Source organism: Urocampus carinirostris, chromosome 15, assembly GCF_059441175.1.
Source record: "Urocampus carinirostris isolate Australia breed hairy pipefish chromosome 15, RoL_Ucar_1.0, whole genome shotgun sequence".
Lineage (NCBI taxonomy): Eukaryota > Metazoa > Chordata > Actinopteri > Syngnathiformes > Syngnathidae > Urocampus > Urocampus carinirostris.
The window spans coordinates 15,628,152-15,700,240 of record NC_142363.1 but is presented as its reverse complement, the minus strand read 5'-3'; the positions used below and the strand labels follow the sequence as shown (position 1 = coordinate 15,700,240).

At 39.0% G+C, this 72,089-nt stretch overlaps 1 protein-coding gene across 1 annotated transcript; it reads right to left on the bottom strand.

Annotated features, from left to right (window-relative positions):
- Positions 1 to 55,226: 55,226 nt before the first annotated feature.
- On the bottom strand, positions 55,227 to 71,789 carry ppm1aa (protein phosphatase, Mg2+/Mn2+ dependent, 1Aa). The gene is made up of 6 exons (XM_088353827.1): positions 71,331 to 71,789; positions 65,854 to 66,707; positions 65,647 to 65,764; positions 64,499 to 64,610; positions 64,349 to 64,406; positions 55,227 to 58,055 (listed from the first exon to the last, which is right to left on the bottom strand). The coding sequence occupies exons 2-6, from the start codon at positions 66,688 to 66,690 to the stop codon at positions 58,026 to 58,028; spliced, it is 1,155 nt and encodes a 384-aa protein (XP_088209953.1). The 5' UTR covers positions 66,691 to 66,707; positions 71,331 to 71,789; the 3' UTR covers positions 55,227 to 58,025.
- Positions 71,790 to 72,089: the final 300 nt, after the last annotated feature.

Sequence of the window (72,089 nt, the reverse complement as noted above, 5' to 3'; positions counted from 1 at the left end):
TCACCCGTCAAACATAACAAGCCCCTGAGAAAGATCAGTTATTACATTATATAACATTGAAACGGGTCACTGGAGACCCTACACAATATAAGGGTTAAATGTAAAAGCACACATCTGGAAGCAGCGCAACCAGACGAAAAGCAATGGAAGGCAGCTGACAGACAATTTGGATGTTTTCAATAAATATTCATTGACAAACTATAACTGACACCACATGATTCAGATATTTGTAAGGCCAGAAGAGAAGGCCTCGCAGGCCCTGATGACCCACCGCCACTCAGAAGATGGTGACGTTAGCTCCCACCACAGAGAAATCCTCCACTTCATGAAACGTGCATCTTAGGATGTGGAGTTGTTAGCACTGCAGGGGGCAGAGGCCAGCCAGACTCTGACTGTGTCAGTTGTGCTTTATTGATGGCTTATGTCAAATGTCACTCTGACAGAGCTCATTAAGATGAAGAGATGCGTCTAGGTACGAGGGCGGGAGAAGGCCGAGCTGGTGAGCTGCCTGATAGCTGAGCGCACGTATAGCTCACGCCCGACCTGGAGGCTGACGCCTATGACAGGTTATAGCTGACGGGGCTAACTGCCAGTGTGCAAAGGGAGGTCGCCGGGGCGTATACGTGCGCCCGTGTCATTGCCGGAGCTACGCCATGTTAGCGAGCAGGTCTCGGTTTGATGGCGCGACTCCAAAACGTAACTGACAGGCTGAGAGTCGCTACTCACACGTCGTCAAATATTCATCTCGGCGGTGGCATCAGCAAGGACGGGGCTCCGGATGAGACCTTGGGAAAATGAGTCAAACGATGTCCTCTCTTTGTCCCCGTGCGCTGTCTTTTGATAGCTTCGAATATCGAGTTTAATCTCAGTTTGACCCGCTACATTTCACATTGTTCTCAACTTAATAAACAGGAACTGTCATGTTTTGTGTTTTGTACTCAAGGTGGTATGTCGCAAAGATTTCAAATTATAAAAGGGAACTTGCATATTTTACTGCTTTGTCAGATATGTGACCTTGCTTGCTTACCACAATTGCACCAAGGGTATGTTAACTTCAATATTTTATTACCTCGTCGCCATGGCCACCTGAGAGTCATCAATACGGCCCAAAAAACTATGAGCTGCATTCGGTCCTGTCTAGGGGACATTGCCTCTTGTCGACACTACAGGTCCCCTGAAACAAGGGATAACCGGCTCAGAGACAGTTTCTTCCCCAAGGCCATCACCACCCTTGACAAGTGCGGAACACCGTAAAAAAATACCTTGCAGTTGTATCGAAAAACGGATTTGCTGCTAAATATGATTGCACTATCCTTATGAAAGAAATTGCACTTATAACTAGTTTTCAAGCACTTCCTTGTAAATGTTTTAATAATTTTGCCTATTTATCCAATCCATCTTTCATCTATTTTTTTTTCTTATTGGTCTGCATTTATCCTGGAGTGTCATGTCCATTCTCGTTGCAAACAATACTCGTTACTTTTTATCAAGAACAATAAAGAACATTCCATTCTATTCTATTCTATTCTATTTCTATTCTATAGTGGTGCCTCTACTTCTGAATATGATTGGTTCTGGGAGTACCTTTGTAACCTGAAACAATTTTAAGTAGAGCTGACCTTTGAATGTAAATGCGCTAATCCATTCCAAGCCCCACAAAAGTATGAGTTTTTTTGTTTGAATAGATCCTAAAAGAGCATCAGAACATGAAACAAAAACATATTCAAAGCACAATAAACATTAGACGAGAGGGACATACTGTAAAAAATCAAAATTTAATGGAAATAATGAAAATAATAATTTACATTTCAACCAGCCTCTTTGGTCATGGGTCCTCAGCGTGTTTTTTGTCTGGTATTTCTTGAAATACTGATAACAACGTCTGCTTTTTCTGGATTTTGACAAGCAGTCAGAAATGTGCAAAGCAGACGTCATCATGATGAGCGATAGCCCAACCTGTCTACACATTTTCTGGGTGATTCCTTTCCACAAATTCTAAAACTTCATGGAATTATGCCAAAATGTCTTTAATTTGGGCTGATAAATTGATGGCTGCATCCTCTTTCTTGTTGTCTCTGAACTCCTCCTGCACAGCGGTGTGTGTTTTATTACCTTTCCATTTTCTCTTTCTTTCTCAGGCTTTGTTTCAATGGCTAGAAGCAGTCTCGTCATCTTCTTTTCTCCTTGTCCACTTTTCTGCATGTATTTCGTGGGGTCCATTGTGAATGATTGCTCTTTATAGCGGTACCATACAATAGACTGTTTACAGAGCAGGTACGGGACATGAAGAGAATGCCGGGAGTCACGCATACACACCAGATTTCCAGGTAGAAGTTTGAGAAAGGCAATATTTTCCCGTTCATGTGTTTTGTAACCTGAAACCTTTGTATGTAAAGGCATTTGTAAGTAGAGGTACCAGTGTATTGTATTGTATTGTATTGTATTGTATTGTATTGTGTTGTGTTGTATTGTATTGTATTGCATTGTATCGTGTTCACTTATATTATATTATATTATATTATATTATATTATATTATATTATATTATATTATATTATATTATATTATATTATATTATATTATATTATATTATATTATCTCATCTCATCTCATCTCATCTCATCTCATCTCATCTCATCTCATCTCATTAGCTGCACCGCTTATCCTCAGTAGGGTCGCGGGGGTGCTGGAGCCCATCTCAGCAATCATCGGGCAGTGGGCAGGGGACACCCTGAACTGGTTCCCAGCCAATCGCAGGGCACACAGACAACTCGCTCGCTCATTCACACCTAGGGACAATTTGGACCGGCCAATCCACCTGAAATGCATGTCTTTGGAAAGTGGGAGGAAACCGGAGTGCCCAGAGGAAACCCACGCAAGCACGGGGAGAACATACAAACTCCGCACAGGAAACCCGATAGCTGGATTTGAACCCATTTATATTATATTATATTATATTATATTATATTATATTATATTGTATTGTATTGTATTGTATTTTATTATATTGTATTATATTATATTACAGTGGGACGACCTCGGTTATCGCGGTTAATGGGGACAAAAACCACCTGCGAAAAGGGAAAATCCGCAAAGTAGCGACGCCCCTTCAAAAATGCTAAAAAAAAATAATAATCCTTTGCAGTACACCCCCCTGTATACAGTACAATACAGTACACCATATGGAATACGGTTAGAGAGAGAGATTCTTGATAAACAATCAAACAATCAAACAATAAAAGAAAATTTAACTTACCTCTTACAATAAATTCTTTTAACCTCGGATTAGGTTTGCATCCAGGCTGATTTTCTTCGCCCTACAATCGTGGATCCAAATAACCAGTGCATTTTCCATTCGCACCATCGTCTTATTCTGGGTGTTTACAACCCTTTTGGCATCTTTCGTGAAAGATATTGCTGCAGTTTTGCGGATGTTCTTCTCTTCCTTCTTTATGTATCTAACAGTGGATTCGTTAAGGCCATATTGTCGGGCTACGCTAGCGTAGCTATTTCCTGCTTTCAATTTGTCCAATAAACTCACTTTTTCGGTAATTGTTAGCATCTTTCGCTTTTTCTTCGGTTCACAAGCTGCACCAAGGGATGAAGAGCGTTTAGTAGCCATCACGAGGACTTCACAAAACTTTAAAAATCACCGCGAGACAAAGGCTAACAACAGTAATGGCGAGAAGCGTACTGTATTGTGCTGTACAGTATACATACGAGATAAGCGTGGTCTACTGTAGTGAATGGGCCAATGGGGAGTCGAGTACTAAGCGAGTGCCGGCCAATGAGCTTTTTTTTTTTTTTTTTTAAACTATTATTATTTTTTAGGCCCGCGAAGCTCTGAACCCGCGAACGTTGAACCGCAAAGTAGCGAGGTCCCACTGTATATCATATCATATCATATCATATCATATCATATTATATCATATCATATCATATTATATTATATTACATTATATTATATGAATTATATCATATTATACTGTATGACCTCAAAGCTTTGCTTTCTTGTGTTGTTCAGTTTAAGTTAGCTATTGTTCTCCCACCTTGTATCAGGAATGGGTAGACAAGCCTGCTCTTGACTCCAGAGTTACTTTCATGAGTGAAGTCTCTAAGAAAAATTGTCGCTATTTTTCTCTAATGTACCCTGTACCATATCATATTGTAAAATCATAATTTGTGTTTACGTTTGTTGGATCCTTTTGTATGGTCACACCAGAACCTGACAGGAACCAGGTCTAATCATGCTCGAAATAGCCAAGTCGTATGTGCCATGACCAACGGCATAGATGATGAGCTCAGACTGTTATGTGACATCTTAATATACTGATTAAAAATGTATGTTCAGAGGGTAAGCAGAGGGGTGCTCTGGGTGCTCCTGCCAGGGAAGATTAAATCAATGGATGTACTGAGGATTGGGGTCAGGGTAAATGAGCAAGCTGTACGACACCCAAGTGCAGGATAACTCCAGGCAATGTATCAAAAAACGTCTTGGTTAAGACGAAGGTGTTATCAATGAACAATTTATCCTGACCTTCTAAGCAGGCATTGCGAAAACGAGCTAAAAACAGTCCGAATTCACTCCAATTAACATTAAATAAGGCGGGCAAGAAAAGACAAATTTGATGCTATACAGTTACAAAGGGTCAAGAAAATAAGATAAACGCTTGTCAACATCCCATCTTGTGGATTCCAGGAGTTATTTAAATCCTGCCAAAGACTTTGCAGCACTTAAGGCAGAGGATGAGGCGGCGTTAATACCGTCTTATCTCGGCAGTGGAAGCCAGCCAATGCAACGTGGCAGCAAATGCAATCAGATCATGCGCAGAGCAATGTTACGCCAATATGAGCAGTCCGTTGACAAGCTTTGATTCTTGTATACACAATCAAATACCAAGTGTTAATTTCAAACTCTGTCGATACGCACCATGTGTTCTCTCAGATAGTGATAAAAGCTTACTCTTAAGCAGGAGTGGGCAATTGTTTTAAGTCACGGGCCGCATTCTATTAAAATAGGATGTAAACAGTGAGATTGAGAATCACTTGTGGAGTAAATTTGTAGAATTTTTAATGTATTTGTCACAAACCACAAACGGACACAGGACCCAATAGCGCTTGTTTTCTCAGTTTTTATTAACAAAAAGGGAGAGCAGGGCTTGCTTCCACGCTCCGATGGTTGACGGACAAGAGGAGCAGGAGATGCGGAAGTGGCACTTCCGTGTCTAGCGAGGAGGGTCGAAGACGGGCGGGTATTACAAGTCGCTAGCCGGGACTGGAGAGCAAGGGCGATGTCAAGTTCGGAAACGAGGTCGCCAACAGGAGGCAGGCAGGGAACGGGGCAAAACAGATCGGATAGCAGGCAGGCAGAACGGGGCAGAGTCAGGTCCGGAAACCGGCAATGAGGATCAGGCAGAGAAAAGGAGGGCAGGAACAGAGTCTGACATAAGAGCTTACTGAGCTGGAGGCAACAGTTCGCATAACAATCTGACAGTTTCCTCTAGGAAGCCGGGGGTTTAAAAAGAGTACATCAGCCAATATAATTAAGCAGTCGCAGGTGCTCTGAATCGGCAATCGTGACAGTATTTCTGTAAAAGTATTTTTAACACACAATGGGACAATGTGGACAAAGTTGTCACCCAAAAAAAAAAAGCATCTGTATGAGTAATATTTTATTTACTATAATATATATTGTCACTATCTTCTGACCTTTTTCATTGGGCGGGCCGGATGAGATAGCCTGATGAGTCGCAAGTGGCCCACAGGTCGTAGATTGCCAAACCCCTCCTCTTAAGTGTTAAATGAATGCTATTAACGAGTACCTTAAAACAAACAGTGTTACTTGAACACTCAAGGAGTAAATTTTCAACGCTACCCCAGTAAAAATAAGGTTATTAAGTAGAGCACCTTTATCAAACTCATGGCCCGCGAGCTAAATGTGGATCACCACATCATTTTAGGTGGCCCACCAGGGCTTAAAATGTCCGATCCTCTTAAAATGAAAAGGTAAAAGAGTGCTTTGACCCAAAACAACATTTCCCACAGTGCCTGTCGACTACGATATCCGCGAATTGACGGCTCAGTGCCATTATATGCCAGTATTTCCATATCGATTCTGATGAATGGAATTGAAAAATAAATGATTCTAAAAATGTCTAAGACTATGTAGTTATTTGGTTATACAGTGATACCTCTACTTATGAGTTTAATTCAATCCCAAATCGTGCTTGTCTCTTGAATTACTCGTATAATAAGCAAATTCTAATGGTAGAAAATAACTGAAAACCAAATGATTCATTCCCAGACTCCCAAAAGCATTCAAGTTAACCCTAAATAGGTAGAAAACACATCTTCCTGATTTCTTAAAACACATAAAAATACTAGTTGAATATAAAAACACAGTAATAACATAAATAAGATGATAATAAAATTTCTCTAAAGCCGGAGTTTCTAGTGGTAACATTTTGAAATGTTCATTTTTTTTCATAAATGTTCAAATAAATTTAAATTTCTTGACCTTGAAGTATTTTATAGCATATATGTTTATAGCATAGCTCATTATTTGTTGCTTATTATTCAAATCAACGCTGACAGGAGCTATATAATACACAATGTCACTATATGGGCATTCACAATAAATATATCAGGCTTTATGTATATTTTAAATTTCTCATGTCATTTTTATCGAACTTTAGGCCAGTCGCCAAGTAGTACCTTGTAAATATGTTTGGCTTATTTATTCTGACATCCGTTCATTTTTTTTCGGTCTTTTTATGTGTTTATCCTGTTTATCCAGGAGTGCCATGTATAATCTTATTGCAAACAATGTTCGTTGTCATTAATAACCACGAAAACAATTCTATTCTATTCTATTCTATTCTATTCTATATATGACCCGTTCATGTGCCAACACTGTGAACCGAAGAAATAGTTTGGTTAAAAAATTAGCAACACAATTATAAGATCATTGTCAAATTAGAATTGTAATTGCCTATATTGCCCTTCGTAACAATGTAGTGCAGATTGTTTATGACGAGATTAGATGTGGTACTCCAAGACATGTACGTCTTAAAAAAGAAAAAAATTATGTTAGGAAAAATAAAATATTTACAAGGTACTGCTTGGAAGATGTATGGGCAGTCTTGTGTACTTATTTAGGGTGGTGATAGACCTGGGGCATACTCAAATACATAAAACTTGTCCTCGTACCATTTGTGCAATTCAAAGGTTTTTTTTCTCCAAATAGGGTCAACTAGATCGAGACATAAAGAGGTACGAGGGTAGACAGGAAGGTCTAAACTGTGCAGAAGAGCAAAATTGAATCCTGGTGAATTACCGTTTGCAAGGCCACTATGTTTATATGAAATATAGTATTGCAAATGTGCTCAGCGTCTCAGGGTTGCACAACATACACCCCTCCATTCAATATGGAAACCACGGCATATCACAGGCTATTTTATCAAACGTGAGGAACAAACCGTGTTTGCAACCATTTGTAGGTTTCACGCGTGAATAGAGCATATTGTAAACAGTATCTTTATTCTTTTTGTGCCCGACTGAAGGACCATTTGCAATCTTCCAAATGCTTTTAGAAACACTGACGAGCATGGCCTTGCATCGAATAATACCGCTTTACCGAGGGCAGGAGAATTTTTTCTCAGGGCACACCTGTGCCCTGATATTCTCATAAGCCAGGAACGGCACAAAGAAGTAAAGATGCTTCCTTGGTGAAAAGGATTCAAATCAACAATGGATTTTTCATGGGTTTGGATGCGGTTTTGACCTTCAAGCGTGGCTTCAAATGGGAGCCACACCAAGCCTGAATCGCGGGCTGCCGAGCTCGGGATTAAAGGCGGGCCGAGACCACGGGCAAATAAACGTCTCATTGTAAAACTCCAGAGACGTGGGTGAGTAATACCACTCGCGCTGATGTCTCAGCTGCAATATTATAGTCTCTTTTCACAGAGAAAAGCGATACCTGAGAGATCTCTATAAATGACAGCTGGGACAATACATAACTGGTTGCACAAGACTCGCTAACAATGAACTGACGATTGTACTATTGCAAATTCGAATGGAAAAAAATACACACTGAATGTAGTGAAAACATCATATGTATACAGTATATACAATATTCCTAGGCTGTTTTCCCTATAAGAGAGTGAGGGTTTGCAGAAATCCTTGCTGACCTTGTGTGTGTGTCACTTAAAAGCCTGAGGAAAATATATCTTTTTTTTGCTGATAGCGCAGGGTGTCTGTATGACACTAATGTTTTTTGTCAGATGTGACATTAACCAGTATATCAGGCACAGGAGAGGTGAGGCACTTTAATTTTGGCTTTAGTAGCATTTTTTTTTCCTCGCTTTCACTTCGCAACACGATTTCTCGAGTTAGTAGTTGGGCCGGGCGATAAATGGTATTCATTTTTGAAATCTTGAAATTGAGGGTAGAAATTGAAGGGTTTAGTTGGATTACTCATAACTGGTCGTGATAATGAAACAACATTTACTAACTAGTTACAGTAACGTGAGGTGAGGATTGTTCCTGGTGAGGTACAATCATATTTACAAATCAATGAACACACAACATTATCTCATTTTCAGAACAAGAAAGCAATATATAGAATGTCAAGTCAAGTCATGTTTATTTGTACAGCCCTTAATCACAAGGAGTCTCAAAGGGCTGCACATACCACAAATTATTGCAAACCACAGACTAAATACTACACCATCCCCTCATCTAAAACCTACATGAGGGCAAGGGAAAACTCAAAAACCTCAACATGAGGAAAAAGAAACCTTGAGAAGGGACCGTACATGAGGTAATCCCCTTTAAGGATGACCAGGCTGCAATGCATGTAGCATTTTTTGTGACTCGGGTCAGGCTGAGTTTTTTAGGGCACGATCTTACCTCTACACTGGATCTATAAATCGATGAAACTTTCTGGGGTTTCTGTAAAAATTGGTTAAAACCGTTGTCGAGATCACATTTAAAATTAGCAACAGAAAATATCGGGGGTTTTTTGTTACTGTTTTTTGTTTGTTTTATGTTTATTTATCTTAAATATTGATTCAGGTTCAAAGCAGCTCTTATGTGAAGGCCTTCAATTTTTGTTTTCAACATTTTTGTTCACTTTTTGCAGAAAATATCTGCTGCAACTGTCTGTCTTTCTTGACATTTCAGTTTGTAAGTTTTCTTAAACTTTTATAAGAATGCCATTTGTAAGTATATTTGCTTTCTTCTAGTGATCGGCCAAGTGACTGTAACATTCATCCAAATCAGTAGGTGGCAGCACTTTTTTTTTCATTTTATAAACTGATGATCTGCTCATGAGGTAGAACAGTATATTTAATAACTTTAAGGATGTTTACAATTGCACTGGGAAAAAATCAATTAAGTAAAAACATTTTATTTTCTCTTATTACTTTCTTAATTCACTAAAAAATCAACAGAAACTGTTATATTGGAGCAGAAAATCATTTTTCAACATTTTTGTTATATACTTGTTTTTATTCTGCTTTCAATTAATAATGCGCAAAATGCAAGGGTTGGTTTATTTTGACTATTGTACACTTGCAGAGAAGAATGCTTATATTGTCAAGATTATTTGATTAGACCAGGGTTTTTCAATCAGTGTGCTGTGACACAACGTCTAGGTTTTCCAGAGGGAATTGGCCAATCTTATCGTTGCAAGAAAGCAAACCATTGGTCAGTATATTTGCTTTCTTCCAGTGATCAGCAAAGTAACCAATATTCATCCACATGAATAGATAGCAGATAATTTGTATTTTTAAAGAAATGCACTAAATATCTGCTCATGAGATGGTACAGGCAAATATACTCAATAACTTATTTAGTTTGATGAAGCTGTTTAAGTTCGAACGGCTAAGACAATTAAAAAAAATTAAATTACGTAAAAATCTTGCAAATAACTTTGCCAATTTTAATGATGTAAAAAAGAAGATTTGGGGGTGGGCGCCTTGGCAGATAATTGTTAATAAATAAAGTGTGTGTTGATTATTCTTAGAATTACAATATAAAATAAAGTAAAACTTGCAAAACAGGTTAAAAAGATAGTTAAATCGAAATTCCCTGGCAAATATTCCCAGTGGAGTATATTAATTTTTAAAGAATTTCAATGGATGGTGTGCCTTGAGATTTTTTATATGAAAAAAGTGTGCTGTGGCCCAAACAAGGTTGAAAAACACTGCTTTAGAGGCCTACATGTTTTTTCCACTGTACATAGAATAGTCTTCTGATTTTCTGTGGTGGGATTTCCTGTTGAATTTTTGTGACAATAAATTCATTAAAACAAATCATTATTGTCCAGATTGATTTCTAAAACTGAGATTTTATTTCTGAGCTGTATGGCCCAGCCCTAGTTGTAAATACGAAGTTTTTTTAACATCAGAATCTCAACAAGTCCACCAAATTACAGAATAGGCGTGGGCGACGCTGGAAATGTTGGTATCGATTCCATCCAATTAAATACAGTGTAATATTGAATCAATACTGTTCAGATACTGATACCTTTTGCTTGGAATTATCATGATCATTGAATATTTGAACGCCTAACCTTTTGAGTTAGCCTATAATTACTAGATAGAGATAGATAGATAGATAGATAGATAGATAGATAGATAGATAGATAGATACTTTATTCATCCCCTAAGGGAAATTCACATTTCCAGCAGCATCCCTGAGCTGAGAACAGTACAATAATAAAGCCAAAAGAATGCAATATACAAATACCCAGTGTGACGTGCAAATGCCCACTGTAGCGTGTTATATAGAGTAACTAAATAGTGCTACACAGAATACATATTGCAGTAAGATTCGATAATATCCAATGTAGGTGGTGTGGTTTAATGTGGGCCTTTGCTCTGCCGGGTGGAGTTAAAGAGCCTCATGGCATGAGGAAGAAAAGATCTCTTCAGTCTGTCCGTAGTACAAGACAGTGACAGCAGTCTGTCACTGAAACTGCTCTTCTGTCTGGAGATAATGCTGTGTAGTGGATGCGATGGATTGTCCATGATTGACCTCAACACAGCACCGAGACTTTAGCCACTAAAATTATGTATTTTATCAAAAAACTACAATCCAAACTCCAACGGTGTAAAAAATAAATATCAATATCTTAATCTATAACATTTGTTTCAGTACAAGGATCAAGAGAGTCAAACAAAAGAGCAGCAATGTAACCAAAATACAAATAGCGTATACCAATGTCAATGAGCCAACTAAAACACCTTCCGTTACACAATGTATCACCTGCGACCAAAGCAAGGTTGCTCATAATGTTTTAGTTTGGGATCTAAGTAACTATATCTGTTTGTTACTGTGTCCGTCCACCCAAGAAAGGGGAGAAGGAGTTTAGATATGCTCACCATCTTTCAGAGGGAGTCAGGTAGGTTATCTTGGATGTGAAAAAGACCCCAAAAACTGACTTAAAACTTTTAGTTTTGTTTACTCAACAATTTTTTTCCAGAAAGACATGCCACATTCCCAGGAAGAACGACATTGAATAGCAAGACCATCTTTTACAGGCAGTCTGGTAGGTGACCCTATATGAGTAAACTACCCCTTAAAATCGGACTATGTGTTTTTGGTTTTCCTAACTCAGTAGCTTTCCCAGAAAGACATTCTAGATAGATAGATAGATAGATAGATAGATACTTTATTCATCCCCGTAGGGAAATTCACACTTCCAGCAGTCTACCCCGTTGTTTATTAACAGATTAACATGATGCCCGAGGGTGCTTGTAGCGGAGTGGATGACGTCACGCCAGTCCAAAAGTTCGACATTCCTGCGGCAGATGGAAATCTTTTCTTTGTGAAAATCCAGGGATACACCACCTCGTGCAAGTCCGCCTCCTCTCCGATTCCCCCCGGCTTTCATGTCTCTTTCTAGCGACGTTGAAGCCGGATTTCTCCAGGTGGCTCCGGGTGGCTACACGTTAGCGTCCGGAATGCTAAACGTGAGCCACGTTTCCGCAAAACACAGCAACTGCGCTCCCTGTGCGCTTCGATGTTTTCAAAAAGCACTCGATGATCTTATTTGGTCGTGAATTCGCATTTACCATGATTACGGATGGTACCGAAGACTTATAACGCCGCTAGCCGCTTCGCTAGCTTCGGCTTTTCTTCCACCATGGGCCCCTTCATCACGCCGGCACGAGAATTCCTCAGGGCAAGGAGTTGAAATACACGCATTTCTTGTGCGTTAAAACCCATGTCCATAGGATAGAAGTAATCCATAGTGTAGTTGTCAAAACGGGAAGAAAAAACACCGAAGATAGGAGCAGACAATAAAACAATTGGGCAGCTGCTGGAAAAGGCAGCCGCTCGTGGCAGCGCCGCTTTGAGGGTGGAACAAGTTTGGCCAGCATCAGAATCTTTCTCTAGTAATCTGGTAGGTCATTCCAGAGGTAAAAATGCCCCCCAAAAAACCAGACCTACCACTTTTGTCTTTGCTGACTCTGCAGTTTTTCTAGAAAGATATTCTCCTCTTCCATGCCTGAAAAACATTCCGTTCCAAAACAGTGTTTTGCAGATAGGGTTGACCTACAGTATGTGTGGAGAAAATGACAAAACAAAATTCAACACAGCACTTTCGCTTTTACTGATTCAGTATGTTATTTGTCTCCATCTAGACTTGTTCTTTGGTTTTCCATAGTCCCTTGCCAATGGCTAAAATAGTTTCGCGTCTCAACGCGGGTGATGCTCTAATGACGCACAGCCATTCTAGTTTGAAAATAGGCACAATCGAATCGAAATTTGAATATTAAAACGTATATATAATGTTCCGACCCATTTCCAACATGATTATAGAGACAGTTAAAATGGGAAGACTATATTAATCCCGAGATAATAGTCTGATCCGATCCAAGTACTCACTCAGTATCGATAATATCGTTATTTGGATTTACCCGGCCACCCTTATCACAGACGTGTAGTGTTTGTGTGAACAGGGTGTCAAAAAAAAAATTAAAAAAATAACTAAAACGGACGAGGAGTGCCAAGCTCTGAAAAGTGGCATCGTGCGGTTGTGTTTCTGTCACCTAGCAACAAGTAGTCCCCATCCCTTACCCTCAGCTTTCCCGTCTCCAGCCGCGCTAGCTAATTCAACAAATCTGCTCCCAATGTATAGCAGCTCTCGGAACAAAACGCATTCTGTGGCGGGGGCCGAGGATGCGGGCCCCCGCTGAACACGCCACTCAGCTGCCCATTGACCAGCGGGCCCTTTCTCCTCGCGCACTAAGGAGCCTGGGACAAAGAGCCTGAAAGCAGGGGCAGCTCCACAGAGAAAACATTTGCTTGTAATTGTGTTTGACTGCATAATGAAAATGATGTTCTTTTTTAATTTGGGCTTGTTAAAGGCCACACTATTCCCCCACCCCCGGTCACCTGACCATTGTAAAGAAGCGACCCCTCGCTTGGCCCGCGGGGGGAAATATTGAAAACGGCCCAAAAGACCGACGCTCTCTTTACTTAAACCGCCTCTTGTGTTTCAAGTGTTCCCTGGCAAAAACATAAATATGTCGTTCCCCTTTATCACAGGACGGGCGAGTGCGCTAGACGGACTTTTCCTTTTCTTTCCCCTGCAGAAAGTATAATGACAGCCGGGAAAACACATCCAGAAAATGGGAGCGCTGCCATGCGTGGCCCGAGTTGGGGACGCATTGAGAGGGCCGGCATTCCTGCTGCTACTTCAGCGAGACGGACCATTAGTGGGAACGTGCCACAATGAACAACCGTTTGGCCCATTTACTTTGCTGATTGCTTTCAATTTTTTAAACTTTTAGGTCCTGTTTTATAACAGTGTGCGTAAAGGACCACACTAGTCCTTGTTTATGTTTCTCAATTTTGGTCTCAGTAAAATCTGTGTTTTACATTCAATTTTATTAACACATACACAAAAAATCGTAAAAGTCATCAAGAAAAACTTGAGTTTAGAGTACATGTGAAGTTGTGAGTGCTTTTTGTATGTTTGGGAATCTTGTATGGACGTTGGGGGTTTACTTTTGTCAATGGCGGGGCGTGCATTTCACACCTAGACATTCAGTAGCACTACGCCTGAATCAATCCAACCCTCGATAACTAGTTTATGTCCATACAAAAACTTTATTGCAGCTACAGCTGTGACACATTTAAAAATAGCATCAATAAAAACCTAATAAAATTGCACTATTATTAAGGGATATGGCAACATTTTACTCACCAAAAATCCTTTATATGCATGCCAAAAAAATCAATCCTCTTTCTTTCCTCAAGAACATTTCAAAATTCTCTGACATACAGATCCTCTGTGCATTTCATTTTTCTATCTTCATAAAAGCTAATACTGAAAGTTGAGTCTCTCCTGTCGCAGACATTACTTTTTATATGATTTGGGTCTGAAAAAGACAGTTCGACAGACACATAGTGGACACAGATTTTTTTCTTCACATTTTGTTGTGATACTCCCATGAACACACTCTAGCCAATCATAGTTTGTAAAACTACTGACATTTCGTTACGCCTTCTAGAAGGCCATGGTGTCGCCAACTCGAAATCTGGCAAACCAACAGCGTGATGGAAAATGAAATGAAATGATCTGCATTTATGTAGCGCTTTTCAAGTCAACGACTTCCCTAAGCGCTTTACAATGTGCTCCACATTTCCCAATAGCGGCCTTGTATTGCAGCCACGTAAGACGCTAACCTGCTTATTGGGGGTATTAGGGGTTCAGTGTCTTACCCAAGGACACTTCGACACGTAACACGGACAAGCCGGGATTCGAACTGGGATCCCTTGATCCCAAGACGAGCGCTCTACCTCCTGAACTATTGCCGCCCCACACTTATTCTATCCCTCAGGGCTTGTAGAATTGATTGTAAAGGCCCCTGGGTAGATTTCTGAGCCTGGTAACAAGTAATGGCTGAAATGTTATCGGTTAAATGCTTAAATATAAGAGCACACATCTAGAAGTAACAATACCAGGGTAAAAGCAATGAAACGAAGCTGACAATTTGTATTCATAGACAAAATGAACATAAAATGAATCCAATATTTTTAGGCCAGCAGAAAAGGCCTCTTAATTCTATCCTTTGAGTGCCACCGAAGCTCCACAAGAGAGAGACCTGTAAAGGTAACCAAAGAGATGCCACAAAAAATTGATCCCTAGGCTTGAGAGGTGACAAAGGGCTACTAATCATTTAAACATCTTTGATAAGTGCTGTGATGTTTGTTTTTTTGTTTCCTTTGTTTTGCAGAAATAATGGATCCTTTCAACATTGTGACTTTGGAGCAGTGTGCATGGAACACTTTGAGTCAATGAAAGTTTTTTGGATGTTTTAGTGTTGATGCACAAACGTGAAGATTGTACTGTGAAGACTGCAATTTGTAAACCCTGACACGGAGTTTTCACAGTGCTATGGTGAAATCGGTGATTCTGCTGCAACTAAAATTAAAAGGCATGTTATGCATCAGTCAGGACAGTCTATTTGGGAGTCCAAAGGTTGCTAGTGTGAGCATTCGTTGAAGCCCCAGTTTGTGTTATATAGTGATCACTATAGATGTGAACATAGTTCATTATTCTAAACCTATATTGACTCTCATAAACATGATTTTTTTAAATACTCAAATTATATTATTGTATCTTCCACACAAAAAGGATTATAAGGCACACCCTCAAATAATAGTCTTTTGTAATATTATTTTCATATATAAAGGCACATGGAATTAGAACTGAAATAGGAGCAAGGGTAACATAAAAATGAATAAATACATTTTAATTATGAGAATTAACTTCATACAATATAAACTAAGTTTGTGACATCTGGTTTCACTACTAAAACTTACAATTAATTTGTAAAGATCTTAAATTGTCTTTATAGTCATTAATAGCAACCTTGTAAAACATTGTATGCAATGAGATGAGACATAGCACTCCATGGTGAAACATGTAATAAAGACTTTGAACAGAAAAAAAAGATAAAAGGCTATAAATATAAATATGCCCCTGAAAAATACAACATAGTGCTTAAAAATCGTGCCTAAGTTATAAAACTAATGCAACAAAAAGTCCTGGGTGGCAGTAGCCCAGGAGGTAGAGTGCTCGCCTTGGGATAAAGGGATCCCATTTCGAATCCCGGCTCGTCCGTGTTACATGTCAAAGTGTCCTTGGGTAAGACACTGAACCCCTAATACCCCCAATAAGCAGGTTAGCGCCTTACATGGGTGCAAGGCTGCTATTGGGAAATGTGGAGCACATTGTAAAGCGCTTTGGAAAGTCATTGACTTGAAAAGCGCTATATAAAATGCAAATGATCATTTCATTTCATTTCAACCGTGCATCTTAACATTAGTGCAATGAAAAGAAGTGCAATTGCATTTAGCAGCATTAATTAAAAAAAAACAATATAATTCATACAGTATATACTTTCACAAATTCGTGCAATAGTATATATTTTCACAGTTTTATTCACAAACGATGAAAAAAATAAAATGAAAAAAAATTAAGTCCGAGCTATGTTTTCACAGGTTTGTGCGTTCGTTTAGGGTGGTGATGGCCCTGAGGAAGAATCTGTCTTTGAGCCTGTTTGTCCTAGTATTGAGGGACCTGCAGTACAACAGTTCAAAGCTGTGGTGGCCGGGGTGGGAATGATCTTTTATAATGTTCCCTAGACTGGGTAGAGAGCAGGCGTGATCTTTTGGGCTGTGTTGAGTACTCTGTAAGTTATTCCTGTCCGCTACAGTGCTCCCAGCATACTACACGTTGATGCCGTAGGCCAGATTGCTTTCCACTGTGGCCTTGTAGAAGGACAACAGGTTCTAGGTTGCTCCTCCTGAGAACAGCCTGGAAGTGGAGTCGCTGCTGGGACTTCCCCACCACAGCCCTGGTGTTGGCAGACCAGGAGAGGTCGTCAGAGATGTGCACGGCCAGAGGTTTGAAGGAGTGGACTCTCTGCACACATTCGCCATTGATGATGAAAGAGGCTGGGTTTGTGTGTGCCCTCATGAAGTCAATTGTGACTTCCTTGGATTTTTGGGTGTTGAGTAATAGCTCATTTTTCAAATGTCATGTCGTCAACGTCTCCACCTCCTTCCTGTATGCTCTCTCATCCCCATCCGAGATGAGTCCCACGAAGGTGGTGTCGTCAGCGAACTTCGTTAATTCGTGAAGTGGGTTGGTGAACAGTCCGAGGTATACAGGGTAATTGTCTCGAGCCTGCAGAGTTCTTCTTGGTTCTTAGAGTCACAAGTTGATCAGCATTTCAGCAGGGGGAAATTAAATCAGTGCAATAAGTGGAGGCTAGTCGAAGCAAACCTTTGTAAGTTAGTAACTTACAATACATAATATGAGCCTCAACTAAATTGAGCAACCATAATTGTCTGCTATCTTGCTGCTATGGCAGGGGTCAGCAACCTTTTTGGTGTGGAGTGCCAAATTTGAAAAGTGTAAATCAGTGTGCCTCACCAAGATTAATGACTCGCACAACATTTATTTAATATCCAACAGAGCTGTAATTTTAGACCAGTCCAAATATACAACATGGATATACATTTTAATCGTATAACTGACCAATTTAAGAACAAGATGTTTTTGCCAAAGGAGCCGTCATGATACGTTAATTTATCGCACGCGTGTGTTTCGTTGGCTGGGTTAAAACACGGATCTCTCCTCTGCGAGGCGCCGCGCAAACACACACTCACACACAAATCAGAGGGGGGGCGCTAACGTAAAGCCTCTAAATAAAACGGCGCGCAACCGAAAATGTCTATATTTCAGGTTTAAAAAAATCTAATCATTTTTATTTTGCCGTGCGCTCGCGTGCCACTGGTTAACCCCTTGGGTGCCACTGTTGGCACGCGTGTCATAGGTTGGCAACCCCTGTGCTATGGGTACCCCAAAACCTCAAAAAAGCTTGGCAAAAAATGAGGAGTAAAACGGTGCGTTTGGGTCACTTTGATTCTCTGTAGTTTGTATTTTTTCTTGTACATTTAGAACTAATTTATGGTTGCACTACACAATACAGTGACCTCTAGTGGTCAATTAAAACACACTTTCCCTTTAACCTTTGTCTTTTTTTTCCTCTCCTCCTAGTAAAAGGTGAAGAAAAGTGAATTTTAACTACCTCATCAGCTTGGAAGCGACGCCTGACCCCACCGACGCGTTTAACATCCGCTTAAAAGCGTCCGTCTGTTCCTTTCCTCAACTTTGGCTAATCTCCCCGCGTGGTCTCTTTTGAATGGGCCCAAGGTTTTTCTTGTCACGCTCCCTATGGATCGCTATTCACACTCTTAATTGCTTGAAGTTAGCTTTCGCCGTCCTCGTCGGGAAAACGGCGGACAAAGCATCCGTTACCCGAGAAGGTCGAAGGTGAGAGTACGGAGGTCGGCATCGATATTCCGGCGCTTTTCACGGGTCGGGGACCCCCGTTAAGCCGACTTGCGTACCCCTGACGCTTTTCATCTTTTACAAAATATGCCTGTATTTAAAACCGAACATTGTATAGATCAGCTCTTCCTAACCCCTATTTAGCTAAGGCGTATACTTTACTTTTGCATAGGAAAAAATGGACGCAAAGGTTAATTACCATATAGTGGAAAAAAATGTATTTATCCTGCTAGTCATACTTTCGAAGTCAGGGGTCTCCAACCGCTTTCAAGCTGAGCTACTTCTTGTTATAAATCAGCACAAAGGGGAGAGTTTGATATTTTTTCCAAAAATAAAAACTTACATTATAAGTAAGTTTTTACTATGTCTTTACCCGGTCAATTATTGGAGGTAGAGTTAAAAAAAAAACTTTTACTTTCAGAACAGGTCCAGGGGCATCTCAGTTTTCCTTAGGGGTCACCCTTGTGCCCACCAGCACCACGTTGGAGACCCCTGTTCTAAATTATATAAAACAAAAATACGAAAAATTACCAGTTGCTCTAAGATGCAATTTTTTAAAAATCTGTCCTTATTCATATTTACTGATATTCTTTGGACATATTGAATTAATTAATGTTTTATATTCAGACATGTATAAAAAAAGAGAAATACATTAGAAAATGAAATCATCACCAATTACATGTTCAAAATAAAAAAAAAAAAAAGGCTTTTCACTTCCTCATGTATGTCGTCTAGTCCAGTGTTTCTTAAAAAAGGCAGTTTTTCACATTAGAAAATTTGGAGGCTGACCAGGCATCAAACATTTTTAATAATACATTTTGGCACTAGTGTCATGTTTTCTTTTCCACGCTTAAATTATCAGGTTGCCTAAATTAATTGTATAAAGTTTTTCTTATCATTTTTGGTCACTGTGCCTGTGGAGCTAATACAGGTTATTCATCTTAATTCATAATTCTACCATATTTTCACCATATATCTATCTCTACACCGTAATCCTTTGCTGTATCGCGGTTTACTTATCATTTTTTCATTCTTTTTCATGGTGCATTATATTCTGCATTCTGATTGGCTACACAGAGGACAATGTTTTATATAGCGAATAAAGTTGGACCTCTCCACCCGCTAAACTTGTTCTGGAGCCACATGTGGCTCTTTGCCGCTCTCTAATGACTCCCCTGGGGCTTTTTCAAATATTTTTGGTTATGGAAAAATATATGGTTGATGTAAGACGGAACCAGAAGGTAAACGCAGTTTTCCAGCGGATTGTGTCCTTAATCCAAACAGTAATGAAATGACAAGAATGTTTTTTAAATAATAATTTTACAATGTAGAAAAAAAACGTTTATAAAGTACAGTACTTTTATGTGTTGGACACATAATTGTGGGAGTAAATTGTGTTTGTTCTTAATGCATAAGAAAATAAATCAAGGTTTCTACTTTATGGTCTTTAGAATGCAGCACCAGCGAAAAACGAGCGATTTCTGTATTTTATTCTAGAAAAATAACTTAATATAATCATGATTACTTTAATAAAATAAGTCATGTTAAAATTCAAAATTTGCAAAATTATGTGCAAGATTTTTTGTCAGGCTATAGACCACCATTCCCCCCAAAAAGCACACTAAACTGGGGGAGTGGCTGGATCGCGCCCACCTGCAGCCAAATCTGTCTTTAAGTCTACAATTCTTTACTATTCCAGCTCTGCATATTGGTTAGTTGGTCATTTTTACTTTTATATATATATATATATATATATATATATATATATATATATATATATATATATATATATATATATATATATATATATATATCTCATCTCATCTCATCAGCCGTACCGCCTATCCTCATTAGGGTCGCGAGGGTGCTGGAGCCCATCCCAGCCATCTCCAGGCAGTGGGCAGGGGACACCCTGAACTGGTTGCCAGCCAATCGCAGGGCACACAGGGACAGACAACTCATTCGCTCATTCACACCTAGGGACAATTTGGACCAGCCAATTCACCTGAAATGTATGTTTTTGGAACCACTATCCAACATTACCCATGTTTTAAATAGCTTTTTACTGTAATTTAATAATTGGTTCGGTATTAGGTATGCATATGTTCGCACAATAAGACAGGCTCAAAGACAGTTTCTTCCCCAGGGCCATCACCACCCAAAACAAGCGCACTCCACTGAAAAATGTATATCTTGCCTATGTATAGTATTCATATCTTATTTATTGCAAATGTTACTGCACTATTTTCCCTGATCTACAGTTTTCTTGCACTTACAATTAAAGCCCGTCTTCAAACACTTCCTTGTAAAATATTTCTGCCTAATTATTCTGACATTCTTTTAATCTTATTTTTCTCCTTTAAGTCTTTATTACATGTTTATCCTGGACTACTACATCTAATTTTGTTCAAACAATGTACACTATGTTGTCATCAATGACAATAAAGACAATATAATTCTTATTCGAATACAAGCGATGATTTTTGAGTGATAATATTTAAAGGGCTTCTTGATTTACGTACTTTTCAATTTCATAAATAACAGCCACCAATTTAGCTCATTTACGCCCAGCACATTCAACTTGTGGCTTTATCCGTGATTTAAGGTCAATGATTAAACCCCAAAACGTAATTTATGTGACTCATTCCTTTTCAATATTGTTTAATTTCTTTTTATATCTCACATGGGTTGCACTACTAATTAATTAATAGATGTACTGGAAATCCTTTAGAAATGAAACAGCATACACTTGCAAGTTTCATTATTAGGACTTCCTCGATCTAATCAGATCAAATAAAAGAGCTAAATAAAAAAAGATCTTCCTTCACAAAATTATAACAGTGTGTAGCGATCAGATTTTGATTCCGGATTTATGGACTTAGTGCAAGACAGCTCCTCCAAAAATGCAAAAACTGTAACCTTATTTATCTGTGATATGTAGATAATTAGAATAGAATAGAATAGAATAGAATATGTCTTTATTGTCATTGTTACAACATGGGATATGTGGTTTACAATAATGTCATCCAAAAATCTAAAGCTGGGAAATGAATTAGAAAACGTGCTCGATGGTGAAATAGAAAGTGTGCACTTAGGAGTTTAACGTACCGGTGGTAGAATTAGAACAGGGTCTAGTTTTTAATCAGTAAATGTTTATTAGAATAAAGGTTTTTCTAGTGGGCTTTATTGTTTTAATTGATAAAACAGAGCATTTATTTTTGGGCCATACTAGCCTTGCTCATACAAATCATAACCGATTAAGGTACTCGTATAAATCATTTTTTACGCATATTTATCAATATTGCTAGTTTCTTTTATTGTTTGTAAATGTTTGATAATATCAAGTTTTTATATTATTGTCAATGCAAGAATAGTATATATATTTTAAAAGTGGCCATCAATGAGGTTTAAGGTTCTATTCAGGGGACATCTTTAATCTTGGCATCATGTTTCCATCCATCCATCCATTATCTGCACAGCTTATCCTCAGTAGGGTAGCGGGGCTGCTGGAGCCGATCTCAGCTGTCCTTGGGAAGTGGGCAAGGGACACCCTGAACTGGTTGCCAGTGAATCGCAGGGCACACAGGGACTGAACACCATTCACTCACTCATTCACAATTTGGACCAGACAATTAACCTGACAAGCATGTTTTTGGGATGTGGGAAGAAACCAGAGTGCCTGGAGGAAACCCACGCAAGCATGGGGAGAACATGCAAACTCCACACAAGAAGGTTTGATTCCATGACCTCAGAGCTGTGCCGCACACACGCTAACCACTGCGCAGCTGTGCTGCGGCATCATGTGTCATTAAATGCGAATTTAACCATATTGAACATAATATCGGGATGCAATATCAAATAAAAACAGCACGGCTAAATGCAACACTAGAGTGTGTTTCATTCATTTCAATTTAGCGGGCATTTATAGGTAAAAATCAACACATGAGAATATTTATGCAGCAGGTTTGCTTAATTAAATGCCTAACGTAAAAAAAAGTGTTGATGCTATAGATGAAAACCCTGAATGGGAAAAAAAACACTCCAAAGAAAGCAGATACTCAATGACTTGACAAAACGATACCATAAATTAGACTGCAAATGGCACCTGATTTAAAGCCGCATGCTTAAATTCAAAAATGAGACTCAAATTTATCTTTGTAGAAGCTGTAAGGGATTTTAGGCTGCAGCACTGAACTATTTTACATGTATTTCTTATGTTTTAAGCCCAGTTCAGTTAACGTGACCATTCAAGATGGTGATTACAAAGTCGAGCACCTATTTACTCCTGCGCCGAAAGAAAGCGTGAATGAGGGCTGAGTTGTGTAAAATGTCCGCCTTATATTTCTAGATATCAATGCAGGGCAACCATACTGTGGAGGTTTGTGTTAGATTTCAACACAGTCGTCTTCTTTTGTTATTGACATTTGTTGTTGCTGCCGTAATGTACCAAATTGCATTTGCTTATCGTTCCTCGACCTGACATTTATAGAATGATACAGAAAAAGAAGTTAAGACATTTTGATTGAGAACTTCCACTAATTTTCAAGTTGGATGTATAATTTATAGACTTGATTTCTAGGTGAAAAAGGTTAAATATATTGAGTAAATATTTAATAGTCTCGTACTGTCAAACCTCCTGTTTTGCTACTGTTATGTATTATTTGAATAATGTTGGCAAAAAATGGACCAATTTCTCTGGAAGGGCATCATAAATGTTTCCAGAGGTCACCACAGTGTTTTGTATTTAAAGCACATACGTTGCAAAAAAGAGCAGCTCGCCACGAAAAAAAAAATAGCAGCTTGTAATCTATCATAATTATCTTTTTTTTAAAATAGGGAAACATGGCGGCAAAAATGAGATTCTTTTTTGTGATAGGTGTAAAAGAGCAGTTTTAATCATTTGGCTAAAATACAGTTGACTTGAATCCAAGAATGCTGTCAGGCTGAATGCGGGAGAAACAAACCAACCCCTCCCGTCCCCCACCCTGCCTGCAACACACCAGTGTCAGTGGAGGCAGGCGAGGCTGTGCCTCACCCTTCATAATGAAAATACAAGATTACAAATATATTGAATGGTTCAGTGTTAAAGTTCTTTCTCATTTTACTTCACAATTTCTGGATCTTCTTTTTCAAAATCGAAGAATTTTTACACTATCTTTTGAATATTATTAATAATGCTGAGCAATTTCAAAGTGACGCACGCAATTCTTTTGCCTCATGGCAGAAAGCAATAGTAACAGCGAGGATACAGATTTGGCCCACACTTCAGTCAACAAAAATAGAATTAGTGATAGTATTAGCAAGCTAACATTAAGTCAAGCTTTCCTGTATTTTTTCCTGTTGCATACTCTTTTTCATCATGGAGGATTACCTATCCATTGATGTTTTTATTCAAAAGGAGTAGTGCAGACTTGATGCATAAGTTAATGTTGATTTGTTGGTTGGTTGGTTGGTTGGTTGGTTGGTTGGTTGGTTGGTGGATTGGTTGGTTTGTGGGTTGATTGGTTGGTTTGTTGGTTGATTGGTTGGTTGGTTGGATCCCTTAACCACTAGGGTCGTAGCGGCACCATTTCCTGTGGTGTGTCTTGGGCAACTACGCCCATCCCTCTCCAGGCCAACATAAGTTAATGTAAGACATTTTTTAAAGTTTATGCTATGATTTCATACATGCCTACTTTTTGACATTAAAATGCAGCAGATTTAATCGCACTTTCTATTTTTTAGGTTTGTTTATAACGGAACATGGCAAACTTTTACCAAAACGGAAATAATGCGATTGTAGGAGTGGTTTATTCACAAAGGTTTAGAGACCACAGACTAAAATACTAATCTCGATCGAGTCAAGATTTTTTTTGTTGTTGATTAGATTTGAAAAGGGGGTACATTTAAAAAGATAACAACTAGTAGGTGTGTTAAGGGGAGAAAAGCGGTAGTCTTACTATGTAAAGCGGTAGTGTTGGTCAGTATGCAGTATATATATTGCTTTCTTGTTTTGCCAATCAAATGATGTATTTGTATTTTGGTATTTTTCACGTTTAGGTTGATTTATTTGAAAAATTGACGGTGCCTCACCAGACATAAACCTCACTGCGATTCACTGCGACACACTAAAGTGATAATTCTGCAGTCTCTCACTCCATTTATTTGTTTTCCCTGCGTCAATACGAGTGCAGCGTGTCGTCTTGCAGCGATCCTCTGAACTTTCACCATAAGGAGTCCAACTCTGACACCAATTAGAGAGATTATGTCTGAACACGAAAAGGAGAAAACTATGGCGGTGTGTTATCGCCGTGATCGCTTTTGACAAGGTCAGGGAGAAACGTGCAAAAGAGCGCGACCTCGACGGGCAGCTGCTGATCCCACTTGCATGAAACGCGAGCAAGACAATCGCTTAACGGGCGTGAAGAAAAAACTCAATGCCACTTAAACCACACCATCAACTTCATACTCGTGGGCTATGTTTGAAATTTGCTCTCTTGACACTGCAAAGTCACTTTGCATCGGATTGGCTCGCAAGTGGAGGTTACCTTCTATGGAGGATCGATCCAACTATATTTAGAAATACATGTAAAAAATGAGTAAGTACCTAGAAATATATGCCATATAAATAAATGAACACGTCAATAAATCGTGTAATAAATCTGTATGACAGAAATAAAAATGTTTTCTTTACGCATTTTGTCTTTTATTTTTTCATCGTTCTATTTTTTAATCAGAAATTGTATTCAAATGATGGCTGCCTGCAAGCTGGGGGAAGAACGGCATTGCCGTTAATCGGTGAACTTGTCAATCAACCGATAGGTGAAAAGCTTCACCACTTCGACCCACCCCTTCATTTGAATAATATTTTGTTCCGAGAAAATTCATAACAAAATAAATACCCAAGTAAATAACAAAATACACAACAAAATACACGACAAATTACACAACAATTTAAATGACCAAATACATACAGAAATAAATGAATGACAAAATTGAAACAAAATACATTTAATACACTTTCCCTTTTACACACACTAACTAACCGATAACAGTTTCAAGGCGCCTACCTGCTTATTGGGGACATTACGGATTCAGAGTCTTGCAGACACTTCAACATATAACACAAAAGAGCTGGGAATCGAACCTGCATCCTCTGGATCCCAAAACGACCACTTTAACTCCTGAGCTACTGCGGCCTCAATAGGCATTTTCTTGTTCCTTAACCAGTTTGGACTGGTATAGTATATGAGGTGAAAAAATTACACAGAAAAGCTCCACAAAGCTTACACAATTTATGTGCATGGCTGCATGGCCGCTATTGGTATGTGAGTGTGTGTGAATAGGTAAGTGTGAAGCACGTTGTAAAGCGCTTTCTGGAGGTCTTCATTGACTTGAAAAGCGCTATATAAATGCAGACCATTTACCATGTGAAGCATAAATAGAGAGAACTGTTTTTTGTTGCCGTTGACTTTGATCACTGACATGAAGGCGCTATCTTGTTGCTTGCACATACCTTGTGCTTATTTCAAATGTTAATATTTACGAGGAATTTTTATCTGCCAAATGGCTTTTAAAACTGACATAAATTCCACTGTTCTGTCTCAACAATCCGCGCACAGCTTGGCTACGTCCCACTTCTTTACAAGCACAGAAAAAGGCTCAAGTCCAGAAAATATGGTATTTTATGCTGCATGACCAAATGACCTTGAATGGGCTCGGTCCTACCTGTTTCCGGTCTGCGCCTCCTCTTCACGGGCTTCCACTTCTCCCGGCCGGAGACGGTCCTCCTCCTTCTTCTCCTCCTTTTTCTTTTCACGTTAATTGGCCGCAGTTGAACCATGAGCCGTAAATCAACAAGCGCGGAGTGTATTAGAAAAGAACGGGACCACCCAGAAAAGTAGCACTTTGGGCCTCCAACAATTGGGAGGATCTTCAAGTGTTCTGTGAATGGACATTAACAAGAGCAGCCCCGGCACAGTCGGAGTTTGCAAGCAAATCGAGTTTTCAAACCACCACAATAAACAGAATGGGGTTCTTTTTTTTCCAGGAAAGTTTCCCTTAGGAAAGGGGTGGGAAAAATATGGCCTGTGGGCTACATACGTCCCGTCGAGCTTTAATCATGCCCACTGAAGGAAGAGTTTATTGGGGTTTTTTTTCTTATTTTTAGAGACCCTTACCTCAAATAACTTCTTCAATCAATCATATCAACAAATGATCACATCTTCCATCATTAAAACAATCATTTGTTGATTTATTTAAAATTGATCACATTGTTAGAATCTCAATGTATACAGGGTTTCACAATTCCTGACAATTATTTATTTCCCCATCCTTTTCTTCTTTACTCCCTTAAGAGCGCAAAGGTGAAAAGATTCCAGAGCCATTGCGAGAAGTGTCCTTTCTTGTTAGAAGAAGAAAATAAAAGTACTGTATTTTCCAGACTAAAGGGTGCACCTAAAAATTCAAAATTGGCAAAAAACTTGAAAGCATGCCTTTGAATCCAATACATCTTGTATACAGGAAAATGCGGGGGATAAAATTGGAAATTGCATCGTTACAATGCTACTGCACTGAGTAACTGTTCTGCCTTTGAGAAACATATAGAGTGGGATTGAGTGCCCTCTTGTGGTCAACATGATAAATGGTTCTTGCTAAAAGGAAAGAAAAGCACAGAGCTTCAACAGCTCAAAGGGACATTGTGTATTATTTGACCACTAGATGTCATTTTATTGTGTAGTGCGATCAAAAACTAGTGCTGTAAAGCACGAGGAGGAATATAAACTACAGAGACTTAAAGTGACCAAACTGCACTAATATTCTTTTCATTTTTTTGGCCAGCTTTTCACAAGTTTTTCTTTTTGATGGTATCCATAGTAGCAAGATGGAGGACAATATGTCAGCTCCCTCTAGGTGAGCCTCATGTTATGTAAAATAAATGCACATTTCTGGACCTATACTGTCATGATTACCTAAGTGGAGCCACCTGGGGTAATCATCTGGCGCGCTGGAATGCGCTTCCTGATTGGTTTATGTTCCCTTTTTAAGCATGCTACGCCGAGACCTCTTCGTCTGAGGATTACTTCTGTACCCCGTATGACTCTCCCGATTACATGTGCCTTCTTGTTTACCTGATTCTGCCTGCCTCCGATCCGACCTGCTTCCGTCCCACGCTACGATCTTCTCTTCAGTCCCGGTAAACTCGACTTGCTTCTGTCCCACGCTACGATCTTTTCTCCAGTCCTGGTAAACTCGACCTGCCTCCGTCCCAGGCTACGATTGGCTACGTCTTCCGAAGTGGTCTTCTCGGCGTTGCTGCTGCTGACGTTCGACGGTCATCGCGTCTCCCGCTAACCCTTACGCTTCCCCAAATAAAAGACTTGTAACGAACGCTCTGGGGTCTCCTGCTCTGTTCTGGTCCGCCCTGACATATACGTATTTATTAAAAACAGATTTATATGATAGTTCATGTTTATTTTAAATGTATAAAGTTTGTTTTTTACCACTAGGTGGCACTAAATAATACACCATGTCCCTTTAAAAAGGACATATTATATTACTTTTCTTGTACTTTTGAGTGTTTGTGAGTGTGATAAAATAGTCCATTAATAAACGAAAATAAAATTGTAAATAACATGTACATGGCGGCACTGCGGCTGGGTGGTTAGGACACAGCCCCACGGTTCGGAGGTTCAGGGTTCAAGTCCAGCAACAGCAGCCTCCCTTTGTAGAGTTTGCATGTTCTCCCCGTGCCTGCATGGGTTTCCTTAGGGCACTTGGGTTTTCTCCCACATTCCCAAAAACATGCATGTCAGGTAAATTGGCCGGTAGAACTTGTCCTAGGTGTGAATGACCGAGTAAGTTGTCTGTCTGAGTGTGCCCTGCGACTGGCTGGCAACCAGTTCAGGGTGTTCCCTGCTCACTACCGAAGATGGCTGGGATGGGCTCCAGAACCCCCTGTGACCTCACTGAGGATAAGCGGTGCAGATAATGGATGGATGGATAACATGTATGCATATTTATTCAAAAATACATATTAGAAAAATAGGATATCTTGCATTGCCAAGGTATCGGATTCAGACTCTGTATCGGCAAATACAAAAGAATAAAGAATGAAAAAAATCCTTCATTTTTTAACTCAACTCTGCTGACTATTTTATGCATTGGAAAATTAATTATGACCGCCAACTATTATGTTAAGCAGTTAAAATAAGTTCCCCAAGCGCATTTTTGACATTGTTTTTGTGAAGGTTTTCCAAAGAAACGCAGACATACATATCCCGGCTTTTTACATTGGTGACATTTCGGCACTGGAAATAAATACATAAAAAGGAATTCCTGTGTGAATCGTTAAAAAACGGATAGCAATGTGGGACTGTAGTATATAATGAAACCTCACAAAGAGGGCCAATGGCTACGAAAAATACCAAGGTTAATCTTGATTAAATACCTTTCATGCCACAAAAAGCATATTTAACATAAAACATCATTCAAAGGGGGCTAGATGTTAAAAATTTAATATATAAAATATTGCTGATGGCAAGGCCAAGTATCCCAACTCTTAAATGAAAAGTATCAAAGAGATTAAAGGGGAAAGAAACATTATAAATCAATGTAGCACTTAAATGGTTTGGTCTGCCTTCCCATTACTCGTGCTCAATTTATTTCACACTTAAGAAGACCGACTTTCATCCTTGCTGAATATACATTTTTTAAGATCTTTCTCCATGATTGCCAGATAAAGTAGTGGAGGGAATTCCAGGTTTTCATAGAGAACCGGCTCTTTTGGCTAGGCTCGCTAAAAAGAGCTCCCAAACAGCTCGTCAGACTGTTTTTGTTCATCCATATATTGTGTTATCAATTACTATGTACCTTTATGCACAAAGCTACTTAAAAATGAGGGGAAAAGAAAAAAAAATGGGGAAAACAGAAACAAAAGAAGAAAACATTAAAAAGGAAAAGAGAAAAACATAGAAAGACAAAAAGATCAAAAAATAAAAAGCTAAGTACAAAGAAAAAAAGAGGGAAATGAAAAGAAAAGGACAAGGGAGAAAAAAGAAAGAAAAAAAAAACAGCGGGGAAAAAACAAGAAAACCGACACTTGACTGGTGCCAACACTTGATTTATACCAGGGGTCGGGAGCCTATGGCTATTTTCATGAATACATTTGGCTTAGAGAAAAAATGTGACTATACCAAATGTCTCTGAGGCATTTCAAAGTCAGGTGATGCAATCCTGATTTTAGTACATGCAAAGCAGCAGCAGTACTAAGTAGACGCATGGTTCAGTCCAGTATACATCGTGCACTTTCCACTTCAGTTTACAGTCTGAGTGTCACACCAACTTTCACCGTTTTGGCAGTAGGTCGCTAAGAAATCCTTTAAATGGAAACTTAAATTATGTACGTTCACTGCTGAGAAGGTGTATAATTTACTGTATCATGAAAACCCACAGAATTAACTGTAAATACTTGAAAAACACCAGCAAACCACTTAAGAGCAATTTAAATAGGTGAGCGGTAGGGGTGGGCGGATCTCTGCACACAGCGCAAGGTGCTCCTTCGTTCTCTCGCTCAGTGCAGTCTGCGTTGAAGGTAAATGCGACGATATCCTTCTCGTTTCTAGTATTTTATGACATTTCTACAAAAGAACTTTGCTTGCACCTTGTATTGAAACCATTATTTAGGACAAAATTGAGCTTCAACAATCTTAAGTAACGAGGGAAGGAGACCGATTTTAAGTGGAATATTATTGTTAGGGGACATAGGCTCTAGCATTATTATTATTTTTGATCAAAACATCAAATGAAGCACAGTGGAAAAAACTAATAAAGAATTAGCTTTTGTCTGCAGAGCAGGTTGGGCGGTTTTATTGAATTTTGTTTTAAAATATATTGTGTGGATTTCTCCATTTCTTTTCAAATATTTTTGCTTTTATGGCTCTTTGGGTCAAAACGTTTCCCAACACCTGTTGTATACCATCGGTCAAAGTTGTGTTTGCAATAATTTCAGTGTTGCTAGTTTTACTTAATTATAAAGAAAAAAAACTTGCTGTCATATCAGCTTACGGTTGGACATCTCGACAGGGTAGGGTTTTTCGGCGGAACGCTAGCTCGCGAAAGACACATCACAAGTAAAAAGACGGGCGTTAATGAAGTCTTGGAGATGCTTCTGCAGCTGTTGGACGACTTTCCTTGTCCTCTTGTCCCGAGTGAGGAAGTCCTTCCTCGGCCTTTTCTGTTTGCCCACACTTGTCCCCGTCTCATCTACATCCTTTTGCTGAGGGACAACATATTTCCTCCCCACCTGTTGATGAATTGTCGCTGTGTGCACAGTGCACGTCTTCATGCAAAAGACTAGTTTCCTCACAGTGGTGAATGGACGCCACACACACTCAAACACTCACACAACAAGGGGGTGGAGAGGCTAGTGGGCAAATGATAGTAATTTTGGCATTGCAAACAGAAAATCAATGCCAGCTTGGGAAAGGAAGTCATAGATGGCTTAATGACTGCTGCTTCTAGTGGAAAAAAGGCCCTCTTGTTTGCTTGCGGTTGATTCCTGAATGCTGATGAATTCCTTGCTCGCTGAAGTGTCAATCAGGGAGGGTATTACTATTTTATCCATCGCAATTATGGGCCATCAGGGCCCGGGTGGCCTCTTCTGCTGGCCTTGAAAATATCGGAATCATGAGATGTTAAATATATTTGTCCATGAATACTTGTTAAATTTCAGATTTTTGTCAGCTTAATTTCATTGCTTTTCCCATGGTTGCACTGAGTCCTGATGTGTGCTTTCATAGGTAACCTTCATTCCGGGGGTGAGGAACCGATGCCTCGAAAGCCATATATGGCTCTTTTCATGAGTACCTATGGCTCAGATAAAAAAGATCTTGAGCATTTACTTGATTAATTGTCACATATGAGGCGGATTGACCCACGTGCAAAGCCGAGACAGTTGTTTAACCTCCACAGGGTTCAGTCCAGTATATATACAGTAGTACACAATTTTAACTACTGTCTACAGTCAAGTTGTCACACCAACAGACCCCGTTTTGGCTGTAAATCGCTAAATAATCCTGTAAATGGAAGCTCATGGAACAATCTATGTTCATTGTTGAGAACCTTTATGATCAAAAGCCACACAACAAACTTAAAATACCCAAACACTCTCGAAATGCACCTGGAACAATTTGATTGGGTGATTGGAAGAAATGTGTGGAGCTATACACAGGACGAGCACACTTTCTCTTACTCGCCCAGCGGCGTCGTCTGCACCGAAGGTAAGTACATCGGTATCCTCGTTTGCAGTATTTTGTGACATTTTTAACAGAAGAATGTGCTTAAGAATTAGCTTTTGTCTGTAGAGAGGGTTTGGCGGTTTTGTTGAATTTTGGCTTAAAATATATGGTAGAAAACCGAGAATATAGTGTTCAAAAAGGATTGGCATTCTAAAAAGAGAGATTGAGGGTGAAATTTTATTTGTAAAGCAACAAATATGTCAGAGGAGCACAAAAATTTAAGTGACACTGTGTATTATGTGACCGCAAAACGTCACTGTATTGCACATGTGTCAAACTCATGGCCAGAGAGCCAAAAGCAGCCCGTCATGAGCTTAAAATACGGCTATTATTAGTCAAGAGTTCTTTAACTAAAAACTACAATGCCCTTTGACTACAAAGTGGTGCGTCTGCGTCAATAAATGGCACCATTTCCACTTAAATGCCAATAAGTGCAATTGAGGAATAAATGATCCCAAAAAATTTAAAATATTTTGTTATTTTGCTATACAGTGTTTAGTTTAGAATACATTATATAAGTATAGTGACAATTTTTTCATTGCAAATGTTAAATGAGTTTTTTTCAAACACTAGGACGCCCTAAATAATACACACTGCCCCTTTAAACTGATCATAGACAGCTAAAACAAAACGTTGGCCAAGTTGCCTTTTTGTATTAATTGACTTAATTCTCCAAATTGTATAAATTATATTGACAGATCAATCGATCTGGATGTATGGATGGATGGACAGACGGACGGACAGATGGATGGACAGATGGTGAGGTTAGTCAGGCGGATGATATTCTTATCTCTTCTAAGTATTATTATATCAGGAAAAATAAATACAGACGCTGCCCTACTTACGAACGATCATTCGTAAGTAGAATTTGATCGTGAGTTGCTTCAGTGCAATATTGTGTATGTTTCAGGTTTGCATAATTAAAGTTTATAAGTAACCTGTATTGTTTTGTACTAAAAAATAATTGTTTCATAAAATAATACGCTCTGTAAAGATAGAGTCATTCTTCAACAGTTAGGTGACTTCCTCCTCCGTGGTAAAAAGTGGCCGAAAAAAAAAGCGATCCAACCATTTTCACATTTATCGTTTTTGTTTAAGGCTTGTATAAGTAACCTGTATTGTTTTGTACTAAAAAATAAACATTTCATAGAATAATATCCTCTATAAAGTTGAGTTTAACTTACTTTTGGAAGATGCGCTTCAAGAGGTCCTCCTCCGAAAAGCGTTCCGACCAATTTTTCAACCGCATCAAGCTTTTTTATTCCATTTTCCTTTCAAACGAAACGGCTAGTTACACTTTACACCAACCATATTGAATGGATGCATGTGATATTAAACAATAAAAATGTCAAAGTTCTTAGCGCGCTGGAGATACAGTGTAGTATGTTTGCACACAAATAAGGGAGAGGAAGCGGATTTGTTCTTCGGGGTGGATGCTGGGTGACCTCTCACAGCGCCACCACACGCTGGTATTGGCAGAAAGAAGCACTACAGTAATGTCCTGTACTCAGAAAAAGGTACACAATAAAAAATATAACTTACACCAATGTCCAGATATTTTTCGACATAAGGAAAAAAAAATGTGTATCTAAATTTTTTTGTAAGTCGAATGGTCCTAAGTAGGGGAGCGTCTGTATAGAAGAAAAAAGGAAATAAATATTACTTTTAAGGGAAAAAAAACTTGTGCAGAATCAACTTTCCTCCCAATTTCCTACTGACAGTTTTTTTCTTATTCAAAGGATTATATTTCTTTATTATGCAAAAAAAAGAAAGCAAAAATGAGCACGATATAATTTTCATAGGAAAAATAAAGGAACAGAAAAAAACTGAATACATATAACCATATGTTTTGATTTTATATTTCCATGAGATTTCCTGAATGCACCTCACTGCTCAGTTTTACTTATATTTGACAGCCTGATGAATCGCCTCCTGGATATAAATCGCATCTTCATTAGTTTCCTGAGTTGCATTATTTAAAAACTTCTTTTACGATATTCAAAGTTTTTATAAATCCCTCTTTTGAGAATTTTTGCAGTAGGCTAAAGTAAATTTACTGTTTTTTTTAAAAAACTCTCAAAATCCCTTCCATTCCCATTTCTTTATTTTCTTGTCAATTTCCATTATTATTATTTTTTTACAACTTACAAAAAGCACAAAAAGACCCAATGGGCGAGTCGTAGAGATAACCAAAATGACTTAATTTCCTTCCTCCAATAGCTATGATGCACTACCAAAACCACTGCTTTTAGACATCCAGTTTTCTTTTCTCTAAATCATGACACAAATTTGAAAAGGAAAAACATTCTGCTCAAATGTTTTTCGACAAAAATCCTGATGAGGGTACTGACAAGTTATTTCTGATTTTAATATTGGACCCCTGCAAAGGAGAATAGGAAGCCAGTTCGTTATTTTGACTATTATACCTCACTGTTGTTAGTTGTTTTGACTATTATGCACTGCGTACATCATTGTCACCATCAGCCAATGATGTTGCTGTTCTTTGATTTTTCACAGCATTTAGAGCAGATCTTCTTTTGTTACCTAGGACAGTGTTTCTAAACTGGTGGGTCAGGACCCAAAAGAGGGTGGAGCACCCGCTTTCAATGGGTGGTGGGCTTTTACCATGGCGAAACAGTGTTAAGAAGAAGAAAAAACAGAGGGTCAATTACACAGTCGATGGTCGACCTGTTCATCCTGTTCAATGAGCGCCATGTGTTTGTGAAGGACTACATCTCATTTTATTGTAAATTTCTCTGTTTGTTTTCCTTTTTCAGCCTATAATACTGGTTTCCAAGAAGGTTTGTAATAAATGGAAGGAAAGGTGAAAAACAGTGACAATAATGATCAAAGCAAAGATTAAAATGATTGCGAAATCGAAAATGTTTTACAATGCTTGAAGAAAAGTAGAAGTAAGATAAAAAAGTAAATGGTCTAAAAGTGTTAGCTTTTTTTGTTACTTGTTTATTATCCACAGAATCACAGTAACATATTTACTGCACTATAAGGTGAACCTAAAAGCCACAATTTTTTCAAAGCTGACTATGCCCCTTATTATACGTTGCGCCTTATGTATGTATCAATATTCAGTCACAACCGGTCTTGCAACTACGGTAAGCAGCCACCGACTCAATTTTCTCTCATAGAAGTATAGATGTGATTTCAAGGTTCTCTTAGTATTATACAAAATCATACATGGACTTGCTCCCTCTTATCTTATCTGATTTCCCCCTATGTCCCGGTCCGAACCCTACGATCTGAGAGTGCCGGTCTTCTGGTGATCCCAAGAGCAAAGAAGTGTTCTGCTGGTTCGAGAGCGTTCTCCATCCGGGCACCGGTGCTGTGGAATGCTCTTCCCCCTGAGATCCGATCTGCAACCTCAGTGGAAATGTTTAAATCTAAGCTTAAAACTCACTTCTACTTCATAGCATATGAATAACCTACTCTTCTCGTCGGCTGAAAAATAGTCTGTGTAATATAGTGTAATAATCTGTGAAGCCCTTTCAGACTCTTCGTGATTTAGGGCTATACAAATAAAAATGACTTGACTTGACTTAATACAACTTAAACCATTCCTTCTTTGTATTTGTTGTGAATGTAATCGAACGGTAATGCACACCGTATATAAATCACTTTTGAGCAGGTAACATGTTTATTTTGCCTTTTTCTATTCAAATTGCTCGTATTGAACTGTTATGCACTCTACCATAAAGCTTATTTCAGCATAATAAGCTTAACGATAGAGCATAACAGTTCTCAAAAGTGATTTGTATACGGTGTGCATTACCGTTTGATTACATTCACAACAAATACAAAGACGGAATGGTTTAAGTTGTATTACATTCCCAACAAATGCAAGACAAAGTGGTTTTGGTTATATGTTCGCCATTACATTCCCGAAAAGTGATAAAAAAGTGAGACAAAACAAGGTAAATGTGGTTATAGAAGCTAGGGGATGCAAATCTCTGCAGGGATGCATTTCTCGGAATAACTTCCAGGCGCCCGGCGTCTCCCGCTCAGGCCGCGAGGGCCTTAGCCTCGGCGAGCGGACTCGCCGGGTAGGTCGGGCGCTCGGCGCTGAGGCTGTGCAGCACGGCGTTGCAGTGGTTAGTGCGTGTGCGGCACAGTTCTGAGGTCGTGGGAACCTCCTGCGTGGGTTCAAATTTTGTTTTTATTTTTTTTTTGAAGGGGCGTCGCTCCCTGGCAGATTTTCAATTTTTGCAGGTAGTTTTGGTCCCCATTAACCAGGTCTAAAAAAATAATAATTTAAAAAAACAAAACAATTTTTTTTTTTTTTTTTTTTTTTTTTTTTTTTTTTTTTTTTTTAAGGTGCGCCTCTACTACGCGGATTTTCACATATCGCGGGCAGTTTTGGACCCAATTAACCGCGATAACCGAGGTCCCACTGTACCGGCGTTTTTATTTCCTAACCAATGTGTCAATCATCATTTGAATCTGTCACAATTGGAGGTAAATAAGGCAGTGCCTTATTAGCATTTAAAGACTTGTATTGGCTAAAGTGGGGTTAAACAAAGTCTGAATTAGGCCAAAAAAAGATGTGAATCACTAGTTAGGTTGGTCTACGGTCTAGCGCAAATAATATTATGGGGCTAAACAGACAGCTAGCAACAAGCAACGTCCATCAATGCAGAGATGCTTTTCGGCGGCTTTTTTTGGCATTATCGCATGTTTTGGAGTACATAGATATTTTACTGATTGGATTCACTAGACTCACGGATGTAAGGAGACCATGGTTGCGTATTATCATCGAATGTGATGGTTGCAATACTGCTTTGGTGAGTTAACCCGGCTTTATAGTTTTCAGGTATATTGTTTCAGACTGATTGTGTTGTTTCTATGAGTAGTACATTTTAAAATGGTTATCACATCTTGAATCCTAAGAGTTTAAGCTTTCTAGTGATATGTGGCATGACATATTTCAGTGACTCGTGACATCGTGTGGACACCATGTGTGTGCGTGTCTGAGACACGTATTTGCTTGTCAACAGTCCGCTGGTCCACTGTCGTGCCATCGGAACCTTAAGGGTTTTGACTGACCCATCTGACTGTTTGCTTGACGTTCCTACTGTAGCGCCTTATAGTCCAGTATGCCTTATGTATGGAAGAAATATGACAAAACACTATTTTTGGGGGGGTGAGCCTTATAATCTAGTGCGCCTTATAGTGCAGAAAATTTGGTAATTATTTTTGTTTAGGTACACGATTTGTTTGATATTTTGGGTACGAACTTCTTTTAGTATTTTAAAGCAATTTTAGGGGTCAGCTGTATGCAAGCATGTATGGTACTATGAGTTGTTTTGGTTTTGCCGTTCATTTTGTTTTAAAAAAAAAGGATTAAGATAATTCATCGCTGCATTAAATTGTATAATCCTTTCATTCAATAGATTTGAGAGGTGGATATATTTTTTTCATTAGCATGGAATTGTGGGTCCTCAAATCAGACCAGTTGAGAACCGCTGACCTCAGAGGTATAATAATATTAAAAAAAACAATAATAAAGAGAATGAAAAGAAAGGGCAGAGGTTAAACTTTCCTATATAAGGGTTTGGTCCTCTTCTGTTCTCCTGGCAGGTTCAAAATCCATTGATGTTTCCTCTCCTTACTTAGAGTACCAAACTCTAAATTCATCACGAACGCACAATGTAAACCTTTCAAATAAATAACATGAATATTCTCATGTATGAAAGCACAATGAAACAGACATGTGTAGAAAAAAGCTTAAAAAAAAAGCAGTTTCAAGAATTCCTCCCCGTCTTGTTGGGTTACTTCCGTGCTTCTCATTTATTTTCTGTTACGGCCCCCGCCCGGGAGGAGAAGTCCTCACGTGCCCCCAAGCGGATTCTTTTTTTTTAAGTGATCACATATTATTGGCGGGGACAGAACAAAGATTGCTTGATTTTAATGGAACACGTCACCTCCGTCATGCCAAATATGCGCCTTTCGGCAAATTTTCGCTGAAAGAATCAAGGGTGTTATCAGCGCGATTGGGTTGCAATGTCTTTAGGTGACAGCTTAATTCATTTATTTGGTTTCGTGCTGTCCGCTGCCAACATTTTAACGTAGTAACTACACAGGTCTTTACCCATGTCCCTCCATGATCTCAGTGAACTGCTACGGGAGGAAACCTTTGCTTGCCTCCAGACCCCCCTTCTCTCTTCACCCTTGCTTGCATCCTTGGTAAAAAAAAAATTATACACGGGTTCACTTGAGAACCTGCTACACTTTGTGTCTACACTTTATGCTCATTCCTTATACAATGTGCCTAATGCACTGCATGGACATTACATGTAAGGAAAACACTCTACCACTGAGAAACATCAATGCCTCTTAATGGTGAGAATTGCACTTTATTCTGTGAAAAAAAATAAAAATTAAAAAAATAAACCTTCCCTGAAATCAAACGTGCCTGCGCCCCCCCTCAACGGAACCTCGCGCGCTCCCATGGGGGCCCGTTCCACTATTTAAGAACCAGGGGATTACTTAGCTGTCAGAGTGATTTATCCGTAAAATATTCACAAATCTACACAGATACATTTCAAGGCTTTATTTGAGGACACACACACACTTCAAAATATGTTGCCATCAGTCCTTTGCACATCAAAAGCATAAAACTAAAAGGGAAAAAAACAAGTATTTACATTGCAGCTGGGTTGAAAATTAGATAAGTATAGATACCATAGCTCTTAATTACACTTAGGAGCTTTATTTACAGTTTTTAATTAACTTGCTTACTGGTTGTCGTGAAATACATCAAAATATCTCATGAGGGGAAATAATGGATAATAAGAGGATTCTTTCACACTTAGGGAGCTTGAATTCATTTGTTTTTATTTAAATACATGGAAAAATGAACGCAAGTATTGCCAAATTTTGTTTTGAAGAAGTTTTCACTTTCCAAATTAAACATTTAAGTTATTACCGTTTACAGTCGATTTTTTTAAGGCACACTATACTTTTGAAATTAATCCAGAAGCAAACTGCTAACATTCATTTACATTATTGCTTAATAAGGGGAGCGAATGGCTGAGGTTGACAGGTATCCAACAGATATTTGGCAACTAAGCAAGGTTTGGGAATAATTGTCAATTTGATGCCACCAATTACATGAAATGTTGTTAACTCAACGAGATACTAGGTACACTTGCAAATCGATATATTACAGACGCTCCCCTACTTACGACCATTCGACTTAAGTAAAACGGTAGATGCGAATATTTTTTTTCGGGATGTTGAAAAATATCCGGATATTGCTGTAAGTTAGATTTTGTATTGTGTGCATCTTTTTCAGAGTACAGGAGAGTATTGTAGTGCTTCTTTCCGCCACGTGGCGCTGTGAGAGGTCACCCAGTATTCACCCCGAAGAAGAAATCCGGCTTCTACTTCCTGGTTCGTGACTTATCATAACAGAGTGTACTGTATCGCTAGCACGCTAAGAACTTTGACGTTTTTATTGTTTAATATCTCGTGCATCCATTCAATATGGTTGGTGTAAAGTGTAAGGAAGAGGCGAGTCGTTTCTTTTGAAACGAAAGTGGAATAAGAAAGCTTGATGCGGTTGAGAAAATGGTTGGATCGCTTTTTTTCGGCCACGTCATACCGCGGAGAAGGAAGTAGCCTAACTCTCGAAGCCCCTCTTCCACAAGTAAGTTAAACCTCACTTTATTTATCTTTATAGAGCATATTATTTTTCGAATTGTTTACTTTTTGGTACAAAGCAATACAGGTTACTTATACAAGCCTTAAACATACTTATATAAACCTTAAACATACATTCCATACAAAATATCGCACTGAAGCAACTTACGAACAAATTCAACTTACGAACGATCGTCCGGAACCTAACTCGTTCGTAAGTAGGGCAGCGTCTGTACAACTACGGCACAATACCCATTTGTTTGTATTGTATTAAATAGCAATCTCAAGACAGTGTTTTGCTTGCATTAGAAGCTCAAGGATTTCGACTCAAAACCAAAAGATTCAGAGCATCTATAGAAATCTCTCTTTGTATCTAGTAGAAACCGAAAACAGATTTGGAATGGCAGTGACCCTTGATCCCTTATATGGCAGAAGGGAAATAAAAACATTGTGGGTTGATACAGTTTGTCATCTGAGAATACAGGCTTAAAAATAAAGCTATATCCATATTAATATTACCCAAAAACAATGCAAAGTAGAAAATACAGACCCCTCGCTACTTGGCGCTTCAGTTATCGGTGGTTCACTCCTTTGCGGATTTTCAATTGAATTTTGAGATCAAGTTTATCAAAGTATCGGGCATTGTGTTCTGCAGACAGCGGGGACTGATTAGGGAGGGTGCTGTGTTGGGTGGGTGTGACTGTCTTTGTGCACGACTGTGGTAGGCTGGTGTGTAGGCTCTTATGGTGTCAATCAAACAGTCGGACAGCAGGGCCTTTGTATAAAAACTGGGCAGCTCAGCGATTGCTAACTTTTAGAGGCTCGTTACAGTGAAAATAAATGTATGAATTCAATCTAAGGAAATTCAGAAGAGAGCAAAGAAATGCCAACGGGTACCATGTGATGTCATAAGATCTGAGAATCAACAGAGGTGGCGTCGGAAGGGAAAAAAAGAGGGGGAATGGATGCCTGGCCTACTGCTAACAGCTAGGCTAACAACTCTGCTAAGCCACCGCTACGGACCCTGTATCTTTCCAACAGGTCTGTTAGCCTTGAAATAAAAGACCTGGAGGTACAAAGTGGGAAACAGCTACATTCGGAAAGGTTTTAGTTTAATCATCGGGGAGATGTGGCTCAATTCCAGAAGACCTGAGGCTAGCTTGCACCTAGCCAGACGTTCTACAATTTGATTTCTTAATGGAAGAGAGGCCGTCCAATTTCAACCTACCGTATTTTCCGCACTATAAGGCGCACCTAAAAGTCTTAATTTTTTTCAAAAGCTGACCATGCGCCTTATAATACAGTGCGCCTTATAAATGTCTCAATATTAAATTCGCAAGGTCTCGCAACTTACGCAACAGCCGCCGACTCGATTTTCCCCCGAACGTGGAGTAGTCCGCGGTGTATGCTGGGATTTATATACCGGCGTTTCATTGGCTAACCAATGTGTCAATCATCATTTGAATCGATCGCTATTGGCTAAAGTTATTCGGAGCCTCGGATTGGCTAGAGGGCCAAAACAAACCCTGCAATTGGCCGAAAAAGATGTGTCAATCATCCGTTAAATCGATCGCTATTGGCTGAAGTTATTCGGAGCCTTGGATACGCTAGAGGGCCAAAACAAACCCTGCAATTGGCCGAAAAAGATGTGTCAATCATCCGTTAAATCGATCGCTATTGGCTGAAGTTATTCGGAGCCTCGGATACGCTAGAGGGCCAAAACAAACCCTGCAATTGGCCGAAAAAGATGTGTCAATCATCCGTTACATCGATCGCTATTGGCTGAAGTTATTCGGAGCCTCGGATACACTAGAGGGCCAAAACAAACCCTGCAATTGGCCGAAAAAGATGTGTCAATCATCCGTTACATCGATCGCTATTGGCTGAAGTTATTCGGAGCCTCGGATACGCTAGTGGGCCAAAACAAACCCTGCAATTGGCCGAAAAAGATGACTGAATAGCAAGCTTGCTAAGCTACGCCATAAAAAAACATGTTTATTAGTCTGTATTTGTAAACATTTTACTCTCCTGGATTTACTCCACTCACGGTTGTAAGAAGACCATGATTGCGTATCATTATTGAACGTGAGAACTTAGGTGAGTTATGCGGCTTTATATTTTCCCGGTATCTTGTTTTAGAACGATCTTGATGTTGCTGTGAAGTTGAGTGAATTAAACTAAATTGCAAGTGTTTATTGTCATATACACAGTAAAGTTGCGAGCGAAAAAGAAAATAGAAACTAAGGAATGGTTGGCATTTCTTGAATTCCAAGACTTTAACCTTCCGATTGATATTTGAAATCACGCATTTAAGTGACATCGTACGGACACCGCATCCGCATGTGTCTACGACACGTATTTGCTTCTTTGTATGCTTTGGGAATGTTAAGGGGGTAATCAGTTTGACTGAATCAGCTGACTGTTTTGTCGACGTTCCCATTGTAGCGCCTTATAATCCGGTGCGCCTTATCTATGGAAGATATAGGACCAAAAACTATTTTTTGGGGGTGCGCCCTATAACCCGGTGCGCCCTATAGTGCGGACAATACGGTACTTTTGTATAATGACAATAAAACAAATTATTAAATGCAATTACGTGTCGTGTGTTATTATTTGTAGATCTATAATCATTGTTTTGTTACGGTTGTATACTCTTAATAGGTAATGTCCTCGTCTCGAGGTAAGTTTTACCCTTTGGGGGCTCTAATAATGGTGCGATGCTACTTGCGGATTTTCACTTTTCGCAGTTTTGGTCCCCATTAACCGCGAAAACCAAGGGATCTCTGTATTGCTGTGGTCTGACGAGCTCTACTATTACAAGTAGTATTTGCAACTTTTCTTTCTTATGTTTTTTTTTTTAAAGGGTAAATCAGGAAAAATGAAAAGAACGAGTGAGTGATTTTGACCACGGCCACTTTAATAGAATTTCGCAAAAATAAGAGATAATACTAACTTCAATTTCATGAGATATAAGTCAATTATAGCAGTGGTTGGCAACCACCAGGCCGCAGACCGGTAATGGGACAATGGTCACCTGGTAAAGGCTTATTTTATGCTAATATCATCCAGCTCAGTAGCCTAGATGGTAGGGCGCCCGCTTTGAGACTGGGAGGTCGCTGGTTCGCGCCTCGGCCGAGTCATACCTAAGACTTATAACATTGGTAAAATGGCGGCGCCCTCTGTTGGCTGCGGCTGCATCGGCTCGCTACAACGGGTCAGGTGTATCGACATTTTGTTCTTACAAAAGAATGACAATACAAAGAAAATTATTAAAATTATTATTATATATTCTCCAACCTTTTTGAAGTGTCGAGTTACTTTTAGCTAGTTACCACAAAGGGCACCTACTTTTATATGCATTTCTAAAACGACCGTTTATCTTGTACTACTATGATATTACTGTGTTATTACTAGGTTATTTATTGCAAGTAGAAAGGGTAGAGAGAGAAAAAAGACCAAGAAAGAGGCAAAGAAAGAGAGAGAAAGAAAGAGAAAGCCAGAAAGAAATATAAAGAAAGAAAAGGACAGCAAGAAAGACAGAGAGAATGAGAGAAAGAAAGTGAAAGAAAGAAAGCCTGAAAGAGATAAGAAAGAAAGAAAAAAAGAATGGAAGAGCTAGAGAGAGAACGACATAGAGAAGAGAAAGCAATAGAAAAAGAAGAAGAGAGAGAGTTAGGGTTAAGTTAATTCAGTCAACCACATAAAAATCATTTTACTAGAAAATCACAATGGCCCAGGATTGGGGAGCCATTTTCAGAACAGGTCTGCAGCCACCGCAGCTGTCCTCAGGAGGCAGCAGGGTGCCCATGGGCACCAGGTTGGACACCCCTGACATATACTCACCTTTTTTCACCCAAAAATAACTAAAAAGATTGGGTGCGCGTCATACCCACGTTTTATTGTAATTCATCACAGAAATTGAGCGATGTTTGACCAGTGGAAAAATTACACTGATCTCATTTGCTCAACATTGGATGCAATGAGAATCGATTAATGAGTATAAGCGCTGAATCCTAACCACATTCACTAGATTTACAGATGACAAGAGAAAAGGCATCACATTTTATTTCATCATCACACTTTTTTTTCCTCGTGGTACCACATTGTAAAACTTTCTAATGGGTCATTATGGGAAAGAGTTTTCTTCTGCAGCTATTGCTGTGTTTCTCAATTGGTGGGTCGGGACCCGAAAGCGGGTCGCAAGCATTTACCATGGCAAAACAATGCTAAGAAGACAAAAAAAAAAGAAGATCAATTCCACTCCCACTCCTTGACAGTAGATGCTGATAATACCCTGCCCGATTTCTTCTACCTGTTCAGTCAATTGTCAGGTTTAAGAGGGATCACATCTTATTCTATTGTGATTTTGTTGGTTTTATTTCCTTTTCTTCACATTGTATTGGGTCCCAAGAAACTTTGTGATATAGGGCAGGAAAAGTAGAAAACAGTGACAACAATCGAGTCGAAGAAGGAAGAAATTGTGAAATATGAAAAATGTGTGCATGTGGCTGCCATTGAGGGCTGATATAAGCAACAGCAAGTAGTTTAAAGATGTTCTATTTTTCACTTTTTACCAATATATCAATCTTCATTAACTACATAATTAAACAATGATTGCTGTTTGGGTACATGCTTTATTCATAATTTAAATTTATTTTAGGATGTGGCTATTCCCAAAAAGTTTTAGGGGGTTCCTTATAAGCGATGTAGGCTTACAGTATATGTGAGTATATACAGTACTTGAAGTCGTTGTAGTTTTTCTGATCATTTTTGGGTTGGTTTATATTTTTAAAGGGAAACAAATTTAATATCTCTGCTTTAAACTATACGATCCTTTCATTGGACACATTGGTGGAATTTCTTTCTGTATTTGGGGAGCAGTTGTTGTCAATAGGGTGGAATGGAACCAGTGATCTAAATCCCTAGTGGTTTAGTGATTACACAGTGGATTTGGACTTACTATCTTTATTTTTATTATTATTGTTATTATTACTAATGTTATTATTATTGCTAATGCGTGGTACAGAGAATGTCGCCGACTACTGATCTAAAGCGAACTTCACGTTCACACATTCGGAGTCTTCAGTGCTTTGGGTAAGGATGAAATGAAATGATCTGCATTTATATAGCGCTTTTCAAGTCAAGACTTCCCAAAGAGCTTTACAGTGTGCTTCACATTTCCCAATAGCGGCCGTGCAGCCATGTAAGGCGCTAACGTGCATATTGGGAGTATTAGGGGTTCAGTGTCTTACCCAAGGACACTTCGACATGTAACACGGAGGAGCCGGGATTCGAACTGCGATCTCTTGATCCCAAGACGAGCGCTCTACCTCCAGAGCCAATGCCGCCCCTTGGATGAGAACATGCAACTTTTTCCAGCCAAAAGCAAAATTGAACTCAAAGCCAAAGAACTGTGAAGCAGATGCACTAAGCACTAGATGATTAAACAAGGTGATGATATTACCTATTCCGTAGGACCTCAACTGATTATATTGCAATACAAATGTGAGAAAAAGTGTGGCCATTAAAAATGTTAAAATTCCTTGTGAACGGATTGGTCAGTGATGGCAATGGATGACTTAAAGGAAGTGATGATAGGGATTCTGGCTAAGCAGCGTGATTAGCCTTTGCCGTTTTAGCAGAAGCCACGGAAGAGGAGGATGTCGGCATCCTGCGGAGGAGAAGAGCAGTTTGGAGATGAATTGTGCCCGTGTAAAAGGGAGTGAAGAGGGGTTTTTGGATAACTGTAAGTGGAATCATGCACGGGGAATGACTCAATCAGTGCATGCGTTGCAAACATCATGCACAGAGTATGCAGGGTGGATGTGAGTGGGGGAGCGGGCAGCAAGGCCTTAACGCAATTGCAAGCAATGACCCAAATTAAGATAGGACACCCTAGTAGTTTTTTTCAAGTTAACACAAATAAACCGATTTTTATGTCATTTCATTGTTCTTTTTCAGACGAATGTGACTGTCTCGGCGAAGTTCTATTCCGAATCTTTTTTTTTTATACTTTTTTTTTCATAGTGAAATAAAATCCATTTAAATGTGTTATATTTTGTGATTGAATACATGGTGTCGGCTTTGGATAAAGAGTTGCACCTTTTTAAAATGACTTTCAGTAAGTGCGTCATTTTTTTCTTTCAAATATGCAGACGCTCCCCTACTTATGACCATTCCTTAAGTAAAACAGTAGATACGAACATTTTTTCGGGATGTCGAAAAATATCCGCAAATTGCTGTTAGTTAGATTTTGTATTGTGTCCACCTTTTTCCGAGTACAGGACAGTACTGTAGTGCTTCTTTCCGCCACTACTGGTGTGTGGTAATGTGAGAGCACACCCAGCATGCACCCCGAAGAAGAAATCCGTTTCCTCTTCCTAGTTTGTGTGTAAACATTCTATACTGTATCGCTAGCACGCTAAGAACTTTGACATCTTTATTGTTTAATATCTCGGGCATCCATTCAATATGGTTGGTGTAAAGTGGCGAGCCGTTTCTTTTGAAATGAAAGTAGAATAAGAAAGCTTGATGCGGTTGAGAAAATGGTCGGAACCCTTTTTTTCAGCCACTTTTTACCATGGAGGAGGACCTCTGGAAGCGCATCTTCCAAAAGTAAGTTAAACTCAACTTTATTTAACTTTATAGAGGATATTAGGTTATGAAATGTTTATTTTTGAGTACAAAACAATACAGGTTACTTATACAAGCCTTTAAAAAAACGATAAATATACAAAATATAGCACTGAAGCAACAAACAAACAAATCCAATTTATGAACGATCGTCCGTAACCTATCTCGTTCGTAAGTTGGGCAGCGTCTGTAGTGTATATAGTATACAGATATATGTATACTACTGTATATACATATAGGGCAGCACGGCGGCGCAGTGGTTAGCGCGTGTGCGGCACAGTTCTGAGGTCATGAGATCGAACTTCCTGTGTGGAGTCTGCATGTTCTCCCTGTGCTTGCGTGGGTTTCCTCCCACATTCCAAAATCATGCATTTCAGGTTAATTGGCCGGTTCAAATTGTCCCTAAGTGTGAATGAGCGAGTGAGTTGTCTGTCTCTGTGTGCCCTGCGACTGGCTGGCAACCAGTTCAGGATGTCCCCTGCCCACAGCCCGGGGACAGCTGAGATTCCCTGCGACCCTACTGAGGATAAGTGGTACAAATAATGGATGGATGGATGGATGTATATACATATAGATGGATAGATATAAGCTGTAGCAAATATTGTGAAGGGTTAAGTTGGAGAAATCCATCACAGACACTGAAATCTATTTGGAATTGCCAGCTCCAAAAAGAATGCTACACAACAATGAAGAATGCACTCTAATGTGTTTTCATGTCAAAAGGTTAAGGTTATTTAGTAAAGGTAGCACGTTCCCTTCCCCAACCCCCAAAAAGTTTATTGTTATACTTGTACTGTATGCGTACAATATGTGAGTTTTTGTATACAGTTATGATTGCGGCTCAAAAGTCCAATGCAGAAAAAAAGAAAATCTCAAAAGCATCAAGTGCTGAGGAAGCAAAACCAATACCCGAGCGCCAACGATATTAAAAAAAAATCGCCATAGAGTCACAACAGACTCTCTAGCTCGCTGGATGTTCGAAAAGGCTGTGAATGTACAAAAGAAAAACAATTTTCCGACGCTGACATCAATACAGTACGCCACAATGAGCCGGTCTCGCTCAAACAGATGAGGAAAATTCCTGCCGATGGAAGACAGAAGAGGGCCACAAAGGTACACAAGTAGCGCCGCACCTTTGGGAGAACGTCCAGACAATGGGGCCTTTTCAGACGTCAGGTTGTTAGAAAATGTCATTCAGCATATAATTGCATTTCATCTCATTCTTGCCCTTCGGCAGACAATGCTGCCTCCTATTGTGGAAGGCGACGCAATCCAAAATGTCACAATGCCTCACAAGGCTTCCATAATTGCAAACACAGCAATAGTTCCAAAGTCGAAAGTCCAAATGTAGAAGCATTTGGACTTTTCGGGTGCTTTTTTGTGAATGCGTCAAAAAAGGGGTGATAACAACTACATGAGGCATTTAAAAAAGTCAGTTTTTTTATGTTACAGGTTGGAGATTTTAAAAAATGCATGAGTAACCAATACAGACACTGCCCTACTTATGAAAGAGCTATATTTTGTATGTTTAAGGCTTGTATAAGTAGACTGTATTGTTTTGTACTGAAAAATAACCGTTTATCAAACTAATATGCTCTAAAAAGATAAAGTTTAATTCAACTTACTTTTGGAAGATGAGTTTCAAAAGGTCCTCCTCCGTGGTAAAAAGTGGCCGAAATCAGCGTTTCTCAACCGCATCAATCTTTCTTATTCCACTTTCATATAAAAAGAAACGGCTTGCCTCTTCTTTACACTTTACACCAACCATATTGAATGAATGCACGAGATCTCATCTCTCATCTCATCAGCTGCACCGCTTATTCCCAGTAGGGTCCCAGCAATCATCAGGCAGTGGGCAGGGGACACCCTGGACTGGTTGCCAGCCAATCGCAGGGCACACAGGGACGGACAACTCACTCGCTCAGTCACACCTAGGGACAATTTGGACCGGCCAATTCACCTGAAATGCATGTTTTTGGAATGTGGGAGGAAACCGGAGTGCCCGGAGGAAACCCACGCAAGCACGGGGAGAACATACAAACTCCGCACAGCAAGGCCGGAAGCTGGATTTGAACCCACTCAGGAGGTTCTCACGACGGATGCACGAGATATTAAACAATAAAAATGTCAAAGTTCTTAGCGTACTGGAGATAAAGTATAGAATGTTTTTAGGTAGAGGAAGCGTATTTCTTCTTCGGGGTGGATGCTTGGTGACCTCTCACAGCGCCACCACACGCCGGCATTGGCGGAAAGAAGCACTAAAGTGCTGTCCTGTACTCAGCTAAAGGTGCACACAATACAAAATCTAACTTACAGCAATGTCCATATATTTTTCGACATCCCCAAAAATGTTTTTGCATGTACCGTTGTTCGTAACTCGAATGTTCGTAAGTAGGGGAGCAACTGTAACTCAATATTCTAAACGTTGTCGTTAAGAACTCCATATCAGAAATGGGAAAGTACCTATGCCTGATGATACTGCGTCCGGTGACTGCTCTGCCTATGAGGAACATATAGAGTGGTCTTCGAGCACCCTGTTGTCGTTAACAGGTTAATTGTTGCTAAGATAAAACCCAAGCTATAAGCACTTTCTAATGCTTATAGCAGAACATCTTTGGTTGTTTCTTTGAAGAATAAGTATCCGTATATAAGAAACTTATTGTGACTTTTGTTTATGGTAATGTTTAGTACAAAATTACTCTTAATTGAATGGTTGTTAAAGGGTATTGCATACAGTAACTCTTCTACCTTTGAGAAACATAGAATCATCTTTAATTTCCCTTTTGTGGTTAACACCAGATGTCATAAGGTTCATTTATATTCTATTGAATAAATGATTTTAACTTAAATGTATTTATTTAGTCATTATGCAACGTTAACTCGTATTGTAGTTTTAATTCCATACGCCTTATATTCCAGAGCGCCTTATATATGAAAAATATTTTGGGGGGTGCCCTTTTATAGTCTAATGTGGCATATAGTGCAGAAAATATGGTAAATTTTTGATTAATTGAGAAGACAACTTGTCTAATATGATGACAAACTAAACAGAAATAAATAAATTGAATTGGTTTTGAAGGAGTTTTAGTGCTCTTTTCCATGTCACAATCCAAATTCGACAGGCCAAGCTCAAACTCAGTGACCTTGTCAAACAGAAACAATGACACCCCCCCCCCCCAACTCTTAGTAATGCGGCGCAGATGCATTAGTCGAGCAAAGTTTTTGTTGATTTTTCTCTGTGCAGCAAACAGAGCATGACATGCGCTTAGACAATAGCAGACGGATGACAGGCTAGCGCTATTTGATGATGCCTGGAATTGGCGCTTTGAGGTTTACAGGAGGTGCGCAGGTGGCAGTTGGGCTTCGGTGGCACTTGTGTGGCGGCAAAAAGAGAAGAGAGAAACATGCAAGGCGTCAGATGATGCTGCGCGAGATGTCATTCATGTGTGAGTCTATTTTGGGAAGGTACCAACCAGTGACAGGGGAGGCAGGTGAGGCAGTGCCTCACCTGTCACAATAGAAATATATAATATTTGAAATACAAAAAATGGCTGTGTTTATCCAGTGTAAAAGTTCTTTCTCGTTGCACTTCAAGATTCTTGGAATTTCTTTTTTAAAATCGTTGAATTTTCACATAATGAATATTTCAATACAATTAATATGTATTACTGTGCTGAGTGACCAGATTTAAAGTAAGTAGTTAACTTGCCTCAAGGCATAGGGCGATAGTGAGACCAAAGATTCTATTCAGGTGCACACCCCAGCCTCAAAGAATAGAATTAGTATTAGCACGCTTACAGCAAGTCACGCCATCCATTAATTTTTTTCCCTGTTCTATGGAGTTTTTTTTTTATCATAATGGGGGTAAACAAATCTATTAATGTTTTTCTTTAAAAGGAGTAGTATGTAATACCAGGGTCTCAAACTTGCAGATGACAGTTTGAGGGCCCCGGTCTTAATATGAAAAGTTTTAAGTTAGCTTAGCCCAAGTGAATTATGGATTTATTTATTACTAACTCGAGTAAATGATTTTCTTATTAATTACTAATGTTTTTTTTCTCATTTTGTGTCGAAATTTTAGAGCTTTTCTTGTGGAAAACCCCATGAGGCCTAACCTCACACAGACCCTGCTGAGGGTCTGCTGATGCAGTGTGAGGCAGGCAATTCTGTTGCCTCACGGCAGAGGGCGATAGTGATACTAAGGTCTCTCATTTGGCGCACACCTCAGCCCCAAACAATAGAATTAGTGATAGAATTAGTGATTGTGGATCTTTTGTGTTAAAATTTTCATGCTCATGCCCAAAAAACGTGGAATTTTTTTTATTTTGTTGTGTGATGAGCTAAGCACAGTTTACATACATTCCAAAGAGGTGCGCTGCGCAACGTTCCAGAGTACTAGAGTACAGAGGCGGTTGATCCCAGAGCTCGGCCCCAGCAACCAGAGTGCTACCTGATGTCTTAACTGTTCACCACTGAGCAGCATTTGAACAATTGACCTTTTAACGTGCCTGATGACATTATGATGACATTTTCCGCATAATCCCTCCCGCGCTTCTTAATCCCGCTGGCCGCGGACTGGTCTGACCAGAGCAGCTAGGCGAAACAAGTGCCACTGGTGATGAGGCAACACCATCCGTCCATAGGGAAGCAGGGTGGGGTTCAGAGGCGGGGTTTCAAACCAAAAGGAAAACGATTGAAAGCAATGGAAATTAAAAAAAAAAAAAAAGACAAGAAAATTGGTCCAGGGTAGGGATTGTGCTTTGATAACTTAAAAGACTCTAGTAAGGACCAGGAACAATTGTTCCTACTGCTTCCTAGACTTAAAAAGTGGTCGGCGGCGCCCTCTGTTGGCTGCGGCTGCATCGGCTCGCTACAACGGGTCAGGTGCAATCGACATTTCGTTCTGTGTACATTGTTACACAGAATGACAATACAAGGAAATTATATATTATTATATTATATGTTATATTTTGTTCAGTAAATTGATGTTGAAAACCCCGCGACCCTACTGAGGATAAGTGGTGTGGCTAATGAGATGAGATGAGATTGATGTTGAAAAGCAACATTACATTTTCGACGTACGAAAATGTTTTGTCTTCATAGAACTCTTAATTCTTGCAGCTTCAAACTGAAAAAAAAGTAAAAACAGTTCAACACTCGGAGAAAGAAATGCTACCTCTAAATTTGACAAACACAATGCAAACGTTCACATCATGATCTCAGTCATACATTAATTTTTGTGTAACCGTTTGAACAATGTAACATTATTTTTTAGCTTTTGTTCCCGCCACGATTTGATTTTAAAGTGAACACACCAGGCCAAATTTTGCCACACAATAAAATATGATTTGGGTAGTTTCCTTTGTATTCTTAAAACAATGCATTTGGAGACAATATAAACCAAGCTATATAATACTGTAGCTCAGAATTTTTTCAAAATTTTTAATGAGAAGATTTAATAATGCATACCAATCAACTTATACCTTTTTACCTTTTACACATTCGATATCTATATACACACAGTATATATACATAAATGTAGGTTGAATGATATGATAAAGCAGAGAACTGAAAAACAAAGCTAAATATTAGGCTATGACAATTCTTTATTGATCCGGCACATCTGAGAACATGAAGTCTGGATTTGGCCCATCAGCCAAACTGAGTTTGACATGCCTGGTGTACTATAAATGAAAACGAATGCTAAAAGCAACATTGACATTCAATTTTTTGCTCGGCTTTTTGGGTACCCGTAGTAGCAAGATGGCGGACAACTGTTATATCATCTCTTTTTAGGTGAGGCTTATGAAAAATGCATGCAAATTTCTTGACTTACAAGTTTGTAAAAAAAAATGTATGTTAAAATGAAATCTTATGTATTTTTGCTTATTCAAAACAATATGGGAGCAGAGCTTTCAGCCGCTCTGCCCCTATGTCTGGAACTCATTGCCGCTTGACCTTCGAAATTATGCGACCCTGTCCACCTTCAAACCCGGACTCAAAACACACCTCTTCAGACTTGCCTATTTTTGACCATATGCCTCACACACCGCCCCTTTTAACTATACATTACAATTTGTTGTGTCGCGCGATTTTAGTGCCGCTCAGCTCATTAATTCAAAGCAAATAAGAGTGAAGTTGAGGGGACATGCCTGTAGTAGCACTTTGGTCCATCAGAGGCCACCTCAACAACGTTTTTTTAAAAAAGGTAGGTTACATATTTGCAAGTGTATATTTGTAATTATGTTTGTTTATTGTTAAGCTATTTGACAAACATTTGAATTTAAATTGTATTATGTTCTAGAATATTCTGTGGTTTTGTACACTATTTTTCTATCAGTCCAAAACTCCTAACGTTGAAATGAGGCAATTACATGTGGGGTTTTTTTAAATTCGATGTATTGATTTATTAAAAACATTTGACCGATTGGATTATTAAAATAATTATTGGTTGCAGCCCTACATTTATGTGCTCTTTTTTTTGGGAGAAAAGAGAGTAAAAGACCCCCGAGAACAATCCTTTTTGTAAGTAGCGAAAATCACACAGAAAATGATTAAACGTCGACACAAATGAGGTACGTTGGCTTCTTAGTAAATGAAAAGGAATTTCGTTTTGACGGCTTTTTATGTTGCCAATTTTCAAGGGGCTTTAGAAGTGAAAGGAAATGTTTGAAACTTGACATGAAATGAAACGCTTTTCCTCCCTATTTCAATAGTATCATGTGGACAAGTCTCTCTAAAAGCTAATTTCAACACGAGCGACACAGAATACAGTCACTTTGTGATTCATTCATCGAAATCGGGCAAAGCTGAAGGCTCTTCCATCAAGTGGATTCGTTGCCTCATCAACTTTTCTCACATTCATCCCTCAGGCAAGGAATAAATGGATTTGCATTATATTGTAAATATTTAAAATGCTGTATTCAGACAACCAAAGTCATTATTGTAAGTCTTGTTTTATTCTTTTAAAATTTTGTCCGCACGCACACGAACAGTAATAGGACACTTACACTTGACTAAGCCAGCACTTTTCATCAGAATTATTCATAACCTTTAAACCTTGTTGCGTAAATGCAACAATTGTCTTTTCCTTTCTAATAATCTTTGTCTTTTAAGGCCAATTATACAGGTTCACTTCCAGCCATAGTTCGTCACGCTATTTACACAACCACAATAGCTTGTCTTTGTTGTTGCTGTGGCACCTTGATATTGTACCCTGTGTTAGTTTACATCTATGCACATGATGCTAAGCTACGTAGCTGCTTTAACATTGAATTGGCAGCACCAGAAATTGTTCAAAGGGGAGGTACAATTTCCATCACCTGGCCTCTTATTTTTAAAGGTACAGTGTGTAATATGTAACCACTATATGTGTATGGTGTTGTGCAACTGAAAACGTGAGGAAGAATACAAACTAAGGAGATTCAAGGTGACCGAAAAAACTATATATTGTTTCCCTCACTTTTTGCAAAGAAAAAAGAAAATGAGGAAAAACGAAAGAGGAACAAGTTGAAACGAGAACAAACTCTGAAAACAAAAATGCAAAAACAAAATAAAATAAAAAGGAAAAGGGAAGAAAAATGTGAAAAAAACTAAAAGGAAAAGCAAAACAAGCCAGAAAATGGGAAGAAAAAAAGGGGGGGAGGGAAAACAAGAAAAGGACACCTAACAACAATATTAATGAGCAGAAATAATCTAAAAGTTCAACAATTTGTTATCACTATGTACTAAATTAAAAAAAAATGGGCCCGAAAGAAAAAAAAATAAATAAAACTAATTTTGAGGATAGCCTTGTCAGCAAAATGGCGGCCAATCATGTCCAATCATTTTATGTCAAATAGATGCCAATTTCTCAACCACCGAGTACTAAAAAATCATTTAAAATCAATATTTTAATTTTCCCTTTTCAAATAAGGTTTTTTTTATTACCACCAGGAGGCACTAAATACACACTGTCCCTTTAAGGAAAGGGGTAATATTTGGCCACCAGACGAGGTCGCAAGTGTGGATCTTTATAACCCATAACGAACAGGAAAAGATTAAAATTGCCACTTGGAAAAGAATATTTTTTAGAACCGCATTACTGTTATCTCGGATCAGCCTATGAAAGGGTTACCAAAGGCAGTGGTCAGTAACCAATGGGCTGTGGATCAGTACCAGGCCGAACAGAATATTTTTTTTTTGTGTATAACTCACATTTTTCTTATTCACAAAAGAACTTTGGGTGTACGTTATACACGAGGTGTTAAGTAGTATATAACCGTATTTGAGCAATGACTAATTGAAAAATATTGCTGACAATATTTGCACAACTTTGGATGCAACGAGATTGTAGATGACAAGGATGTAGATGACATGGGAAAATGCTTTAGATTATATCATCATCACACTATTGTTAATCACAGTTGTTGAGCCATGATCGAAATAAATTGACATCTAAACAAGGGATTTCACACTCTGATTGATTCTGGGCAGAATCCAGACTCCGTTCTCAGGCGGGAATCAGCAAGACTGTGAACTCAGAGTTTTTAGTTTTGTTTCTTTTTTAGTATTATGCTTTAGCATTCAGCCTACCTTAGTAAGTTATCCTACACATTATAATCACGGTTCACAAGGGATATTTCTTAACACATCACATTTATTCAGAAACAAGGGAAAGATTTTCATATGTGGCATTGAATGTGTTAACTGGTTTATTTTAACAGTTGAGTGAAGGCTTTTTAACACATGAACCGACTCACCAAACTATACAAACGTCACACTGCCCTCTAGCTGCCAGAAAGAGCGTTTGGCTAGCACTTATTTAAATAAATCATAACATTTTACGTCATAAAAATGTATTGCAAGACAGATCAAATCATCCAACAGCCCCGACAGACTATAAATACAGTACAAAACGGTTAAAAATGTTCTATTTAATGTCCTTCCAAGTCCGATTCATCATCAGACACATGAAAACCTTGTCCCTCGTGCTTTTTGGCATTTATAACTTTCAGGACAGTACCGTGACTGAAAATAGTGTGATAATGAGATAAAGCCCAATGTCTTTTCCCAAGTCATCTTCATTCCAAATGGTCTAGTGATTACACGTTGAATTTAGGCTTATTACTATTATACTTATTACAACTGTACACCTATGGTATTATCGGGCCTATCAGCAAGAATAGTGTCAAACATTAGACCGGTCGGTGGTACAGAAAAGGTCGGGGACCACTGACCTAAGGTATCCACAACAAAGCAGAATGGCATTTCCTTCGCAGTGAAAAGAAAAGGAAAATCTAACTCAAACAACATATTTATTCCTTGAATGTTAAAGTCAAAAATATATACATACATTAATTTCCACAATGCAATTTTAGACCATAAAATAGCAGAAAATGAAGAAGATAAACCTTTCCTCTTGAAGAAATAAATCTGCCATGTGAGTGGGTTCAGATGTTGTCAATGATGGAGAGGGGGTTTCGAGGGGAATTTCGGGGAAGGGTCCAGGGTTTACATGAGGTCAACACATACAAACTCATTGGCGCTAGCAGCAAACTGTGGCCTGCCTGGCTTGCGTCGGTTTGGATGCACAGCACATCGAAAAGGGGGAAAAAAAATGGTGCTGTACACAACCATGACGGCGCTTTACAATCAGTGGATTTGAATGAGAGGCTTTTTGAGAAGTAAATCTTACTTGCTCTCACGTATTTCATAAACTCACACCTGCACAACTACACCCTCCAGACACAGTCAGAACCATGCACAAACACTACAAATCTCTTTCATGCATACTTTTAAACTATCATACACAAAAATATACGCTCTCACACATAGTATTATACTCTCATATACACACTACTATGCTTTTACACATGCTACTATATTCTCACATATACTATACTTTTTTGTGCAGATATTTTGATTTTTCTCTTTTGTTAATTTATGTTTTACTCTGTCATTGATTCTCTCTCAAGCTTTTTACTGTACTGGTAGTATAAAAGTTTGACATCCAAATGAACAATATATACACACAGATTAGTGTGCATCGCCATAATTACTAAAAGTACTGATCATTTTACTGGGTGTGGAAACCCCCCCCATAGTAATCCATCTCCAGGGCCGCTTATCCTCACTAGGGTCACTGGGGGTGCCAGGAAGTGAGACACCCTGCCATGCGGAGCCTGGGAAAAAAACCCGTGCAGGCACGGGGGAGAACATGCAAACTCTGCACGGGGATGCTGCGGTAACTGGAATTGAACCCTGGACCTCTGCACCATGTGGCTGCGCGAAAACCACCTACCTGCCATGCCCCCCTATAGAATTATTAATTTTAATGTGTGAGAATGAGAGTATGGCAGTGTGTGAGTGAGTCTAGTAGTGTGTGTTTTTGTTTATGAGAGTAAACAGTATGGGTGAGAAATTCATAGTACTGTGTGTGGTAGTAGTGTGTGTGTGTGTGTGAGAGAGACAGTATAATGGGATGTCTGTGCAAGCATAGTAGTGTGTGTGTGCATGGGTATGACAGTGTCTGTAGGACCATAGTTGTGAAAGTGTGAGAGAATGATGTTTTATGTGAGAGCAAGTTTGATTTACTTCTCAAACAGCCACTCATAGATTTGTTCTTGGTACAAACGCGACCCTGCCCCCACCCAACACAAAAAGAAAAACAACAAAAAGACAGCACTTAAAGTATTTGAGCCTTCAGTTGATCCTATGTGTGCTCAAGTCCAATTCCACTGTCTTTTAACAGAATCAATATCCTCCAATTTTCACCTAACTCATTTGCAGCCGCTATAAATTTCCAAGTTCCGTTTTACTGTCACCCGGCTGGCAGTGAATGAGTTGAAACCTCATCCAATGTTGTTTTTGTTTGTGCACCCGCCAAATTGTCCCCACAAACCGGCTGTCCACATTTAATAAAAGGGTGTCAAGGTTGTGCCTCACAAACGATAGCAACAACACACAAACAAGGCTGAATGAGTGAAGTGTTAGAAAGATGAAGACAAATTTAAACCACCGCACGACTTCTGAACGACATCCGCCGAGCCGCCCTTGGGACTTGCAGTCTGTGTGAATGTCAACTGTTCAACGAGAGCATGCCCACTCTGAATATGAATGTGATACGGAAAGGGCAGAATATAGCTTTGTAATTCCCTTTAAAAAAAAAAGAAAAAAGCAGCCTGGTGTGTGAAGCTGACACAAGGATACGCACGCGTGCACCAACATACGCACAAGCACCCACGCGCGCACGCTCGCTCGCAAGGATGTCGTCAGACAGGTAACAGTTATAGAAAAACACATACAAAAATAAAATACAACTATGTTTTCTTTTAAAAGCACATGGGGTGGATAGAATTGGGGTGTCAATGGTTTGGGATATAGAGAGCTTACTGTGCTGTCAACTATACAATTTACCCGTTTCTTAAAGGAGCGTAGGCTGAACCGAGGAGCGAAGAAAAGTCAGAGCGCGGAGGACGAGCGTTAAGAGTCACCATGTGGAAATGGGGGTCGAATTCCAAAAGAGGCAGGAAAAGGCAGATAGTGCATAAAAAGGTTCTCTTTTTCATTTCTTTTTTCTTTTTTTAACTTAATCAAGCTGCATTAAATACAGGCTGTTTGTACAGGACAATTGCACTTCACAAAAACAGAAATATACAAACGCACACAAGGAAATGTGAATCAAATTAATTACAGCAACAACAGAAAAAAAATCTACTACATAAGCTGATTATTGGGGGGGGATAAGATTTTAAAAAAAGCTGAACTCACTTGTTATGTTTGACTTTCAAGGGGCAGTAATAGGAGTGGTGAACACAAATGGGGAGACAAGATGCTGGATGGGTGTGGGGTGGGATTCTGAACTCCAGAAAGGACTGACACTGCACGAGCTCCACGTTTGTGTGCATGCAACTCCTCTTCCTCCTCTTCTTCTTCCTCCTCCTCCTCCCGTGAAATTCCCTTCTTAGAAACCGAGAGCTCAGAGTGACGGCGAGACAGGCTGCTGAGCTGAGCTGGGCTGAGCTGCGGTGGGTCTTGAGAGGATGTGGTGGTTTGTAAACGCTAGGCTTTGTTAGTGGGTAGGGGGGCCGCATTGTGTTACCACATGTCGTCGGTGGACGGCGAGTCCTTGATAAGAAAGAAGAGGAACGACAAAACCCTTCAGACTCTGGGCCACGACTCTGGCATCCATCAAAAATAATTTACACATACTTTACTTAGAATTTTCAATAGGGCTGCAACAATTAGTCGATGACGTTGACAAAAATCAAAAATAGAAATCGTCGAAAATGAATTCAATTTTCGCCAGACACGTTTTTCCAACAGAGTGAGGCATCTTACTTGATTATTATCTCTGCTGAGATTCACTCATGTGCAATAGTTTCTGTCTAGAGATGGAACACACATAAATAATGGCATCACATAAGTACGCGTACCAAAACTTCTAAAGTAACAAAGTTACAGCACACAAAAAAAGACTACTGTATTTTCCTCGATATAAGGTGCTCCCAAAAACTTGGCCAGAAATTTGAACGTGTATCTTATAATTCGGCTTATATGAAGACAAAATTAGACGATGCAATGCTTGAGCAATAATGAATCAGTCGATACAATTTATCACTGACCACTATTAAACAACAATGGTGGCAACAGGATAGCGAGGGTAAGAGTACCGATTGCATACCTTTGAATGCAACGGGAATTTAACCCAGATCGTGGCGGGGAGAGTACCGGATCTTATCCACTAGAGTCTAGTGGATAACATCCCATGCTCTCCCTGCCTGTCTAATGACTAGACCACTAGGGATGCAGGCAACACACAAGAATGCAGTAGGTCTTTCTACACTATTTTTAGTCACAGTACCAGATACTTTAGAGTAGAAAGAATGTTGTTTCACTTTTGCTCAGCTCAAACTTAATTAGTAACCAACGTTTTTGAAAACATGCAGCGTCTGACTAAAAATAATGCGATGATGAGATAAGACCTACTTGTCTTTTAACGAGTTGCCTGTATCCCTAGTGGTTAGGATCACTCAATGATGAAGTTTAGATTCCTGTTGCATTCAATGTCATGCATTTGCAAGAAATTGTTTTCAGTGATATATTTGATGCCCTTTTTATTTCATCTATTCCATAAACCGTGTTGTCCTGTGCACATCTATATATGGAATTAATATCACAAAAAACTTTTGGGGGGATCCGCCTTATAATCTGGTGAGAATTACAGTGCTGGAAAAAAAGGAACTTGCAAATTTTGATGGCAGCGTCAACATCAAGTACACGTACCAAAACTTCTAAGGTTTGGGATCATTTAAGCCTGAATATGATGAATAAAAAGGCTACTTGCAAAGTGTGCAGAGCAGACCTTGTGTATCATGGCAGTACCTCAGTGATGCATAACCGTTTAAATAGAACACACGCTGGACAATAGAACAAAACGAAGTCTGACTCGCCTCGAGTAAAGTTTAAGACAATATGGTTTTAATAATATGTTTTTTACATTTTTAGGCCTATAGTTCACTAAAAAAGAGAGCCTGAGCTTTAAGCCGAACTGTGCCTGAAAAACGGATTTGAGATTAAATGAGTGCAGTCCAACTAAGAGTCACCATTTACCCTTTCTGCAAAAGAGGCAATTGAAACCGTTTTGATTTGAAACTTAAGAATTGTTAAGTTCTTTTGTTCCAGACTTTACAGTTGACCACTGAATGTACATGACAGGCTACACATATTTGTTTTATCTCAATCACTACGGTCAACTGCTCCCAACTCCCTACTGCTTCTTAGCTTATATGGACAAACAATGTTTATTTGTTTTAAATGTATTATTCATTTGCCGGTAATTAAAAATGGTCAGAGGTTTATTCATGTCTCTACTGACTGAACACTGTGCCTGTTTGGTTTTAGACAGGTAATTTTCATTTGAGTTTTGTACGAGCCGCAGTATGGACAATAACAGATGGTTTTCACTGTATCCATTTTCCTTGTATTTCAATTTGTTTCATAATTATATAAACTTCATGCTAAATAAAAAATTAAAATATATATTATACACACACACACACACACACACACACACACACATATATATATATATATATATATATATATATACACACACACACACACATATATATATATATACGCATACATACACACACATACACACACACATACACAAAGATACATATATACATACATACATACATAGATATATACAAAAATATAAACTAGGGATTTACCGACTACATCACCAGCAACACAACAAAAGAATCATAAAACCCTTAAAAAATGTAAAAACAAATAAATAAATAAATAAATGAAGTATATTGTGATGATATCGCGTCAAAGGTGAGGCGTGCCCCGGGCGTCTGTTTTTCGCCCCGGGGAATTTGTGCTTGAATCGTCTGCTTATTTTTTATTTTTATTTTGAGACGGAAAGAGATAAAAGAACAAAGTCGAAAAAGGAACTAGGACAAGCTTTTACCGACAAGACATTTTAGTAGGATTTTGGGAGGCATTAGCTGGACTTTGACTAATGTTTACATGCTGACAATACAGAGCTATCTTACCCCAGTTCAACATTTTTTTCATAAACACAGACTTTGTGTGTGACATTCAGTCCCTTTGTACGGAATTAAATTGGCTGGACCTAAGCTTGGTGCATGAGAGTTTAATTTACTATTGTTATTATTTTAATTTGCTAAATATTAGAGCTTTTTATGTATGATTACGCCCGGTCATCATCTGTTCTCTCCCCCTCCTGTTTTGCGGTCACTATTCACTCTCCTGTCCCTTAAAAGCTAAAATTCTATAACTGTTCAGTGCAGGAGCTACAAGCTTTTTTTCCCAGCAGTTTTTCATTTGTTGTCAAACCCTTATAAAATAATCATAAAATACCTAAAACTAGTAGCTAGTAAGATTCCAGTCAGTTAATAAGAATTTAATATTGTCCTGTGCATCGATGCAAAATACATGTTCTTTAATTTAGGTGGCTCAGTTTGGTTTTGTGAGCCAAACCTTTCAGATTTTTTTTTCTGCCCTAAATTTAAACTGATAAACATGCTGTGCAGGTATGATGTAGTGCCCTTGGGTCGCAATCCTCATGTTCCACATTAAAATCTGTGAAACGGTGTGAGTATTACTTTAAAAGGCAGGGATGGCTAAGTGATAGAGATGGGAGTCGCCCAATTAGACTGAATTTGGCTGTCGTTTAGAAGCCATCTTAAAAAGGTAATGAAAGATCGCTTTTCTGAAATAATAATGTTGTTTTTTTTATTAGAATCCAGCAAGTTTATGATTGGTCAAATTTGTTGGTATGGAAATACTCAATTTAATTTAAAAATTTTAATCTGCAGGTCATATCCTGAAAAATTAAATGATACTGGCACCACTTTTACCTTTTACTTAAAATATGTGCTTTTAATATTTGTTTTCAAACAGAAACACAACTTATTTTCTTTAGAGTAGGTTTACAGAAACTATACATTGGAAAAAAAAATCTACATTGTCCATATTCAATTTACCTCTGTGAATATCTGCTTAGTGTATAAAATATCTTTCAGGAGTGAGCTTTAGGTCGCTGAAAATGTCTCATGGCCACGCATGGTCCTCGGGCTTTCGTTAAAACACCGTTGCCTTAAACCATCGTGCTTGGATTGCGTTTGGTTAAAAACATGTTTGCGGAGAGAAACATTTAATCTTGTGTTTATTTCTACTTGCTACGTGAAATCTTTTCAGAATGAACACCATTTATTTACCTAGGTCAAATACTCATGCTCCATGAAAATCAAATTAACTTGGATAATTTACCAAGCCTTTAATTACTGTTCAGAATTTTGTAATCAAGTTTCAATACATTTTTTTTTAATTTAATGAGAGAAGTTGCAGCAACAGGAAAAGCAGCACCCACATTTCTGCCCTTGCTGCTCTCGCATGAAGTAACAATAATAAACAAATCAAATGTAGACCGTATATGTCATACTCAAATTGAAGACAATCAGATGTGCCAATATCACCTGCAGTATCAACCAGGTTATTTGTGCTTTCAGTGACTTCTTTTTTTTGCTGGTTTTGTGGTATAATGGAGATCACCACTTGCAGATTATTCGATAAACTTTCTTTCGAATGTAAATTGACTAAGATTTCATGAAATCAAACATTTGCTTGTTCCCTGGACTGGATTGTGTTCAAGAATAAAGATCACTCAGACTACTGTCGTAGATTTAGTCGCTAGGGTCGGAGTATGAATAGAGTGAGTAAAATATATTTATGCACTATTGTCAACCGCCTTGCAGTGCTCCTAAAGAGCAAAACATAAGCACTTATTGCAGGGCTTAATGTTTGGCTTCCTTTACATTATCCCGACGGTTATTCTTTTTTTGTCGAAGGTTGATTTTGTTTCCCCTTCATCTGGAAGCACGATGACACTATGTGAGTGAGACTGAAACCAACGACAGAAGGGACAAAACCGTGAGCATTTTTTGCAAGGTTTTCTTAAAGCCAAGGCAGGGCAAAGTAATCAACCCGCCGCTCTTAAAAACCAGCTTGCCGCTTTATGTTTTGAGCCTTGAAAGTCTCTTTGGAAATTAAAACCTTGAAGTTACCAGTGCACACTGGACTCCGCGTTTGTTTTAAATATCAAACCGATTACAGACTTGAAAGGGAACCGTTCGCTCAAATTAGATGAAAAACCAAAGTTTAAAAAGGTGCTTTTTTATGATTAACTTACCCTGCAGGGCAAACAAATCCAGAAACCACACAATATAAAGTCCATTTAGATTCTTGGGATGAAAACACTATCCAATAATGGACAATATTATTTTAGGGTGTAATCATGAAGCACTGGTAACATGGGATATTGTCAATTGATGGTATTACTTTGACTTCCTAAGGCAAAAAAACAGAAAATAAAAACAAAAAAAAACAACGACAATTTTTTTTTTCAATCCAATTGCAGGGAGAAGGGTACATAATTTTTCTTCAAGTGTTTTAATAATACCATAAGTGGTATTTATAATTTTTCTTGTGGTAAAAGACGCAGACCATGGCAGGGATTAAAATTCAACAGCTTTTACATCATGTCATCTGTGCCAATTGTAAGAAAGGACTTGCCAAAACTTGATCTGATTCCGTCACTTAAAAGTGTTGTCAAGCACCATGATTTCAGTGCCGTTAATTCAAATTTTAGAAAAAAATAAACCTTTCCATAAGAGAATATAACTTTTTAAACTTGTATATCTGAGAAAACAGTAGCACCATTTGTGGGCATTCACTTTGACAACTACTGAAAACGTGAACAGAGATTTATGGTGATGGTCCTCTGTTTTGTTATTTTATCCATTCATCTACTATCCAAGCTGCTTTACAAGGCTTCGGTTTTCATTCTGCAGTGGATTATATATTTTTTTAAGGCCATAACTCCCCATCACTTTTTTTTCGGGCAATCTTGTGATGCCCTTTCTCAAAAATATGAGTATGTCACGCTGGGGATTTTTATTTTTTTATTTTACCATACTAAGTCAAACTCAAATATGGCTTGTGTCTATTAAAATAAAGACAATGGTAAATATTACTATAATAAATATTAGAAATTTCAAAAAAGTGTTAATAATGTTTTATGACAAAAATATATTTTTTGAAAAAGGTCTATAATTGTTATAAGCCTCTGTTGGTAGTTGGAAAACTTTTGCAAGACTGTGGAGGTTGATTTGTCTTTAAATTTTGAAAAGTGTTATTTTAAATTAAAACTTATCTCTAATAAGATTGAGATCCAATCAGGTACCACACCATATATGTTTAACAAATGTCTACTTCACAATGTAAACATTCTTAGAGTCCCACCTTTGCAAACAGTTTTTTACCTATTTCAGACGAATCCAGTTGATGCATATCATTTGAGTGTTCATTTTCTGCACAGTCAACTTAAAACAAATTACTCTCTTTAATAAGAGATACGCAATTATTTTAAGAATGTCCTATTCAATCTTAGATTCAACAATTCATATACAAAATTATGAATAGGTTAAGCCAAATGGCAAACAATTTTAAAGTAAATCCGGAATTGTTGTCAACATTTATCCCAGCATTCGACCTTTAGGATCACATTGCATGAGCAAACGTTTTTATTTTGGTACTATTAAAAATGCTTGCACTTTTCCCCCCAAGTTTATATATAAGGACAAAATTATTTAAATAGACTGATATATTATATTTTTATATATTACTAGGGAGGCAGCTTCTACAAAATTGGTTCCGATTCAAATCATATTTCAGACCAAATACTTGACACATGAAAAAAAAAAATTCCTAACATGCAAAATTGGTTAGTTTTCAGAGTGCCACTCAGAAAGGCAAGCATATTTCAACCCAACATTCAACGAGGTAAAATATGTGGAGGTTGGGGAGGAAACTGGCATACTTACTGTGTCATCACTTCGGTAGGGGTTGAGTTTGTTGTATACCGCTTCAATAACACTTCGTCTGGAGAGGTGAAAAGGGAACTTTTTTAACAACGCTAAACATATTATGAGTGAACACTTGTGTTTTTTTTCTGAAAACAAGATGTCACACACTTGCTTGCAAGTTCTCCTCCGGGAGGGAGGTTGGGGATGCTCTCTGATGCTAGCATCCTCATAACGTGGACCAAGTCTGGTATGCCTTCGTCTCCCTGCTTTTTGAGGATGTCTGGGGACAGACAAAAACTCTAGTAAGCACAAGAATGTCAAATAAACATGTTTTCAAAAGGAAAGTAATAAACGTCAAGACTATTTGGTCTATTCAATGAGGAGAGTCACAGACATAAAATTCCTTCTTTTTTTTATTCTGTATTGGCCAAAAAACAGTTTCAGCCTGGTAATTTTGATAGTTTGATAACAATTGAAAAGCTAGCTCTGCACATGGTGAAAAATTGTGTGATCGACATGCATAAGTTTAATGATTTAATGAGGAAATGTTTATCATACAAGTGTTTTGGATTGCAAGCATGTCAACAGAATAAATTAAACATATGAAGACAAACAGGCACATTAAAATGAACTGCGAACAGATAATGCAACCAACTGAAGCATATATAATAACTCGTTTCCACATTTGTACAAATTTGACCATTTCTGTTTTAACCACTGCCATAAACAATGTCACCAAGTCAGGGGGGAGGCAAACAAAAAAAATCAATACTCGACAAAACGGATTTTCAGAACTAAATGAGCAAAATAGTGTCGTTTTGCACTTTGGCTGCACGCCATTGACAAAATGAAACCTCATCGTGATTACAAATCACTAGAACCACCCATCGTGCGGACAAACAAAACCTCCAATTTTTTATTGGAAGAAATCTATTCACTTGAGCCTCGCAGGAGGTCCAGTGAATGCAGTTTATTGTTAAAAAAGCTTAAGCAACACTGGAGCACGACGCAATCATGTTTGTTGACATGTCATCAAACGAAAATTGTTACTCACTTGTTACAATTGGAATGGAAAAGGCAAGAGTCTCACATTAGTGTTATGCATTTGTGTGAAGTCTTGCGTCACTTATTAACAAACCTAGCTTGGACAAGTTAACCAATGTTGGAGACAGTCCACTACACAACTCCCAAAAATACAGTTAATTTAAGATAAACTGATGATTTTACTGTACAACTGGGTGCTGGAATTCAAACCATTTTTATACTACATCATCATACTTTTGCAAATCAATCATTTCTTGGTGTCTCGTGCTTACCTTCTACTTTTGACTCCAGGTACTTATCCAAATCTGCTTCTTGTTTCACTGCTTCTGGAGAAACTTTTGGAGCGCCAGGAAAACAGATTAAAACAACACTCATATTATCCCGACTACCCTATGGAAGAAAAAAAAGGGCGCAGAATTTAGCATATATTGTGAAACACCAAAAGGGGTTCGGTGAACATGCCGGTCAACATGCCATACCTTGTACAGACAAGTGTCAACAATTTCATTGCTAACTTTTTCAAGATCATCCGTGACTTCTAGCCTTGAGCGGACAAAGTCGCAGAGTTCTTCGTTGGCCATGACATCCCAGATGCCGTCACAAGCAAGAATAATAAACTCATCATCCCCTTCGCATCTCTCGATTGCATAAACTTCAGGCTCGGGAGAGACCAGCTGCTCTGTGGGACCTTTCCCGTGCACGCACTTGTAATCGAAATCTCCAAGGGCCCTTGAGACTGCCAGGGAGCCGTTGACCCGCTGTATCATGACGGAGCCGCCGGCGTTCAGGATCCTTTCTTTCTCCAGAGGGTTGCTGGGTTTGTGATCTTGCGTGAAGAAGTGCACGGCTCCCGCTCGGCTCAGGAGTCCCCGAGAATCTCCGCAGTTAATAAAGTAGATGTGGCTTGGAGATATCATCACGCCCACCGCGGTGGAGCCGCTGCGGTCCACGCCGTGTTTCTTCTCAGAGATGGTCCGCATGTGGTCGTCGATTTCCAGGAAACCCGTGCGGATGCCGTTCTTCACACTTTCCACTGACGGGTCCTCCTGCAGAGCGCTCTGGAAGTCTGAGTTGCTGGTGATATGCTCCAACAGGTGCTCACAGCAGTACTTGGCCACCTGAGAGCCGGCGTGGCCGTCATACACAGCAAAAAAGGACCAGGGATCGAGACCATGAGGCAAGCCAATCACTGCTGTGTGTGCATCTTCCATTTCCACCCGCCAGCCCTGCATACTGCTTAGCCCAAAGCGGAGGCTGTTACCCTCTCCATGGGAATTGTATTTTTCCATCTTTGGTTTGTCCAGAAATGCCCCCATTGTGCCCCTCTTGAAACCTGTGGGAAGACATACAGAATGTGTTTTGATACTTGAATTGTGTAACACTGTGTATGGTGGCAGCAAGACCTCAGGCTTAACGCATTAACTGCCAATGACGGCTATAGACATCGGTGATCCATTTTACTGGGCAAGCAGTAAACGAGATAAGGACTTTGGAACTGAAAGATAAACATTTACGCACTGCAGGGGACAAATTAGTGATAAATAATAAATAACTACTCAAAATAGAAACAGTAGAAGACACAAATCCATGTATTCTTGATAGTCAGAAGAGTTTGAGGGCTAAATACATCCTTTTTCCTGCGGGAATGTAAAAAAAAAAAAAAAAAAAAAAAGCTAAATCAATACGCGAAGTAACGACGCCCCTTCAAAAATGCATAAAAAAAAATTAGTTTTATTTTTTTATTTTATTTTATTTATTTTTTTTAGACCCGCGAACGTGGAACCGCTAAGTAGCGAGGTCCCACTGTATTACTCAAATCCATGATATGTATGAGATAGGACATAACATTTTGTGAATGTGATATATCCCTTTCAGTCTGCGTGAAGCGCGCTACACCATGCCTGCGAAATGATTGGCTGGTCTCAGTCACCTTCTTCATTCCTGAATGTTGGTTTGGAACTCGAATTATCATTGATTTAGAGCCCAAATCTTAACTGGTGTTTGGGTGGTGTAGTTAAAGTTCAAATAGATCGGCTTTTATCGACCTTTTTTATTATTTATCATGGCAAAAATTATATTACATAATTAATTTTATATTGCACAGACCTAACTTGCATAAACTCTCTCTCTGTCATTTGTAAGTTTCAATTATTAAAACAGTGTGTCTGTCTTTGACATCCAGAGCTCTGACGTCAAGTGAAAAACACCAGCACCCTAGCAAGCCAGTAACCATATTGGTTTACATACGAAAAGGTGTTGAGTGTTTTAAACCAAATTTTGGTATTTTTTGTGAGGAATGCCAACGCGTTGTGTCGCAGGTGGGTGCACCATTGGTACAACAATAGCGTGCAGCGAAAATGGGGCAAACTGGCAAAAATATCACAGAGAGAGATAAGGGGCTAAACCTGCCGGGACACGAGAAGCTAGGAGGCTGCTAAAAATGGCTAACTGGGACCGATCGGCGGAAAAGCAGGAGTCTGGCAGACCAAAATCATTCAGTAAGCTGCCAGGATAACTGGGAGCAACCAACAAAAAATTAATATGGCAACAAACACGAAGCCTTCAGAGGCCCACACAGTAGCAGGGGAGCTATCTGCACAATATTATATTAGTTGCTATACATCCGGGACACGAGAAGCTAGGAGGCTGCTAAAAATGGCTAACCGGGACCGATCGGCGGAAAAGGAGGAGTCTGGCAGACCAAAATCATTCAGTAAGCTGCCAAGATAACTGGGAGCAACCAATAAAAAAATAATATGGCAACAAACACGAAGCCTTCAGAGGCCCACATAGTAGCAGGGGAGCTATCTGCACAATATTATATTAGTTGCTATACACGCAGCATAAAACACAAAAGGGAAAAGTCAAAATCACCTAACCAAAAGGAGGCGAGGCAAAAAATGAATGCACGCTGTGCAAGACGGCAAGTAAACTTACTGCACGCAGCTTTTGATGATCAAAGCACGCAACTCGGACAAAAGAGTCAGAAGTTTCCCAGCGACACAGTGAAAAAGTTCCAATTACTCCAAGCAAAAATGAGCGCTATGCATTCGCTGATTATAACGATCGCCGGCTGTTTTTCAACGGGACCTGCAATAGTTTCGATTCCTTGATGTCTTTCGGTGATGTCACAGCTCTAGGAGATATGAAGTCAAACTATCGTGCTAACCACCGCGTCGCCGTGCTGCCCCTTTCTTATTCAAATTATTAATTCATTTTCTGCATTAAATTATTGTTGGTAATATACTGAATAAAGGGACAACCACAAACCTGTCTTTTTCCATTTGCTCCTTTTATACTAATCTTTGAGAATAGATTTCTCGAGATCCATGGCACGTGGAATATTATGGAACATATCTGCATGATTGTGGGGAGAAACACTACATGATCAGTGCCGAATTGAAAAGAAATATGGTCTTTTGTAATCCCTTTAAAAATGAAAGATAAAAAGAATGTCAGGATAAATTGACAAAAATTTTGACAAGGAAGTGCTTGGAGAATGGACTAAGTTGTAAGTTTTCTTGAGTTCCTGGCAACAATATGCATTATTGGCCAAGCATGCATAAACAGAGAACGCTGCGTCGTAACAATAGTGCAATAAAAAATAGTGCAATCACATTTAGCAACAAGATTACAAAGTAAGTTGATGAATAAAATATGAATACATTTTTTTCCCTATAGATCGACAAGATTATTCTCACACACACACACGTATTTACATATATATATTTTTTTTTTTTCCCACAGTCCTGTGTGCTTGTTTAGGTTGGTGATACATACATTCCGATACTTACGACCATTCGACTTACGAAAAACGGTAGATACGAACATTTTTTTTCGGGATGTCGAAAAATATCCAGACATTGCTGTAAGATAGATTTTGTATTGTGAGCACCTTTTTCCGTCTACAGAACAGTATTGTAGAGATTCCTTCCGCCGCGTGGTGCTGTGAGGGGTAACCCAGCATCCACCCCAAATAAGAAATCCGGCTTCTACTTCCTAGTTCGTGTGTTACATACTACGTTTACTGTACTGTATCTCTAGAGCGCTAAGAACTTTGACGTTTTGATTGTTTAATATCTCGTGCATCCATTAAATATGGTTGGTGTAAAGTGTAAAGAAGAGGGGAGCCTTTCTTTTGAAATGAAAAGGGAAATGAAAAGGGAAAAAGAAAGATTGATGCGGTTAAGAAAATTGTTGGGTCGCTTTTTTTCGCCCACATTCTACCATGGAGGAGGATGTCTTGAAGCCCATCTTCCAGAAGTAAGTTAAACTCCAATTTATCTTTATAGAGCATATTATTTTATTAAATGTTTATTTTGTAGTACATAAAATACAGGTTAGTTATACAAGCCTTAAACATACTTATATAAACCTTAAACATACAAAATATAGCACTGAAGCAACTTACGAACAAAATCAACTTACGAACGATCGTCCCGATCTCGTTCATAAGTAGGGCAGCGTCTGTACTTAAAAAGAAAATGGCTGGGATTGGTTCAAATACATATTGGTATTTGCCCCTATTAGGGAACCCAATAAAAAACAAAATTTATTTGTAATGCACTTTTTACAGCACTCAATTGACACACCAAGGTTTCTACATCTTAAGACAAGTTTAATTCAAGATTTATAAAACAAATTTAAGACCAAGTAAATAGAAAATACAATTGCAACCAACAAAACACAAATATTTCTTGCACACAATACATCGTGCCTCGTTCACAATACTTGGCACAGGCTTAGCAGAGGCTAAAAACGTTCGTCGGACAGCCGCTTCCCATTAAACACTTTGCCATGGTCCAAAGTAAATATCTCTATCCTAAGTTGCCATGTGTATTGTGAGTGGACACAAGACATGTGTCTGCTCTGAAAGGCCCGACTGAAACCACATCACCGTTTTGATAAATCCGTTATTGTGGTCACGCCATATTGCCACCAAAGTAAAACCGTGAATTATTTAAAAACAACTATTGATAAATGTTACTCAACCTTTTTAGTTCAAACAAATATAACTCAGATGTGTTCCTATTTTGAAGACTTTTGAAAATTGGATTTAAGACATTTTAATGCCAGGTAAGGCCTCAATTTTAGAATAATGAGTTTAACGCCTTTTAAGACTTTTCAAGGATCTGCGGAAACCCCGAACACAAAGTGCTGAATAGTAACATTTAGTGTACAATAAGTAGTGACCTCTACAGCTACATTGAGGATGCATCAGATAAATGAACATTTTTTTATCCTCAGATATAAAAACAATAGTGTTGCTGTCCCTTGAACAAAACATTTTAAGATGTAACAAATTGTAATTTAATACGTAAGCAGATTCCCATTCCATAGACTAGAAACTTGGCGTTCAGACAGTCTGCACTGCTCTAAAAATAGAAGGCCTGCGTACATATTTTGGCTACATATTAGGCACACTTAGTGTGGACTGAATTGAAACGCCCTATCACGCTGTCTGGCCAGGTTGAGCCTGGAACGCGGTGCCCACAACTCTACTCTGCCGTGCACAATTGAAACAAAAACTTTAGACATATTTGACCTTCACTACGAGTACTACAAAGCGCAATAATAGCCATTTAAAAGTAATCAGTGCATTCGTTATGAGAGAGCAGGGGTAGCGTTTGCTAGCAGACTGGCCAGTTACACGATAACAGCGATTTTGGTGCACATCATGCAATGGCGTGAGATTGAAATTATAAAACCGTGAAGGAATAGAAACAATCATAATTTGGAGGTTGGGGTACGTTAGTAATGTGGTAATTCTAAAACCCTCAGAGAAACGAACCGCTTCGATGACTTGCGGGCCTTGACCCTTGTCCCCTAAAGCTAACTTGTGCTAAGCTAAGCTAGCCTCCGCTGCCGTAGCGCAAAGGGAACCCTCGGCCTATGCTAACGAGGCTAGCATTAGCCGAACGTTCACCGGCTCGACGAGAGACATTTATAAACTTACCGAATGTCCTAAATAGTGGTTATCAGCAACAGACGCTGAAAGCTCGAAGCAACCGGTCGCGGTTCAGACCGGGAAGAGAAGGCTCACTTCCAGCGACGAAAGTGGGCTTAGGCTTCGGGTAGGTTAGCCGACTAGCAAAGAGCAATCGTCACACAAGAGCCAGTGCATAGAAATGGCGCTAGAGCGGAGCTTTCTCTTTGGGCACGACCTTGATGCGTTACATTATCTCAGCAGGCGATCGCGGTGATTTTGCAGCCTTTTTGGTTGTTGTTTTGCTGTGGATTTGGGAAGCCGAGCCAGTGGGGGGAAAGCTGAAACGTCTGCCCCAGCCTCTCCACTTGACAGCTTGACAGCTTGCTAGCTACCGTTAGCTGTTGGTGAGCAGGGGCAGTCGAAGAGGACCCGGATGTTGCAGGTTGCCTTCGAAAACATGACATCATCGCTCAACTGCAAAACAAGCTCACTCAGCGCCCAGGCTGCAAACCGCATCTGAGCAGCCCGAGTCGGATGCATTCAGCATACCCGTCAGCCTCCAGGGCTCCATGCCCTTACAAACTGTCGTATTTTCCCTTACAAAATACAAAATAATCTTACACCATATTTTTTTTTCAAACGTGTTCATTTATGTAGTTTAACATGTTATATTGTACATGTGTTTCCTTCTATCATATATATTGTTAATTAACATTTTGTTGTGAGATACTGAGTTGCTCGACATGAATGAGGTTTATTATTTAAAAAAAGTTCAAAAATTAAGGA

Excerpts from the sequence above, each read along its gene's own strand:
- ppm1aa (XM_088353827.1), bottom strand. The coding sequence starts at position 66,690 with ATGGGGGCATTTCTGGACAAACCAAAGATGGAAAAATACAATTCCCAT. Across the intron at positions 64,407-64,498 it reads GGAGGAGAACTTGCAAGCAA|ACGAAGTGTTATTGAAGCGG; the intron begins GTGTGTGACATC and ends TCACCTCTCCAG. Across the intron at positions 58,056-64,348 it reads CCTACCGAAGTGATGACACA|GACTCGCCGTCCACCGACGA; the intron begins GTAAGTATGCCA and ends TTTCTTATCAAG.